The 68,273-nt window shown below is 38.4% G+C and overlaps 1 protein-coding gene across 1 annotated transcript; it reads left to right on the top strand.

Annotated features, from left to right (window-relative positions):
• Window positions 1–8,465: 8,465 nt before the first annotated feature.
• IMPG2 (interphotoreceptor matrix proteoglycan 2) lies at window positions 8,466–55,034 on the top strand. Its single transcript, XM_008581248.1, has 15 exons — window positions 8,466–8,615; window positions 9,512–9,594; window positions 15,864–16,025; window positions 22,035–22,093; window positions 24,217–24,237; window positions 30,763–31,007; window positions 33,963–34,048; window positions 39,866–40,166; window positions 41,177–42,477; window positions 43,178–43,397; window positions 48,776–48,986; window positions 50,317–50,505; window positions 51,854–52,031; window positions 52,493–52,572; window positions 54,502–55,034. The coding sequence occupies exons 1-15, from the start codon at window positions 8,492–8,494 to the stop codon at window positions 54,512–54,514; spliced, it is 3,273 nt and encodes a 1,090-aa protein (XP_008579470.1). The 5' UTR covers window positions 8,466–8,491; the 3' UTR covers window positions 54,515–55,034.
• Window positions 55,035–68,273: the final 13,239 nt, after the last annotated feature.

Here is a 68,273-nt window from a genome sequence, read left to right as displayed (position 1 = left end):
TCTCCGACTGCCGGGAGTGAACTCCTTGGGGGAGGGTCCCTCAGCACACAATTCCTCTTTGTCTCCCCCCGCTCGGTTCTACCCTTCGGGAGGGCTCACTAGTACCTTCAATGTAGCTCGAGGGGTCTCCGGGCTCCCCTCTCCCCACCAGAAATCAGTTAGGGGCTCTTCCAAACTGAGGTCCCCAGAGATGAAATCTGCCTCTTGGGAAGAGGGAGTTTATCTGGGGCCGACGCCCAGCGTGTGGCGGAGAGACGATCTGGGCGGGCTCCTCTTCCTTGCCCCCCTGACGCTGGCCGGGGGCTCCCCAAGCTACCAGCCCCATCAGAGATCCGCGGGGAGAGTGGGATTGTAGGCCGGTCCACAGGCCCCGGGGTGCCCCATGTCAAGGTAAGCAAATGGCACGTCTCAGTGCGGAGCCGCACCAAGCAGAGATGGCTGGCCTGCCTTCACTAAGCCGGCCGTCTCCACCCCCACCCGACAAAATGGAGGCAGCTCTGTTGTGGGCGCCTAGCCTGGTGTGGTAGGCGGGAGCCAGGCGGGCGGGGAGCAGTCGGGCTTCGCCCCGCAAGTGGGGCTGGGCTGGGGGTGACTCACAGAGCTCGCAGAGTTGGGCTGGTCCAGCGTGTTCCACTCCGTTTCTGTGTAGTCTCCCCAACTTTTCCAAATTCTAAGTATCACTTCTTGTATTCCTTTTATAATTTTATATCTGTATTTCCTTTTCCACACGTTGACAAGAGATTAGCATTTGAATCAGTAGACCGAGGAAAGGAGATCATCCTCACCAATGTGGGCAAGCATCCTCCAATCCATTGAAGGCGAATCAAAAGATGGTGATAAATAGATCTTGATTTAGTTTTCAGAACTGAGTATTAGAATTTGCTCACCAGTTATTTATTTATTTATTTAATTTATTTATTGTGACCAGTAAGTGGATCACAACCCTTGCTTGGTGTCGCCCGCACCGCACCTAGCCAGTGAGCGCACCGGCCTTCCCTATATAGGATCCGAACCTGCGGCAGGAGCGCCGCTGTGCTCCCAGCACCGCACTCTCCTGAGTGAGCCATGGGGTCGGCCCTGCTTACCAGTTAAAAAGTATTGATTCATCAAGGATTCACTAAAACAATGAGTCTCTTTTAATGACAAGTAATCTACTCTTCGGGAAGGTTTACTAGAAATAGCACTGGGTTGGAGTCAAGAGATCTTTTCTTTTTATTTCTAACTGGATCTTTGGTTATGGATAAATTACTTTAAAAATCTAGATTCAGTGTCTTTATCTGTAAACTGAGAGGAAAAAAGACAACTCATGTTTATGACATTTCTACTCGAATGTCTAGTAGACATCTTAAACTCAACATATCCACAATGGATCTCCTGTCCTCCCACACCCTCACCCTAGCTAACTCTATCTGCAGCCTTCTCCATCTCTATTGGTGGCAATTTCATCATGTCTGTCATTTGGACCCAAAACTTTGTGATCATCCTTTATTTTTCCCTTTCTCCTGTACGTCACATCCAATCCATCAGGAAATCCTGTTGCCTCAAGATTCAAAATATATCTCGAATGTGATCATTTGTCACCATCTCCACTGCTACCATTCTGGTCTGAACCACCAGCAGTCTCTTTCTTGTGCAATAGCTTTCTAACAGGTCTAACAAATATAAGTGAATTTTCAGAATTTATTTTATTGTTTATAATTTTTATTGAAACATATTGATTGTACTTATTTATGGGGTACATAGTTATATTTCAATACACATATACAATGTGTGTTGATCTATTCAGGGTAAGTAGCCTATTCATCATTGCAAAACAATCATTTCTTTGTGATGTACACATTTGATCTCCTTTCTTCTAGTCATTTGGTTATAGGCAGTAAAACATTTTTGGTTATAGATTTCTGGGTCAGCTACACACCAATAGGGCTTATTCTTTCTATCTTGCTGTACCTTTGTGTCCATTAATGAGCCTTTCACTATCCCTCTTCCCCCAACCCCTTTCCTACCTCTAGTAATCATAGTTTTTCTCTTTCCTTTTAACGGTTCAAACTATTATTATTTATTTTTGTTTGTTTGTTTGTTTGTTTTTCCTCTTTTTAGCTCCCACATACAAGGGAGAACATGCGGTATTTTTTTTTCTGTGTCTGGCTTATTTCACTTAACATAATTTTCTCCAAGCTCACTCATGTTGCTGCAAATGGCAGAATTTTATTGTTTTTTATGGCTGAATAGTATTTCATTGTGTATATGTATCACATTTTCTTTATCTAGTCATCTGTCGATGGACATTTAGCTTGGTTCCATATCTTGGCCACTGTAAATAGAGCTGAGATAAACATGGGAGTGCAGGTATCCCTTCGATACGATGCTTTCCATTCCCTTGAGTATATACCCAGTAGAGGGATTGCTGGGTCATATCGTAGTTCTACCTGTAGTTCTTTGAGAAACTTCCCTAATGTTTTCCATAATGGTTGTGCTAATTTACAATCCCAGAAAGAATGTGTAAGAGTTCCTCTTTCTCTTCAAACTTGCCAGCATTTGTTATTCTCTGTCTTTTTGATAATAGCCAGTCTAAGTGGGGTGAGATGGTATCTCAGTGTGGATTTGATTTGCATTTCCCTGATGCTTAGTGATGTCAAGCATTTTCTCATATACCTGTTGGCCATTTGCATGTCTCCTTTTGAGAGATGTCTACTGAGCTTCCTTGCTCAGTTATTTGGTTTTTTACTATTGAGTTGTTTGGGTTCCTTGTGTATTCTGGAAATTAGCCTCTTGTTGGATGTATAGTTTGCAAATATTTTCTCCCATTCTGTAGGTTGTCTCTTCAGTCTGTTGCTGTGCAGAGACTTTGATGTAATTGCATTTGTTTATTTTTACTTTTGTTGCCTGTGCTTTTGTAGTCTTATTCATAAAGTTTGCCTAGTTGTATGTCCTGGAGCATTTCCCCTGTGTTTTCTTCTAGAAGTTTTATAGTTTCAGGTCTTATGTTTAAATCTTTAATCCATTTTTAGTTGATTTTTGTGTATGGTGAGAGATAAGTGTCTAGTTTCATTCTTCTACGCATGGATATCCAGTTTTCCCAGCACCATTTATTGAAGAGGCTGCCCTTTTCCCAATATATGTTTTAGAGCCTTTATCAAAGATCAGTTGGCTATAAGTGGACATATGTGGGTTTATTTCTGGGCTTTCTACTCTGTTCCATTGGTCCAAGTGTCTGTTTTTATGACAGTACCATGCTGTTTTGGTTACTATAGCTTTATAGTATAATTTGGAGTCAGGTAGTATGCCTCCCACTTTAGTCTTTCTGCTCAGTATTGCTTGGTCATTTGAGTTCTTTTGTTGTTCCATATGAATGTTAGAATTGCTTTTTCTATTTCTGTGAAGAATGTCATTGGTAATTTGATAGGTATTGTGTTGAATCTGTAGGTCACTTTGGGTAGTATGGACAATTTCACAGCATTAATTCTACCAATCCATGAACGTGGAATGTCTTTCCATTTTTTGTGTGTCCCCGTTAATTTTTTTCATTAGCATTTTGTTGTTTTCATTACAGAGATTTTTCACCTCCTTGGTTAGATTTATTCCTGGGAATTTTATTTTTTGGTAGCTATTGTAAATGAGCTTGCTTTCTTGATTTCTTTTTTTGCTAGTTCATTGTTGGTGTATAGAAATGCTACTGAATTTTGTATATTGATTTTATATCCTGTGACTTCATTGAATTTGTTCATCAGCTTTAAGAGTATTTTGGTGGATTCTTTAGGTTTTTCTGTATATAAGATCATGTCATCTGCAAATGGACAGTTTGGCTCCCTCTTTTCCAATTTGTATGCCCTTTATTCTTTTCTCTTGCCTAATTGCTCTGGCTAGAACTTACAGTTCTGTGTTGCATAGGAGTTTGTATACTTCCCATGGAACTAGGGCAGACCAGGTTGGAGTAGGGTAGGGACTGCCAACTGTGGTAGTTCCTAAAAGGGGGTGCCCTGGGGTTAGGTCACACTGGGAGTGATATCATGGGAGTTGCCTAAGAATTCACTAAACCCATCTTTCTCTAACTCCAGTATTTTAGTCATCTATTAAAACTGTTAATTTGCCTACCACTTTTCTTTCTTTTTCTTTTTTTTTTTTTTTGTCTTTTGTCTTTTTCCGTGTCTGGCAACGGATCGCAACCCTCAGTGTTGCCCCCGTACCGGACTGGGGACCGGCAACAGGATTGCAACCCTCGGTGCTGCTCCCACGCCTTGCTCAGCCAGTGAGCGGGAACCGGTCTGTATGTGGGATCCGGGATCGCAACCCTCGGTGTTGCCCCCGTACCGGACTGGGGACCGGCAACAGGATTGCAACCCTCGGTGCTGCTCCCACGCCTTGCTCAGCCAGTGAGCGGGAACCGGTCTGTATGTGGGATCCGAACCCTCGGGCGGGAGCGCCGCTGCGCTTCCCAAGCGGCGCACTTATCCAGTGCGCCACCGGGCCGGCCCGACCACTTTTCTGTATTCTATTTACTTTTATGATTTTTTGAGGTTGCTTTTGTATTCTCTATGTTAGATTCTTATATTCCTTTTTTACTACTGCCATAACAAATTAACCCAAACTTGGCAGTTTGAAACAACACAAATTTTTATCTTATTATTCTGTAGTTCAGAAGTCTGACATGGGTCTCAAGGTGTTGGCAGGGCTGTGTTCCTTTCTGTAAGCTCTAGAGGAGAATCTATTTTCTTGCCTTTTCTAGTTTCTAGAGACTACCCACATTCCTTGGCTCATGGCTCCTTCCATCTTCAAAGCCAGCAATGGCTGGTCGAGTCTCTCTCATATTGCATCACTCTGACTTTCTTCTGCCTCCCTCTTCCACATTTAAGGGTCCTTGTGATTTATACTGCATCCCCTGGAAACTCTTCTTGTTTTAAGGTCAGCTGATTAGCAACTTTAATTCTACCCACAACCTTAATTTCCCTTTGCCATGTACATAACATATTGACAGATTCTGGGGAGTAATATTTGAGTATCTATGGGATGCTACTATTCTGCCCACCACAGTTCTTCTCTGTAATTTAAATGCAGAATTCTGTGCAAACTCTAACCCATCTGCTGATGTATGACTTGCAGCAAATACTCTGCTATATCCCATTTTAAGCTTCCCCCATTATCACTTGCCAAATCTCTTAAAAAAATTTTCTTTTTACCTATACTTAGGACATCATATCCCATCTTTCCTCTTAGAAACCTGCCTGTCGTTGTTTCTCTTTTTCACCTGAGTCTTCAACTTCTCTCTTTACTCCTTCCTATTAGTATTTAAACATGCTCAAATCTCTCCCATGTTACCAATTTTAAAAAGACACTTCTCCAGCACTTTTCTCCATTATAGGCAGACATCTTGACAGCATCTCCAATTAGCTCTGGTCACTGCTTAACCCCCTGACATCTGGTTTTACTGTTATATACGCAACAACCAGTACAAGGCCTGGCCTAGGATATGTGTACACTAAATGTTAAATGAACAACTGAATTTCTGCCTGATCACCCAAGTTTATTATGAAGTCTCTGGTGATATTCTCAGTATACGAACTGCTCTTTTGAGATTTTTTTTTTTTTGCTTGCCTCAGTTAACTTACATTTGCTGTTGAGGGTGCCTATCGTGGATCACAAAGTCAAATATAAATTTTTTCAGCAAATGTTTTATTGTGTTTGGGATGACATGTGTCACTGCTCCATTAATCCTTATTTTCTCTTATATTTGATTAGCATTTCATAGTTTTCATAATGCTTCTGCATATAATATTTTATTTAGTTTTCATTGATACTTTGTGAAATAGGTATGGCAAGGAGGTGTTCCTGTTTCAGAGATTAAGTTCTTGAGGCCAAGAGCAACTAAGGTATTTTCTCAAGTCACAGACAAAGTTAGTGATATATCTGGGACTAGCACTCAGGATTACCAACTCTTTGCCTTGAGTTCTTTTGGTGTTACATGCTGATTATAGTAAGAGATTCAAGAGCAAAGTAAAGTATAGAAAATCATCAAAGGTGGTAGTAATTTATGCTTGGCTTGTTTCCACAATGTTTTAAAATTTATGTTCCACGCATGTTTTGACAAAATCGCACCTGAATTCCATTGACATGATTAGGTAGTAGCAGTGAAGAATAATTAATGTGCTGGATGAGCTGAGGAAATGAGACAGTAGTGAGTTGTTTGCTGCTATTAAGCTAAAGGTCTTAGCTGAACAACCTCAAATTTGTGGTTTGGCGTAGAAATGAAGTAGTATTTCTGTCTCGAACTCAATACAACTCTGTGTTCTAGTGCTGTTGTGAATGACATTTTAAGGGTTCTCTGTAGGAGGCATACCTAATGAGAACATGTGAAAGGATTCTTGTTGAATGTTCTTTACTGTCTTTTGAAAGGCAAGTGGGAGGTTGAGGGATTAAGTATTGGAGTGTTAGACAAGTGATTTGAATTACTGAGAGTTTCCTACTTACCATCATTAAAATAATGTTATGCATTTAGAAAGTTTAAATCTAGTTCTGAAGTAAACAAACTTCTCCATTCCGAATGCTTGCTCGCTTAGAGAATTAGTTTAAATTTGATTTTTATGTGGGGGACAATTTGGCCCACTCCAGGTGGGGTGTAATTTCTCTGCCATCTCACCTACACAATTCTTTTATAGTTGCTGGGTTGTGTTTTCATCCCTTCACCTTACTGTCCTTTTCATACCTGATTGCTCTCCATAGGTCTCCAACTCTGACTGGGTTCCCCTTTCTTTTTCTGGGAACTTAAACACTTTGACTTTTAGGTTGTTTAGTTTACGTAGGCCGCTAACATTAAGGACCAAGGGAAACTCTTCTAAAGAGTATGGGTGACATAAGGGCCATGGTGTGAAGCAGTGAATTGAGGTGGGTAAGAGTGAGGTTTCTAGGATCAAGTAGGCCTATTTTACATCACAGCTCCTCCACGGGCTAGCTGTGTGACACCGAGCAAATTTTTAATCTCTTCTAGCAATAGTTTTCTCATCTCTCTGAATGGGGTAGTAGTGTCTCTCTCATAAGGTGATTGCCAGGATTGAGTCAACTAAGATAAAGCACTTAGCACAGTGCTTGATACATGATGCCAGCTCAGTAAATTCAGTTGTAATTATTCTTGCCATTATTATTATTGAAATGGAACTGGAAACAGTTAAGAATTTTTATGCAACCTTGGGAAAATTGCTTTATCCATTTAGACTTCGTTTTTTTTAATCTATAAAATGAAGTACTGAGTAGGGGTACTACCTTGTAGACAATTGATAGACCTATTCAGGCCTGATTATGTTAATGTATGTTGCTAATGTATCTGAGTCACACTCTTTAAACTCCACCTACTTTAATTCAAGAAATCTTTCGATGTTTTTTATCACTCAGGCCTTCCTCTGCTCATCAGAATGACTTGTCCATGTGTCATATTCCTTTAGGTTCTTCTAAATGACAGCTCACTTAGTAAGCAATTTCATGCAATGTGTTCCAAATAACCAATACTGGTAACTTTGGCATAATGGTTTAATATGTTACTCTTTTTAGACAGTATTTTTAAAAACCAGAAGGATTTTCATGGTGAAATTTTTTTTTAACCTGTGTTTCTCAAATTTTCTACCAAAGCCTGGGGGTTTAGGGAACATGCCCCTAGTTGACCCTCCCACTCAGCTCCAATCATAAAATATCTTTGAATTATCATATTTTATCTTAATATTCATTTAAACTTTATATTCTACTCCATAATATAGCCATGTTTGTTTTAATATTAAAATATTTTAAATTACATATCAGTTCTTATTAAATTCCCCACCTGCTTAAGCATTCAGTAAAATCGATGCTTCATGTGAATTAGGTAGCTTTACGTTTATCCGGTAGCTTTGAGTACCTCTTATGACCTTATTTAGAACAGCAGGGTAATCTACAGGAATAGTTCTGATGATGGAACTTTTATACTTTTGGGATATGTGGAAATCTGAACTTGCAGAAACCCTCTTTCTTTCCTTTAGGAGCAGGGGCTTTCTCAGATTATCTTCTGATCTCTTCATCTTTGCTTGCAATTGCAGGGTGGAATGGTAAAAGGACAGCTAGGAGATCTGAAATCTGTTAGCAATGTGGCCTACAGCAAGTCATTTCTCTAAACTTGAATTTCTTTACATTAAATAGGCTTTATGATTTTTGATGATCTCTCAAATGAGATGAAATTCATGGTTGTGTGTGCCCCGTACCAGTCAATACTTTCCTGTCTATAATATTTGCATTCGTGATCATTTATTTGGTGTCTGTATTTTCTGTAAGACTTATGTAACCTTCAAAGACCATGGGTGTGTTGCATGCAGCAATATGCCTTTCTAAAGTGCTTTCTAAACTGCTTGACACATAGTATTCATCCATTCATTCATTCCAAAAATATTCATTCCGAAATAAAATAGTCAGGTACTGTTTTAGGTATAGGAATATGGCAGGCAAGGTCCCTAATCTTATGGAGTTTAGCTTCTAGATGTGGTCCTCAAATGTGAAAATAGATCCTAACATTTCTGTCATTTTATTAACCACAAACATTTTTCTTTCTAGCCCTGAATTGTCATCTCCAGCTCCTACTGATGGTACTTCAACATTGGGAGGTATGTTCTCATGCCTTTATTCACTTTTCTTTTTAAATTATTTATGGTGTACGACTATCTTGCAAGCAAGGACACTTTTTCAGCTCACTTTTAAAAAAATATCAGGTTTCTATGTGGAGTCTCAAGAAAAAGTAGTTATTTTTTTCACTTATTTTATGACCTTATGCTGTAGGTAGTTAAAAATATTTAATGGTTAAGTATTATACAAATTAGAACTCTGCTTAAAACAAATGTATTACCTAGTGAATTATTTTAAGGCAAACACACTGTTGCCACTATTTATGTCAAAAGGTAGAACTGTTCTAGTTCTTCATTTCTCATTTGTCCTGTAGTTTCCCAGAGTAAGAATTTTTCTGATTGTATTCTTTGGAATAGTTTAACATGTTCCTTTGACCTCTATATTTCTTGTAAATTGGTAGTTGCTTTTTTTATTCTTAATTTAAAAAACCCACAGATTTCTCTGTATTCAAAATTCCAAACATCCATAAAAATAGAACAGCACGATGAAGTCCAGTTTCAACAATTGTCAATTCATTGCCAATCTCCAACTTTCTCCAACTTCCCCTCTCTGGTAGAGCTACCTCTTTCAGCATCTGTCCCTTTTACTAGTTAGCTCATTAAGGATAGGACCTTTGTCTTTGTATCCCTAGTGTATTGTGCACAGCCTGGAGTATGGTAGGTACTCAATAAATGCTCATTGAATGAATCATAATTGTTTCTTGTTCTGGGAAGACTCTATGCAAATGTGTCTTGAGGTTAGAATGCACTGAATTTCCAGGATGAGAAAGCAAACAACTTATAGGAATGGATTTTGAAGTCAGTTCCTTATTTCCTGATATAAATTCTGACTTAGTCAGGTACTGAATTCATACATATGTTTTTATTTTTCTACTTAGGTGCTGCTCTCAGTGTTTCATATCCAGGAACTGCCTCCTATGAAGGTGCCTCAGAAAGCAGCTTGGAAAGGCCAGAGGAGAGTGTGAGTGATGCTCTGCTTTGTTACTTAGTTTCTAACATGGAGAATAGGGGTTAAGAGAGAGTTTATATTCCATTGCTGGACTAGGCTGGACTAGACAGGACTACGTGTGGTGCCCTGTTATGGAAATGTGGATTCTTTTTTATTATTCTTTATTATAAACATATAATTATACAAATCATGATTTTTCTTTATGCCCTTTATTGAATTTATACCTCCCCAAACCACCTCCACCTCTCCCCATCTCTAGTATCCTTAGGCTTGTTTTCCCCTTCTGAAAGTTCAACATATGGTTTTGGTTTTTTCTTTCTTTCTTTTCTTTTTCTTTTCCTTCCTCCCTTCCCTCTCCTCCCTTCCCCCTCTCCCTCCACTCCCTCCTCCTCCTCCCACTTTCTCCCCCTCCCCTTTCCCTTCCCCTTTCTTTCTACCCAGTTGTAACTGAGATCATGCAGTATTTCTCTTTCCTCTTCTGGCTTATTTCACTTCATATAATTTTCTCCAGACTCATCCACATTGCTGCAAATGGCAGAATTTCATTCTTTTTTATGGCTGAGTAGTATTCCATTATGTATATATACCACATTTTCCCTATCCAGTCATCTGTTGATGGACACTTAAGTTGGTTCCGTATTTTGGCCATTGTAAATAGAGCTGTGGTGAATATGGGTGTGCAGGTATCCTTTTGTCATGATGATTTCCATTCCTTTGGATATATGTCCAGTAGTGGGATTGCTGGATCATATGGTAGTTCTATCTGTAGTTGTTTGAGGAACCTCCATACTGTTTTCCATAGTGGCTGTACTAATTTGCAGTCCTACCAACAGTGTAGAACAGTTCCCCTCTCCCCACATCCTCACCAGCATTTGTTGTTCATGGTTTTTTTAATAATGGCCAGTCTAACTGGGGTGAGGTGATATCTCAGTGTGGTTTTGATTTGCATTTCTCTGATGACTAGTGATGTTGAGCACTTTTTCGTATACCAATAGGCCATTTGTATGTCTTCCTTTGAAAAATATCTATTTATCTCCTTTGCCTATTTTTTAATTGGATTGTTTTTTTACTGCAGTTGTTTGAGTTCTTTTTTTTTCCTTTTTGTCTTTTTTCGTGACCGGCAACGGATCGCAACCCTCAGTGTCGCGCCCGTACCGGACCGGGACCAGCAACGGGATTGCAACCCTGCAACCCTCGGTGTTGCACCCGCACCTCGCTCAGCCAGTGAGTGGCCGGTCTGTATGTGGGATCCGAACCCTCGGCGGGAGCGCCGCTGCGCTTCCCAAGCAGCGCACTGTAGCAGTGCGCCACCGGGCCGGCCCCTTGAGTTCTTTATATATTCTGGATATTTATCCCTTTGTGGGATAAATATACAGTTTGCAGGTATTTTCTCCCATTCTGTAGGTTGTCTTTCTGCTCTGTGGTTGTTTCCTTTGCTGTGCAGAATCATTTTAATTTGATGTAGTCCCATTTTAAAATTTTTGTTGTTGTTGTTGTTTGTGCTTTTGGGGTCTTATTCATAAAGTCTTTGTCCAGTCCTACTTCCTGGAGTGTTTCCCCTGTGTTTTCCTTTAGTAATTTTATGGTTTCAGGTTTTATATTTAAGTCTTTAATCCATTTTGAGTTGATTTTGGTATATGGTGAGAGGTGCAGGTCCAGTTTCATTCTTCTGCATACAGAAGTCCAATTATCCCAGCACAATTTATTGAAGAGGCAGTCTTTTCCCCAGTGTATGTTCTTGTTGCCTTTGTCAAAGATCAGTTGGCTGTAAGTATGTGGGTTGATTCCTGGGTTTTCTATTCTGTTCCATTGATCTGAGTGTCTGTTCTTATGCCAGTACCATGCTGTTTTGGTTACAATAGCTTTGTAATATAATTTGAAGTCAGATAGTGTTAAGCCTCTAGCTTTATTAATTTTTTTTTTTGCTCAGGACTTCTTTGGCTATTCAGGATCTTTTGTAGTTCCACGTGAATGTCAGGATTTCTTTTTCTATTTTTGTGAAGAATGACATTAGTATTTTGAGGAAGATTGCATTGAATCTGTAGATTGCTTTGGGTATGACAGACATTTTCACAATGTTAATTCTTCCCATCCAAGAGCATAGCTCAACATATGCAAGTCAATAAATGTGATATACCACATCAACAAAATCAAGGACAAAAACCATATGATTATCTCAATAGATGCAGAAAAAGCATTTGACAAAATACAACATCCCTTCATGATAAAGACCCTCAGCAAATTAGGTATAGAAGGAAACTATCTCTACACAATAAACGCCATTTATGACAAATCAATTGCCAATATCATCCTAAATGGGGAAAGGTTGAGAGCTTTTCCCTTAAGAACAGGAACAAGACAAGGATGCCCACTCTCACCACTCCTATTTAACATAGTATTGGAAGTACTAGCCAGAGCAGTCAAGCAAGAGAAAGAAAGAACAGGCATCCAGATTGGAAAGAATGGAGTCAAACTATCCCTGTCTGCATATGACATGATCTTATATATAGAAAAACCTTAAGACTCTAAAAACTCATAGAGCTGATCAATAATTTCAGTAATGTTGCAGGATAAAAAATTAACACCCCCAAATCAGTAGCATTCTTATACTTCAATAATGAACCAGCAGAAAAAGAAATCAAGAAAGCGAGTCTAATTTAACCAAGGAGGCAAAAGATCTCTACAATGAGAACTACAAATTACTACTGAAAGAAATTAAAGAGGACACAAAAAGATGGAAAGACATACCATGTTCTTGAATGGGAAATGTGTGTTTAAAAACTAGTACACTAAAAAGAATCTGTGATTCTTTGGAGAGTTGAGTAAATCTGCTCTTATTGGCAAGTTCTTGTTGAGTCATGGCTTCAAATTGTAAATGAAATGATTGAGGTCTGGGAACCTTGGGGACTGTCACTGTGGTAAGCTCACTGCCTCTTATGGGCTCTGTGAGATGGTTTACTAAGGGGGGATTTGCCTCTGTTATTCTATCCCTTAATAGATCAGGTCTTAGCCTTCTCTTCTTCAGAGGGAAAGAATATAGATTTTATGTAGCTTAAAAAAACAAAAAAACAAACAAACAAAAAAAAAAACCCATGCTGTTTAAATGTACCATTCTTAGTAGAAACCTGTCCACTTAATAACATTAAATCTTATAGCTGAGTATCACAAAAACTACAGATTAACAAAAAAATTATATACTGCCCAGGTAGATAGAAACATTTTATTAGAAATTTTGTTAAATTCTGCATTTAAAAAATTTGAGTGTTCATAAATCCTAGATTATAGGGATAAAGCAAATTCTGACTGAACATATTCCCTGGAAAGATGCAGTTTAGTTACCTTGCAACTTCCCTTTCCACCTTGGACATTTTAAGTTACATGGAATCAGGTTAGGTCACCCTACTCTGCCTCACCACCCTCCCCATCACTGAACAAAACTGGTGGTAACTTGGATCCCTAGAGCAGATGCTGAATCAATACTTTTAAGTATAGCCATGTCCAAAGTAGATTGTGCTAGAAAATATTGATATTCAATATTTGAACTTGAGGCAAAATAGCTATGATTTAGGTGTGGAAACGTTTATAGAACGAGATAGAGTTTACTATAATAGAAATGAAGGAATTGTATGCAATCAGTTGGAACATTAGTATCCCAAACAGAGTGGATGATTTGAGCCAATTTGTAGAACTGGTAGGAAAAGAAAACAGTATACAGACACCTAACAAGAATTAGATTGCCTGTATTTTTAGTTCAAAAATGAAGTCCAAGGTACAGTTTTATACTGATGCATTTTCTTATCTACTGTTTTAGAAATAATACACTCTGTTTCTGTTTTGTTGGTAGTTATCCTATAAACTATGATGTTAAAATTATAACATATCAAAACCTTAGTTTTTCGAAATCTTTATCCTTATCCTGAGCAATGCAGGAACATATGAACATCGTAATTCAAATGATAACCCTGATGACATATGCTATTTTTCAGTATTTTTTTCTTTCTCTCTCTTTTTTCTCCTTAGATCTCTCTCTTTTTAACTGCTTAGCTGCATGTCTCTTAACTGCTTTAATCACTTTCATTTCTTTGTCTGTCTGTGTTGCATTCAGTTCTGTCTTTTGCTTCACTAAGTCTTCAGTGTAGTCTACTGTGTTGTTCAAACTGTCCATTGAGTTTTTAGAATCCTTGCTTTATGTGGGAGTATTTGATCTGACTTTTCAACATATACAGGTCTTCTGCTTTGTATCCTATCCCTTTGTAGTATTTAAAGCCTGGGTCACAAAGGATCAGTAGATGCTTCATGAAAGCTGCCATCTTCAACACTGAGTCACCTCTTTGGATTCCTGTAATCTGTCTTTTTTGACATCTTGCTTTTTTGTTTGTTTTTGTTTTTTATTTTCTTGCAAACCAGCTATGCATTAAAAGTACTAAAAAATATTTATCCAGCATTTTAGGCGTTCTGTAGTAATAAGGGTCCCATGATATTTCTTTCACAATAAAACTGGAAATAGAAGTCTCTGTCCACATTTAGTGAGATGAAATTTATTAAATAAAGTCTTATGCAAACTACCATAGGACTATGTTTTTGTTGATATTAGTCTCAGTGTGAATTAGCAGTATGATGCAGTTACTGAAAAAACCCAACTAGTCAAAGCTAGTGTAATTTTAGGTTACATTAATAGAAATATAGAATCTACTATGAGGGAGGTAGTAGTCCTACCATATTTTAATTGATTAGACCTCACCTATGGGTGCCACACTCTAAGAAAGACATTAAGAGCTTGAGAAATGTCTGGAGGAAAAGAGGAGCTAGGGGAAAGTCAGGGAAGACATGACAGTTGCCTGTACATATTTGAAGGGGTCTCTGGGTCTACAGTTTTTATATGTATCCCAGGTTACAGAATGTGGACCAATAGTAGAACTTACAGAGAGGTAGATTTGGATTTAATATTAAGAAGTTTCCAACCAGGAGAGCTTTTTGGAAGTGTAATAGTCTGATTTTGAAAGGCATTTTTTTTTTCATCAAAGCCATTTAAACTGATGATGAGTGGCTACTCATTAGGGATATTGTAGAGAGAATTTAAGGATCGGAAGGGTTGGTGGAATCTTTGAGGTTCCTTTCCATTCTGCAGTTTTGAAGGTCGCCGATTGATCCATCAGGGATGAAAAATTATACATTGAAAAAAAGCCCCTAATTTCTGTTCCTGACTCTGCCATTGGCTTGCTGTGAGTTTTAGGCTGGTCATTCATCCTACCCAATCCCTGGTTTTCTTATGTATCAAAATGGAGGGACTTAGATGAGCTCAAGTGTTTCTTCCATGGAGCAATGATTACTGACTGTAGTGTTCTAGTAGTGATATTCTGCTTCCCTCATTCCTTCTACATTTTTAATTGGAATTCTGTAAGGAACTGTTGTCACTTCTCTCTCATTTATTTATTCAATCATTTGTTTATATCAGTATGGACTCATGGTTATTTTATTCTTTGGGTTATAATCCAATATTTGTTTTGTTACTTGTTTTATTTCAGCTTTGGCCACTGGAAGACCTGGATTTTAATGTTACAGAGTACAAAATGTTTGTTGAATATAGTTTCAGATTCCACATAGCAACTAACTTTTAAGAAATTAACAGTTGTTGAGTTAAAAACAAATATCCACAATTATCTGAAAAGGCTATTAATATATTTCTCTCTGTTAATAAGCTAGATATTAAAGAATTTGCAAAAATATAAACAATGTCACTCTTCCTACTAGTTTTTATCTTAATGGAATATATTGTTTATTTTTGTATGTAATGCTGATTATTGTTATTTTTAAATGAATTAATATTTTTAAAATTTCTCTCTTAATGTTTTGTTTGGTAAGTATTTATAGGTATAACCCATATAAACCATAATTCTTTGGGTTCCTCAATGATTTTTAGGAGTTTAAAGGGGCTCTAAGACCAAAAAGTTTGAGAACCATCATTCTAGGCTATTTTTAGATGATACTTATAACACATTTAACTATTTTTTATTCACTTTGATGGTTTCCTGTGGAATAATTTTTTACCTTTCCCTGGACACGTCACTGTGTGTTCAAAGGAATGTACAAATGCACAGTAATTTTAATATTAGCTATGTCTTAAGTCCACCCAATTTGTTCCAAAGTCAAATACCATGTAAAGGGTCATCATCAAAAGTTGCCTTTGGCACAGTGTCTGGCACATGGTGGGCAATCAATAAATATTTGTTGATCGAATGAATAGATGTTGACGTTTATTGTTCTCTTTTCTAAAAATCCAGATTAGCAATGAAATTGAGAATGTGATAGAAGAACCCACAAAGCCAGCATCTGAACAGATTGCAGAATTCAGTATCCACCTTTTGGGGAAACAATACACGGAAGCACTACAGGATCCTTCCAGCTTTCACCATCAGTACCTTGTGGAAGAGTTTATTTCAGAGGTGTGTGTTTTTGTTTTTGTTTTTTGATAAACAAGACAGTTTGCTGGGACGTAAGTTTCCATATTCACAGCACTAAACTGTTTAAAGATAGGCTTAGAATTCAAGCTGTTCATCTACTTGGTTCCTGGGTTGGTGACTTAGCCATTTCTTCAGAAAGCTCTGAAAAGTTCACAGGAGGACAGATGAGTTCTTTCACAGAAACACAATTTTGCCATCTGCTAACAAATATTTCCAACTTTAGCTTCACAGCCAAGGACGAATGTGTTCTGTGGCATGGTTTTGGCTTGACAATATTGGAGTAATGAGGTTTTGACTTGACAAAGTTTGGAGAAATGAACATTTTTGAGAAAGTACATATAGTATACTATTTTTCTTGATGAAGCATTATATTTAATTTTTAAAAATTTTACCTTTAGGGGCCAACCCCGTGGCTCACTCGGGAGAGTGTGGCGCTGGGAGCGTAGCGGTGCTGCCGCCGCGGGTTCAGATCCTATATAGGGATGGCCGGTGCAGTTCACTGGCTGAGCGTGGTGCGGGCAACACCAAGCCAAGGGTTGCAATCCCCTTACTGGTCACAAAAAAGGACAAAACAAAACAAAAAAAATTTTACCTTTAGTATCCTTTTTTAAATTGAAAAATTTTGAATAGTTAACATGTAGGTATATACATGGTACAAAGATTAGAAGCACAAAAGGCATTCAACCAGAAATAAATTTCCTTCCTATCTCTGTTCCTTGGTTGGAAGTATTTTTAGAAAAGGATTTCTTGAAAGAACTGGATTAGCCATAACTTTACTTTCTGGAAGAATTCTATACAGGACTGAACTCAAGATTCTTTTGTCAAAAATAACCCATACTTTGCCCCCTTCTAGTGTACCTTTGCTCGTGTGTAGTAAGGCATTGAATGCCCATCTACCCCGCATCTGTTGACAGGGCTCACTATTCGTTCCTGTTTATTTCTTTTCCACTCCCTCTCGCTGGTGTTCTCCTTTGCCAAGTTTGTCAATTCCATTACCTTGAATTAATTCCCTTCCCCAGACACTGTATTCAGATGGGAAATAAAAATGTGTATCTCTCAGCCAAGCAGCATCATTGCAGCCGTTCAGACATGTGGAGTGTATGCCAGACAATTCATTTTCCTAGTCGTGTGGCCAAGTTACAAGGCTATATGGTATGTGGAAGAAATGTCAGCCAGGCCAGTGGCTACCTGGCATCAGATAGTGTCTTGGACTAGCTGTCTGGTTCTCTCTGCCCTTGGATTAAGGAACCTTTAATAAGCCTTAGTGTTTGGGTAAACAATTGTACGGAACGACTGCAGATTTAGGGAAAGACTAATAAATACTCTGAAAAACATCTCCAGCAGGGACTTTATGAGGTAGGTAGCTATTGGCTTGAGGTGATTTGAGGTTGATGAAAGGTCTGGGCCTACCATGAAATACCTTCTCCTCTGGCCTACCCTCTCTCCCCCTCCCCCCACCCCATCCCCTTCTTACCTGGAATGAAATGTCTACCAACAGCCACTTTGTGTGGAACAGAAGAGGCAGAGGTCATGGCTCTGAAGGATCCTGCCATCATGTTTACTGCAAACTGAAGGGGTCCCTCCAGCTTTCTCCCTTCACATGGACTTCCTCAGTATCATCTCCTAGGTAATATTAGAAGACACACAGGGAAAAAGAAAGCCTGTTTGGAGAGGATGAGGTTCAGGAGCTGTTACTCTTTTTTTAATGAGGAGAAGGGTAAGAAGAAGAAGGGGCTTGATAAGTTCGGGACAACATGAGGTATGACATCACAAAGGGAGAAGTAGCATGATAAGCTTGGGCGTGTCAGTATCTGAATATAGTCATACATAGTGTCATTGCAGTATCCTTGCGTAGTGCTTTACACACTACTGGCTGCTTTCTTCTGTTTGCTCACAGCAGCCATGTGGATAAGTATATCTATTTTACAGCTGAGGGTCAGGAGGCCAAATAACTTGCTTATGTTCATTTCAGTCTCTCTATGAGCAGAAAGGAAAATCAGATCTTCTCCTGCCTTTCAAAGTGCTCCTTCCTTTATATTATACAGAGCCCCCTTCATTTTAAATCAGGTGAGAAGTTATGGTGAACTTCACAGTTTTCCCAGCCCTGGTCCTAATTATAAAGCATATTTATCATGAGGCAAGGGAAAGAGGAAGAGGCGCAGTGTAAATCAGTGGGAAGAATATGGGCTTCAGTATTAGAGAGGTTTGGGGATAATGAAATTCTGATTCTGTCACTCACCAAACGTGTGATTCTGGCCAAGATAGTTGACATCTTAGTGTCTTATTTATCTTATCTATAAAATTGGGGTATTATATATCTCTTGGAAGTGTTTCAAGGATTAGAAGTGATATTACAAAGCACCAGACACATATAAGTCATTGAATAAATTGTACCTATTATTAATATTGGCATTAATAAAGTAGAATGACTTCTTGCAACTGGACCCCTGTACAATAGCTAACTGAAGGCGATGAATTAGAATATCTGTACATGTTTAGACTCAAGAGATTGCAAAATTAAGGTCTAGATAGGCTTACTACTACTAATAATGTACAGTTGGATAGCATTTTGCAGTTGATGGAGTACTTTCAGGTACATTCATTTTAATATTACAAAAACTGATGTGGTAGATGGGAAGGGCGGTATTAATTCTACAAAAGAAGGATTGTGCATGGTCATTCTGCCAGCAAAGACAGAGCTGAGACTAACCCTTAGTCTTCTGATTCTTAGTCTTGTGGATTCCACCCTGCCCCCAGCTCCATTCCACAAGAATTATAGCACTTCTTTCTTTCCTTTCAGAGAGTAAAACAAGGCAAGTTACTATAGCCAAAAAGTTTCATGGGTTTGGTATCTTTATTCTTAAGGTATGAAGATATTTAGTGAAACAAATTAAAAAAAAAAATCCCACTCTCCTGATTATAGGAGGACTTGTTAAAAGCAGAGGCCCAGAGTTGTCACCAAGGTCCATTAACTAACTTCCCTTGTTCTGATGTACATCCCATAGTGACCCATCTGGTGAGGGTGTCACCTTCTGAAATGGTATTGATTAAATGTTCAATTTTGTTAAAATTTGTATTTGTGCACAACCTGATTATTTTTAGATCTTCAGTCCAGTCTACCATTCTTTTTTTCCCTGTCCAGTCACTAAGTTCATATGGAGTTATGTGGCTGGATTTTAAATACTGAGTAGTAGTTGGGGCCGGCCCGGTGGCGCACTGCGCTAGTGCGCTGCTTGGGAAGCGTGGTGGTGCTCCCGCCGAGGGTTCGGATCCCACATACAGACTGGCTGAGTGAGGCGCGGGGGCAACACCGAGGGTTGTGATCCCGTTGCCGGTCCCGGTCCGGTACGGGGGTAACACTGAGGGTTGCGATGGACACGGAAAAAGACAAATAAATAAATAAATAAATAAATAAATAAATAAATAAATAAATACTGAGTAGTAAAACTGGCTCCTGCACATATGATGTTAATAAATTGATCTTTTGACCAGTTTAGTTAGCTGGCTGCTGTTTCATAACCTCCTTCGTGATAAGCACTCATCAAGACCTCTCTCCTGGGGCTTCTTGCTTAAAGAGTTCTTTCTAATGTTGAGTGTGTTCATGGTTCTCTTGTGTCATAGGAACAGAAAACATGACACCAGACACATTCCCACTTACAGAAACCAAACACTAGATTGTGTGCTATGGCCAGATTTCTAATCCAAATGATAACATTTAAAAATGCTATTACACGTCTATACTACCCAAAGCAATTTACAGATTCAATGCAATCCCCATCAAAATACCAATGACATTCTTCACAGAAATGGAAAAAAACAATGTCAACATTCATATAGAACAACAATAGACCCTGAATATCCAAAGCAATCCAGACCAAAAAAATAAAGCCAGAGGTATAACACTACCTCACTTCAAATTATACTACAAAGCTATAGTAACCAAAGCAGCATGGTACTGGCATAAAAATAGACACTCAGACCAGTGGAGCAAGATAGAGAACCCAGAAATCACCCTTCAGGCTTACAGCCATCTGATATTTGACAAAGGCAACAAAAACCTATTCTGGGAAAAGACTGCCTCTCCAGTAAGTGGTGCTGGGAAAATTGGATATCCATATGCAGAAGAATGAAACTAGACATGCACCTCTCACCACATACTAAAATCAACTCAAAATGGATTAAAGACTTAAATATGAGACCTGAAACTGTAAAATTACTAAGGTAAAATATAAGTGGAACACTTCAGGAACTAGGTCTGGGCATAGACTTTATGAACATGAGCCTGAAAGCACAAGAAGCAACAAAAGAAAAAATAAACAAATGGGATTATATCAAACTAAAAAGCTGCACTGCAAAGGTAACAATCAAGAGAGTGAAATTACAACCTACAGAGTGAGAGAAAATTTTTGCTAACTATGCATCCGACAAGGGATTAATATCCATAAAACACAAGGAACTCAAGCAATTACACCATAAAAAACCAAATAACCCAATTTAAAAAAATAGGCAAAGGAACTGAGTAGACATTTTTCAAAGGAAAACATACAAATGGCCAACAGGTACATGAAAAAATACTCAACATCACTAGTCATCAGGGAAATGCAAATTAAAACCACATTGAGATACCACCTCACCCTAGTTAGACTGGCTATAATCAAAAAGACGGAGAATAACAATAACAAATGCTGGCAAGGATGTGGAGAGAAGGGAACACTCCTAAACTGTTGGTGGGACTGTAAATTAGTACAACCACTATGGAAAACAGTATGGAGGTTTCTCAAACAACTACAGGTAGATCTTCCGTACAATCCAGCAATCCCAGTTCTGGGTATATACCCAAAGAAATGGAAATCATCATGTTGAAAGGATACCTGCACTCCCATGTTCATTGCAGCTCTGTTCACAATAGCCAAGATATGGAACCAACCTAAATGTCCATCGATGGACAATTGGATAAGTAAACTGTGGTATATATACACCATGGAATACTACTCTGCCATAAAACAGAATTAAATTCTCCCATTTGTAACAACGTGGATGAGTTTGGAGGAATTTAAGTTGAGTGAGATAAGCAAAGCACAGACAGATAAATACCATATGTCCTCACTCATAAGTGGGAGCTAAGAGAGAAAGAAGGAAGAAAAGAAAGACCACAGTGGTGCGTGGTGCATTGGACTTGCAGAGGGAGAGAAAATACCTAGGGATACAAAGTGGAGTTGGGGTGGGGGATGGGGGATGGGGCTGGGGAGGGAGGTCGGGGATAACTGGGGGGATAATCGGGTGGGGGACATGGGGTATAATCACAATTTGTGGTAATGCACATGCTGCAGTATGGATCTGGCCATCACATCTTAGGCATGAGTGGTGACAATTTGATTTGTATGCCATGAATATTCATAATCAATAAAAAAAAGAGAGAAAAAAATTTAAAAAATAAATTTCATTAACAACAACAAAAAATGCTATTATAGCTTCTTATTTTTTTTTTTTTTTTTGACTGGTAAGGGGATCACAGCCCTTGGCATGGTGTGGTCTGCACCACGCTCAGCCAGTGAGCGCACTGGCCATCCCTATATAGGATCCGAACCTGTGGCCTCAGCACTACCAGTGCCGCACTCTCCCGAGGGAGCCACGGGGCTGGCCCATTATGGCTTCTTTTGAAATGAATACTTTTCTTCACATTTTATCATAGAAGGGAAAAAAAACAGCACTTTGCCAATAAGCAGTATGCTTTTCATAATTTGGAAAAAAATCAAAACCTTAAAAGACAAAATGAAAAAGAAAAATGTGGCAGTTTTGTAGTAAAAACTGTTTTCTAACATTGTAACTACTATAATTTTTTTTACTTTCTGACTAATGCATATCTACGTATGTGTATAAGCCTCTAATATTTACAAACAGTGTACTTTTTATTCTACTCTTAAAAGCATTATTTTCTATGTACTTTTTCACATTTCTGCATAGTTATCTTTTTTTTTTTTTTTTTAACAGGTTGAAAGTGCATTTATTGGTTTACCAGGCTACAAGGATATTGGCGTGCTGGAATTTAGGTAAACAAATTTACTCTAAAAATGCTCATGTTTAGTAGCATTCTTTATTCCAAGTGGAATATCCTTTGTGTTTTTCATATGTGCTTTATTTAACAACAAATGATTTGAATGCTGTAAGTCAATGCTATTTCTGGTAAATTAGTATTCTTGATACTAGTTTTTCAGGTGAAAAACTGAGTTAGAAAAAGGCAAAATAAGGTATCCTAGGAGACATACTAGGTCTGTAGTTGGGCTGGGATAAGAACTTAGAAACTCATGTCTCCAGCTTACTGCTGACAAATTACACAGCTCTTATTTGACACTGATGGGAGCCTGAAGTCAGATTAAATGTGGTCCCAGCATCCTCCTAAAACTTGTCAGTGTGGTAATTTTCAAATACTGGTGAATGGTCACTCTGGAAGGGATGCATTAGTCCCCATTGCAAATGTAACAGTTCTGAGTAAATCAAAGAGACTTCTTTTTAAGCCATTTTTTTAAGACTCACAGCAAAATAATTGTGAATTTTATTCAGTGGATATTTTGAATTGGGCACTTCACATTCCTGAGCTCAATTTTCAACCCTCTCAGGAGAGATATTATTAATACTCGTTTTATAGAGGAGAGAACAAGTCTAAAGAGATGAAACTGTTAGCCCAAAGTCAAAGAGCTTATAGACTGGGGGCAGACGAGGAATTTTGAAACAAAGTGGCTGAGTTTATTGCTCTCGCTATTAACCTCCAAGCTAGACTGAGTACTGTGATTTGGGCGATAGCTATGGCCCAGCTATTGGATGCAGGAGAGCCCAGGTTGGAGGCACTGTGCAACCTGACAGCATAATTAACATAATTAACAGTGTCACCGTCTCAACTTTGGCATGTTCTTGTGAAAACTCTTGGGTTTACTAGAAATAACAGCAAGCACTTAAATAGCATTTACAGTGTGTGTGTGTATACTAATTTATTTCCAACATCAACTCTATGAAATAGTTATTATTATCCTTATTTTTTTCTGTGAGGAGGAAGCAGTGAATTTAAATAATTTGCCCAAGGGCACTCAGCTAGTTAGTGGTGCAGGCTTAGTGAAGAGAGGCCAGGCATGGTAAATTGACCTCTACCTACTCTTAACACCGTGACTAATCTCCCCAGATCAACTTTAGCAGTTTTCGTAGAATGCTGTCTCTAGTCGTGCCTAAGCTCAAATGAGAACCTCAGAATGTGAGGCCTTTGAAGACCTCTCTCACTCAGCAGCATGTGAAAGGCAACACGGCCTTTGGAGCAACTTTCCTGGCTTCAGATCCTGCCCTTGCACTTCTGGCTGAATGGCTTTGGGTATATTACCAGGTCTTAACTTCTCAAGACAGTTTACCTACTAATCCTACTTTATTAAGATATACTTTTGAAATACTTTGGGCAAATTATTTAGCTTCTTGTTCCTTAGTTTCTTTACCTGTAATATGGGTATACTAATGAATGAATTAATTTTGTAAAATGCTTAGCACAGTGCCTGGCACGTGGGAAGTTCTATGTAAGCATCTGCTACATAGAATAAATAAATGTTAAAGGCTGTGCAATATCCTTTAGTCAGTCCCGACACTTACCCTTAGCACCTTCCTGTGTGCCGTCTGATTTTTTTTCCCCTTCTAAATGTATTTTATTATTATTTTTGTTGTAACAGTTGAATGTATGTATCTGTGGGGTACAGAGTTGAATATCAATACCTATGTGCAATATGTGATGCTGAAATCAGGATAATTAGTATACACAACATGATGCAATGTACTTGTTTATTGTGGCCCTTAAAGAAAGTTCCCAATTTTGTTAATGCCAACAGCTGAAGTCTTCTGCTGATCTACAGATTTTTATTAAGAGATAGCCTTATGTGAATTGTTTAAAAAGTATTTTTAAATAACGTTTAAAACAGAGTCAGGACCATTGGTTTTATAATAGAAGACTTTCTCCAGCTTTGCTCACTTCCTTCAATCTATAGGAATTTGTCAGTATTTGATAATATGCAAGCATTTGCATTTAAAGGAGGAATTTCAAAGAAAATCAGAGGAAATATATAAAGAGCTAGCACTTTGATGACTGATGTGATGATAATAATGGTCCCAAACTCTGTTTAACACTTTCAATTTTTATTTTCAGGTCCCCCAAGGAAAATGGCAGGTAGAGTATTTTTTGGCACTTTCTATACTGTCTGTTGAATCAGGAGGTAGTTTAGAAAATATGGCAGCCCTAGGTCTAGGGGAGCAGGACTCCATTCTTCTATCATTTCCAATATCACTGTCCTTCTCCTTATAGATCAGAGGTTGGCAGACTTTTTTTTTATTAAGGATCAGGTAGTAAGTAATTTAAACTTTGTAGGGCCATAAGGGCTCTGTTGCAACTACTCATCTTTGTCACTATCAGGTGAAAGTAGACATAAGCAATACATTATAAATTAACGAGCCTTGCTGTGTTTCAATAAAACTTTATTTATGGACACTGAAAACTGAATTTCATATAATTTTTACATGTTACAAAGTATTGTTCTTCTTTTGATGTTTTTCAACCATTTAAAAAATTAAAATTCATTAACTTATGGATAGTGGGCTGAGTTTAGATCACAGGCTATAGTTTACAATGCTGTTAAAGACTAATGACTGACAAGTACTTTTAAATATTGTATTACACTTAATTTAAAATAGGAATAATAAGTTGCATTAATGTAAATACTTTCAAGTATACTATGTCATTCAATAATATAATCAAGTGCCACTTTAAGTGGTAAAGAGGAGAAAACTGATCTCTACAATAGTTCATTTGCAAAAACAGCTGCTCCCCAGAATTTCTTAGGTAAAGCATAATATAAAAGCATAGTCAATACCTTTTGTGAAGGTTGTCATATTGCCTTTGGATTCCCAGTGTATTTAAAATACACTTTTTTCTTGGAAGATTGATAGTCATAATATGGAATTTATGAAGCAAATTCATAGGCTAACTATGGACATGTTTAAAGGTACAGTAATATTCCTTTATTGTAACATCTTATATTTTGAGAAGGGCTTTCTGACTTTCTCATTTTTATTTACATAATTTTAACAAGTATTTATTAATTGTCTAATAAATGGGAAAATCCTGTGCACATAAAAATGAATAACTTGGTCTCCACCCTCTAGGAACAGTGTAATGAAAAGTGATGGTTGTTTTTATTTAACTTTACATTCTTAGTATCCCTGTGAGATAGTAAAAATGAGAATTAATACTCATTTTCCTATTAACAACTATGTTGATTAACTGGAAAACTCTGCTTCTTGGTCATGGCAGGTAATAAAAAGTTTACTTCCCATAAATTCATTTTGTACCTTTCTCTTACATCTTTGGAGATATATTTTCTTGTAATTGTGCTTTATTTAATATGTGTTTTGCACATTGGGTCCAGAATATCACCAGCACTTCATTACAAAATAATAAAAAGCTACAAATAGATTAAGACTCCTAAACCCTTAGAAGATTTAGAACACATCATGAGGGCCCCATTTATGTTTTGAAGTTGCTTACCAGCAGTTGACCAGAAGCAAGTAGAATGGTATAACACTGCAGTCTCACCATTGAACATGATCTGTCACTATTTGGAATTCATTGTGATTTGAATTCTATACATGGGTTTATAAAAAAAGAATTCACTTTCCTCTTGGAGGTGAGGAAATTCTGCCTTAGAGAGGCAAATTGATTTGCTGTAGTTATAAGATTAGGAAGTATCAGATATTTTAAGCAAGGTCATCAGAATTTGGGTTTCTGTACTTATAGTATACGTAAACTGCTCTGTGTATATGTTTTATAGGTATATGTGTTGATGGTCTGTACTCAACCAAAAGGCCTGATTATTGAATTGCTGCCCTCTGGGGTGATTAGAATGTTAAAGCAACCCACACTTTGATGTTAGTCCTGTGATCAAAAGAATGGTATATTTTCTGAGTGCTAACAGTCCTCTCTACAGGGACAGAGATAAAAATTCAACATGAAGTCATTAGATTTTATGATAGAATTGTTAACCTAGGTTCAGTTTTCAAAATTGTTCAGTATTTTCAAGTATTAGTCTGGTAATGAAATTTATTTGTAACTTTTTGGTATGCTTGTATTCTGAGCTGTGTATGAATGAATGTGTGGCACAGAAATCGTCTATTTATAGAATATATAACCTCTCTCTCACCCCACCCGCCTTCCCCATAAGCATTTATACGCACATGAAATGTTTTGTTTTCTCTGTACCTCTTTCAAGATGCATGCATTATGTTAAGTTAGTAGGACCCATTTGAAGTGAATCAACAATATATCCATCTGGTACTCCTCATTCATAAATTCACTTCCAGGCTTTGTAAGTTTACACCTGTTTCTAGAAGAAGTGTTATAGAAGAAGGGATGTCTGAGTTTCTCTGAAATTAGAGAACAGAAGTGATATAGAAGAAGGATGTCTGAGTTTCTCTAAAATATCCTTATTTTGACTGTTCTTGATGAAATGTGATACCTCCATTTTTTCTTTTTAAAATCAGCAGATGTCAAACAGCCAGTCAGGGCATTTGAGATGAGAGAATGAGAAGGGGTGAACTTCACCTCCACATGATTGATGTCTCTGGAAATAGCTGTTGGACACAGAAACTCTCATCTGTCTAGCAGCTACGTCATTCCAGTTCAGAAGATGACAGATGATGATACAGTGGTGGTTGATTAGCTCAGAGCTGCTTAGTGTGGAGAACCAGCACGTCTTTCCTCAATCTGACACTGTTTTGTCTGCCAGTGTGTATTCTGCTTCTTATGTACTTCCTTGGCCTCTTGACTTCCTTTTATTCTGTCCTGCATCCCGAGACATCGTTGAACTTCATTTGCCATGCCAGTATTCAGTTTGTTCTGGGTTACAGTGAAGTTCTTGGCCCTGAGAATAGATGATCTCCTGGTACCTCAAGCATTTCTTTGAGTTTTTTTTCCAGGGCAAAAACATGCTTATTAATTGCAATATCTCTCTGAGGCATTTTATCTGCTTTAATGAATTTATCCTCACTAGACAAGGTAGATTATAACAGAAGTGTTCTTTTTAGATGTCCAACAGAAATATTTTGCCAGTAAAGAGTAAGGCCAGAAATCTAATCCAGACTACCTGATTTGCATAGTTTCTTGATCTGGGAACGTTTCTGTTGATCTTCTCCCTATAATATTTGAAAGTCATGCAAGGCACCTGGTAGGCTCCCAGTAACTGCTTGACTTTCCTTGTCTGATTTTCTGCTTAGCCCAGAAACCAACTCAAGTGTTAACTAGCACGCCTTTTCTTCTTTTTTTTCTTATCACTGTTTCCTGTCTTAGCGTCATGTTAACACTAGAAGTAAGTTTAATAGGTTGTACAGAAATCCCCAGGAGAAGCCCACCTTTCTGTAGATGTAGGTATGGTATATCTCATTGAGCTTGGAAAGAGTTTATACATCTTCACAAAGCTGGGATGTGGCCATGAAACAATGTCTCTAAAATGATTACTCAGAAGATACAAATGCATGAAGATAATATGTATGCTCTTTAGGGTTAAAATTTGCTCTTTTATATTTAGAGACTGAAAATGCTTCAGATTAAGTCAGGAGTATCACATACTGTCATTTAAGTGGCACACATTCAATTGTCTTATTTGTCTGCATTAGCGAACAAAATGGACCTTTTTTTTTTTCATTATTTTCAAAAGTATTTATTGAACTACTATGAGCTAGGCATTGTGAAAGATGCTTGGGACACAAAGCTGAATAATAATTTTGCCTATACAGTTGGTGGAGGAGATAGAACATGAGCACCAACAATGTCTTCAGTGTTAAAAAGAGGTTTCCCCAGGGAGGTGACATCTGAGCTGAGGCAAAAAAGAAATAGCCAGGTAAAGAAGGTGTGTGTATGTGTATATGTGGAGGATGCATGGGATGGGAGGTGGCAACAGGAATTGCAGAGAGAAGGAAATGTACATGCAAAGATCTATAGACAGAGTAAGTGCATGGTGCCTGTGGTCTGCCAGTATGTCACAAAAACTGAAGGCTCATACAGAGCAAGGGAAATATGGTGTGGTGATGAGTTTTGACCAGTAGGTGTCCCTCTTACTGTTTTATTCCAACTTGGAACTGTCTCGGTTATTTAAGCATATTTTACTGAATTTATTTCTTTATAAAGATCAGGAATTACCCATGAATCAACTTATTCTGATAAAAATTAAAAGACTTTAATTTCTTAAGGGGTTAAGAGAAATTATAGAATTTAGAAAGTCTAGAATTTAGAGCATCAGTGTGTCAAAGTACTCAGCTACCATTTTTTAAGAACCCTAAACCACCCCATTAGAAGAGGCAGTTTATCAGATCTAGGAGGAAAACAGTACTGAAGTTACTCAGTGAGACAGGAACATCAGAGGGTTCTGACTGCTTGTATGGCAGGTGAGGATGTCACTTTTATGCCACCCCTTGCAGTCCAGGGTGTTTTTCTATACCATGCAGGCCAGGTCAGGTCCAGACCAGCCAGTGCTCCCAGGAAGCAGAGGTCTCTTAAGACATTCATGCTTACCAAACCATAAAACACAGTGATTTCTCTAGGATACCCATTGATCTATTTAAAATGGGAAATATATCTGACAGTTGATCAATTATTACATTGGCTAGATCATGCATTCTCTCCTCATAGAAAAATCTATAGGAAGTTATAAGCGAAAGTTTTCTTTGCAAGCTTGAAATCAGAAAAAGGAAGTTGAATGATCTTAATGGCCAGTATCATCAACCATGCTAGCTTGTTGTGGCCAGCTTCAATCTAGGGATCTACTTTACAAGGACCAATACACTGGTCAGAAGCTTTCCACCAACGAGTAGCATAAATTAGTTGGTTAATTCCTTTTTTTCTAGACACCATGATAGCCTCATTATGTTAATACCTTTTTTTAGATATGTAAATACCTTGATCAGGCTGAAGTTTTGTTTTGTTTTTATATATTCAGACAAGTATAAATTTCTGTTCAACAAATGAGGACTGAGTACCTCTCAGTGCCAGGTGCCAAGCTGAACATTGGTGATAGAAACTCAAGGAGAGACTGAGAGACAGTTAGAGTAAACAAAATCTTTTTACAAAACAACAAAGGCTATAACCAAGGAATATATAAGTAAGTTCAGAGGAAGAAGCACTTTATTTTTATGCTTTGATTTGAGAGTCATTTTGGTGCTGTGAAATGTCCAAAGGTGGCAAATACTTCCATTGCATGTCTGTCTGAATGGTTTATCTCTGGGAAGGTAGTGTTCTTTCCTCTGGAGAGATCTTGGTGTGGCATCCTGGGTACTGCCTATGATGGCTATGCTGCAGAGGCCTGCTGGAAGCCAGAGTGATGACTAGTACAGAGCTATCCTCATGACTTTTTCTGGTAATAGTTTAATTAAAGCTACTGAGAGTGTAGCATAGTAGTTCAGAATGCTGGTGCTGGAGTCTGGCAGATCTGTGTTTAAATCCTGACTCTACTACATATATGTTACAAAATTTTAAATAGTCTTTTCATTTCTTTATGCTTGATTTCCTCAATAATATTCTGAAGATAATACCTTTTTCATCAGGACATTATGAAAATTAAATGAGGTAAAGCATGTAAATGCCTGTTACTTTATAAGCACTTACAAAATGTTAGCTTTTAATTGTTAGAGAAATCTGATATAATCGGAAATCTATAGTCTGATGTTATTTCTCCAAATGACTATTTAGGAAAATGTTAAATAACATGTCAACTCCTACTTATTTTTTTTTCTCTCTTTCTATCCTTTATTCCCAGAAGTCATCTCTTTGTTTGCTGATGGAAAAGTGTACAGTGAAAAAGCCTGATTCCCAGACGAGTTATTTGTTAGCACTTGTTAAGCCTTTGTTTAACTCATTAATGAGGGAGTCACCAAAAAAAAAAAAAAAAAAAGAGCTAGTTTCCAGAGCATTCGAAAAACAGAAATTTATACAGTTGATTGGGAAAGGATTACTACGTTAGATATAAAATTGGTTGATGCCCTGGAGGGAAGTAAAATCATAAACTTTGGAGCTATCTTTCCTACCAGGCCAAAAAAAAAATCACATCATAATAGGTTTTTATAATTTAGTCTTAAACTTTATAGAACAGTTAACTGTCATATTAGAAAATACTCTAGCATGATATATTTTAGAAAATAAAAAACTATCAATTTGCTTTATTTCTAAGTTTTTTATAGTTTTTCTTCCACAATAAATAACTGTGTTTTAGTACATAATTCATCCAACAACAATAATAAAGAAATATGAGTGGATTTCCTATTGTTGGGAGAAGTTAGAAAGACTTTTTATTTTTTTAAACAGGGAGGAGAAATGCTAATAAGGAAAGAAGGAAGCAGGCTGATAGTGAAGAGAGAGGAGTTGGCTTTGAAGGAGGAAAGAGAATGTGGGGGAGGATGTTCAGATAATTCTGCAGGGTTGCCTCTGAGGCCCCCTTACAACACTTTCCCCATTCTTAGAGCTGTGACCTTCTGTTCTCCGGGAAGGAAGAGGGGATGGCCAAAGGTTGCCCAGAGTCTGCAGAGCATGGCGATGGAATCCGTTCTCTCTGAGATTCCCCATCTGGGTCTAATGTTTGTTCTCATGGATTAGACATTCCTTTCTTTGTCTTTCCTTAGCTGGACCTAATCTCTTCTCTCTTTTCAAATGTAGTGGTATAGATGTTCGCTATGCAGTTACCTTCAATGGCGAGGTCATCAGCAATACCACCTGGGACCTAATCAGCCTTCACTCCAACAAGGTGGAAAACCATGGCCTTGTGGAATTGGATGATAAGCCCACTGCTGTTTATACAATTAGTAACTTCAGAGATTATATTGCTGAGATACTACACCAGAACTTTTTGTTGGGGAACTCCTCCTTGAATCCAGATCCTGATTCCCTCCAACTTATCAACGGTGAGTTTGATATCCATTATGAAGTCCTTGTATAGTTTTAGTTTCTTTTATGATATGATCTGGTAAAAACTAATTTCTCTAAATATATGTGGTTCTGAGCATTCTCTAGAATGCATGAAACAGGAGCCATCCTGATAGGAATGGAGCATTAGCCGTGCAGCTGTTCTGGAAAGATTAATAAGGGGCTCTCTGGAATATTTGTAGACAAAAGGCCACAGAAGGGCAAGTGGAGAATAGCATGACATTTATGAATAGTTTAGAGAAATGGGAGCAAAGTAGGAGAAAAAGAAAAGTAGTATGAGTTGAAATGGGCTGTAGTCTGCCCAGGCAGCCAAGACATGAACTCTCCAGAGGTAAGTCATCTGGTAAAGTCTTAAAAGTCAGAGAGCGGAAGAGAAGGAGCAGCTCAGGAAACTTAATGGAAGATCTTGGTCAAAGCAGAACTGATAATGGGTGCTGTGTAGAATCCCAGATAATCCAGTAAAAGTTTGAATTCAGATAGCTGTGGAGATCCAGTTATGATCTATAATGAACAGGGAGATCCAGGATCATAAAGGAGAGAATACTTTGGATTTGGAGGCTAAAGGGTGGCCCAGTCAATTGGGACTGAAGCTTGCTGAGAGTCAGGCTACTAGCATATAATATGTTAACTCATCAGAGACATGATGTCTTATTAACTTCCTTGCTACTTCATGTTTGCTTCTCCATGATTTCTTCACTCCTTGGTAGTTTAGCCTTTAGAATGTCCAGTGGAGTATATTTTACTGAAGTGACAGCATGGCAGAAGTACCAGCTGCCAAAGAAGAAAATCCGTGTGTTAGGGCAATACTAGCAGTGACGCATTTTTACAGTCTCTACATCTCCCACACATTTTTAAAAGAGAGTATCCTTTCAGGCAGCTATCACCCAGGACTCGTACGTGCGTGTAAATAAACAAAAATACATACTAGGGAAGCCAGAGAGGCTTGTTGGATTTACATAGGAAGAACAGAAAATTATTAGTGGAAGAGAAATTCTTGTCTTTCCAGGCAGTTGTGTGAGTGTGTGCATGTGTGTGCATGTGCATGTGAGAGAGACAAAGAGAAAATTTTTAATAAAATTTTACTGTTTGTAATATAATCCCTTAATGATAATTAGGATTTTTTTTTTTTTTTTGAGAGTCTGGGCTAAAACTTTAAATTGCTTTTCAACTATTTTGGCTGCTGGACTGATATTTCTTTAATGTGACACTGTGCTGAGACAGGGCCACAAAGTGACCTGATCTTTATATAAGTTATACAGGACTTTAAGATGGAGAAACTCTCTCCTTAATGGATGATAGAGCTATGAAGCTATCAGTTTTAAAACATTAGGGAGTCTTTGTATTTTGGAGCAGGATGGGTACCCTGGGCTCACTTCTTCATATGCTCCTTTTTCATTGTTGAATCTTGTTGGAATACAGAGAAGAAGCTTGTTGTAATCTGAAACTGCTGACATCCTTTCAGCAAGGCTAATAGAGACTAGCTGGGGGCAAACCATGGGGACAGCATATGGACAGAAGTTCCCAGGAATCTGGATATTGGGATCAAACAGAGAAAATATATAGTTAGAAAGTCATTACCTAAGGGAGATTGGAACCTAAATAGAGCAGCAGGTGCAAACCCCCAGGTCAGTAACCAGGGTGGTGGGAGAATGGCGTGAGGAACAGGCAAAGTAAGGTCGTGTAGGAAACGAAATCCGCAAACGGCATTGCAAGATCTTCCTTTTATGTGGAGCCTGTAGGTGGAGCTACCTCCTAAAAGGTGTGCTAAAGCAGAGGTCAACAACTCTCTTAAAATTTGTAAGCAAGTTCAACAAAAGCTGTAGGCTATCCAGCACCAACTAATTCCGGTGCCTTGGCCTTTCATTAGATGTATGTTTCAGTTACTCAGAATTTTGTTCCTAAAATCCATTTCTGTTGTCATGCCAGCTTCAGAGTTCTAAATGACTGTAGCTTTCTAGGTAATTTAATCTTCATCTCAAAATAAATGATTATTCTTGATCCATGGAACTTATTATCCATAGAAGATAAGAGAATTGTATACACAGTTGAAGAGAATTTTGGAAAACACTTGAACCAAATAGGGTTGTCAACTTCTGCTTGCTCCGTCTTTGTCAGGCCACTAGGAACAGGTGAATGAAGAGACTGCTTCTATTTTTTGTTACATACACCAGGTCACCCTCCTGGCAATCCCTTCTCTTTAGCTTTTACTGATCCCCTCTCCCCTCCAGGCAGAATCGGTTGTTTCTTTGTCTATGTTTCCATGCTTTGTATATATTCCCCTCGCATCATTTTGTAATTCATAATTTGTGTTTATGTTTCTGACACAGGCAATGCTTCCAGAAGAGAAACTTGACTTTATTAAGTTTATAGCCTTAAATTTGGCAAAGTCTGTGGTAACTAGCAAGGATTCAGTAAATCTTTGTTGGATTAAATTATACAATCTACTGTCTTTTCTTCACTGCCCTTTAATATTGTTGTAACGATAAAGCTTTTCGGTGTCCTAGACCATTTTTCAAAGCAGAAAGTGCATTTCATACTTTTTTCATACTTTTGTGCCATTTTTAGCATATCAACCAAATGAGTTGAAATTTTAGTTCAACTTTCTTAGAATTAAAAAAAAATCAATTTGAAAATAAAAATACTGCTTCATTGGAATCTAGAAAAGAATAAAAACTGACTTGAGAAAGGAAAGGAAATGAGATAGGAGTGACCTAAATGTAATAATGGGGAGAATCCTTATTTTATGTTGGATTCTTATAATTCAAACAGAGTGAACCAATATAAGTAAAATATCTGAATTAAGTAGCAAACATTTTCTAAGCAAGTCTGCCCTGTCCGTTCTGCCAAAATATAATGAGGAAGAACTTGTCCCTGTGCCTCAAATACAGTAGTGTTTCAACTAAAAATGTTCTTTAATATTGTTCTTTCCTCAGTGAGAGGAGTTTTGCTTCCTCAAACTGAAGACCTAGTTTGGAACACCCAAAGTTCAAGTTTCCAGGCGACGCCATTGTCTATCCTGGTAAGTATGTTTCTAGAACCAGGCCTTCAAGCTTCCCTCTGTACTTTCACCTACTTACTTTGGTGTCATGAATTTCCCAAGCTGTTCCCATTTCAAGTGTTCTCTTGCATCATCCTTGGAACATTACTCATAGTTGTCAGCTCACGGGTACCAAGTGTTGGTTCAGAAACTTTAAGCCTCCCACAGTGGTTAAATGAAATCTGCATTGCCAGACTCCACATATGGTAGAATACTTATTTAGGGTTTATACTTGTTTGTTGATAATTAAGCTGGAAGTACTACTGTGTTGTTCTCTAAAAGCTACCCAGAAATAACTTTTATAGCCAAGACTATAATTGATGTACATAGGTACAGAATATGGATTTTTGTTTCAAGGAGAAAAAGTTTAGACTCTAAGTATATAGAACAGTGTGTATATGAAAGGGAGAGAAGGAAGAGTAAAAATATTGGCTAGCTGACAAATGACAGGGACTCTAAATCAGGCCTCCTTTTACTGGACTAAAAACATTCCCTTTTGCGTAGAAACAGCATGAAATGAACTTTCCTTTTTGATCCTACCACACAGCTCCATCAGGAATTCCTCTTCCCCCTCCACACCTCCACTTGCCACTTCGCTTACAGAGAAGCATCCACTGGAAAAGAAAATGGCTTTCTCAAGTGCAGTTAAAACAACAATGACAGCTGCAGCCACCACCACCACACTAGAGACTTACCTGTCTGTAACGAGGACAGGAATCTTTTATTATCTCCTAGCCACAGTAGGGGGACTCCCTTCCCATTGACATTCCTCAGTCCTTCCAGCTTCTTAAGACTTTTTTCTGTCTCATGTCAGCTGTATGAAATGCTTGTTTCTCGGCTTTAATACAGCAATAGAAATTTAGAAAGCCTACCCCCAGTTCATTTAATCCTTAATCTATGCAGCCATTTTCTTCTATTCTATTACAGAGCAACTCAATTTTGAAATGTGGAGTCACAGGAAATAATCTTTTCACTGATTTCCATGTTGAAGAAAAAAAGTTGGGGGTGGAGGTTGATTTCAGAGAGTATGCTCCTTTGGTGTTTATTTATTCATTCACTTACTCATTCATTCAAATATATTTATTTTGTGCTTTTCATGTGCCAAGTGCTGGGAAAATAAGATGAATAAGGTGTGGCCCTGCCTACAAGAAGTTTCCAGTCTGGTAGTAGTAGACAGACTTCTAAACAAATAAGGTAATGCAGATGCTATCCTAGAAGTCCAGCCAGGGTGCAGTGACAGGGAGTGGTGATGGCACTAACTAGCCTCCGCTGCTTCAAATCACGTTTGACCTGGGTCTTCTCTAACCATAGGAAGAGATCTGTGATGACATTTTAGAATCATAGTGTAAAGACAGAGATTTCTTTGTAAGCCAGAGGTTGCAAACGAGACCCCAGCTGGTTGGATCCAGCTATAGACTTTGGAGCCAAATTTTAAAAAACATTCCAATATTTAAAAATTAGGAGTTTTTTAGCATAAAAACACAGAATTCCAGCTTCTTTGTAAAGCAGGAAGATCTGTGATCATTAAGTTTACATTCCTTTGTGGCAGAAAGTGCCTAAAGCTTAGCTGTGGCTGCCTTTTAATGATGGCAAGAACTTATTAACTGAGTTTACTTGTTCATTTATGTTGCAGTGGTTCTGTTTGCATTTTGTAGCCACCATTTGCATTTAAGCCAACTCCTTATGTGTTTTGAATAATTGTGGGGTATTAATTAACAATTTAAGGAGACATTGGAATGTTAATTGGTGATTATAAGACATAAAAAAATGAGTGATTAATTAGAAATGTCTGGTTATTACTAATCCCTGCCTCCGTCCCTCCCTTCCTTCCACTGTTAGCAAGATTTTATTCTATTACAGAACTGAGTTTTTTTTTTTAAACCAGATTTGATTTTTAAAAACTATTTTAGAGTTAGGAATGTTGGGATATTGAATTTGATACCTTTCTGTCATCCTGACTTGGAAAAATCACTTGTTGCACAGTATGCTTTCTATAGCACCAGCAAGTTTTTCAATTGGCATTAGCAGAAATGAGACCGGCCAATATAATATTAAACTTGTCAATATACTACATTGAAGTAAAAGAAGAATTCATGAGTCGAATTTATTGCTATGGGAACATCTATTGATATAAAAGTAAATGAGGTGCTGTTCCTGGCATGTATGTGTTTATCTTTCAAAATGTATAAGAAAGCTTCACTGCCATGCCATTTTTTAAGGGGTTATTTATTTGGAATGGATGATCTTCCTTCTTTTTTTAAAAAGTCAAGTTGTTTAGTTTCACATTTTATGTTGCTTATTTGTGACTGACTTGACTTTTATTAAAGATATTATGTATTGTTTTAATTTTTATGAAATGAAAAGGCATTTTATTTATAGATAATGCTAAAATAATATTGTTTGAGGATTTCTTTTTCATTGAGGATTTAGCTGCTTTTCTAAATGTGTGTCAGGTCATAGCCTCTGTCTGATAAAACTCAGTTTCTTAAGCAAAAATTAAAGGGCTTAACCATCTCGCTTGGAATTTTTTTTAAAAAAGCACATTTGGAGTTTACAAGAATGTAAATATGCCTGATTCAACTGGAATTATGGGAAGTTTTAACACATCTCTAGAAGCAGTTTTAGATAATTAAGAGGAAAAAAGTGAATTCCCTGATATGGTATGATCATCATTGTTGTAACTCCTTTTTTGAAGAACAGAACTTGGTGTTGAGCAAATGGCCTTTTTACTTTCCCCTGAATATATATGTGGTTTTAGATAACCATATATATGTGGTTTAAGAAAAGGGGAAAGGAGGGAACTTTTCTTTCTATACAAACAGCCTCCATATTTCATATAACAGACATTTAAATATTGAGAAATGGCTCCCTCTCTCCCTCCCCTCTGTATTCACCTGGGTCTTGCAGATCTGTGTGATATGCTAACCCAAATTAGCATGAACTGCTAAGTCTGTTGGCTCTAGTTTCTTTTCTTGGAATCCTTCCACCATCTGCGTATATACACTTGTAGAGACTTCTGAATGAATAGCCTGTTATAGTGGAAAATCACTGGTACTAAGAACTCTAGAGACTTAGCGTCTTGTTCTGCTTTCTTCTGTATGTTTTGTGATCTTGGGCATTTCACTTCTATGAATCTCAGTTCCTTATCTTTAATAGGCAAGGTTGGACTGCATAACTCTTGAAGTCCTTCCAGTTCTCAGATTTGATTCTTTATGTTCACATACACATGTGCATGTTCAGTCCCCCTTTCCAACATAAGGTTTTTATAAACCAAAGGATGGCCTTGTAAAGCACCTGAGCCTTTGGCAAGACAAAAGCTGGCATTTTTACTTTTTTTTTTCCCCCTTTCACGTTCTGAACTTCAATTTGTTGTCTTCTCATTTATCTGAAATTTAACTCTTGCTCTCTCTATCTGGTCCATTCTTGAGGACCCAGAATAACTTAGAACCTTCAGGCAAAATTACAGGACTACTTTGTGTGTCTCTTTTATGCTGAATTATGTAGGAGCACACTGCACACAGGTCAGTGATCACAAGCTGCCTACACTGTGTAGAGTTATGAAAGGTTAACTCTGCTCCTGGTGATTGCATAGTCTTAAGATACGAAAATTTACCAGAAAAGTGTAAGAAGTCTCCTTGATTATCTTTTTTGCCATGATTTATGAACCAAGTCTTGCTATCCTCAGGTTCACTTCTGATGGAGGATTACCCATGAGGGAATTTTTTATTCTGAAATCTTTCTCTTTTTCTATATCATTTGCAATTGCATCTAGTTATTTGAGAATGGACTTCAGCTTCCTCTTTCTTTACATATGTCTTGCTTTTTCTCTCATACATTTCACTTCAATAGACTCAGGTTATTAAGTTATTAGACTCCAGTCTTGATTACATTCCATTTTTGTGACCAAAGCTACATTGCCCAAAATATTTACTGATATTGCATCGTACACTTTTCACTTTCTTCTTTCCTTTCCAGATTCTTTATTTCTAATTACAATTAACCAGAATGACACCATTTTTGGTTCATGTTGTGGTTGTTTTAACCAGCATGGTAGCCCACTTAAAACAGGACCTAATTAAAACAGCATGGACAAGGCATGAAGTGATGGTGTAACTGAGTTCCACAAAAGAAAATAAGTTTACTTGACAGAGTGCTTTTAGCTTAAAAATAGGTAAAACTGAGAGGATCTCCTCATATAACCAATGACCTTTGCTTATTATCTGTCCTGTGTATTTGTCACTAGAGAAAGAGATAAATTAGGACATGCCTGGTGATTTCTTGCCTCATGGTCCCTCCCTGTGATTGGGAGAGCCTCCTCACACAGACCTTTGCTGGAGAGACAAGGAGAGATGTGTAAGCAAAGTGCAGAAGACTAATCAGGCCTTGCATCGACCTGACTCCCTCCATAGGCCAGTAGGTTCTGTTTTATTTCATGGCCACAGACTGAGCTCTAGTTAGCCACCTTCATATTGAGTGCTTTTGTTTAAAAAGCATATTAGCTTGAGACTGTATGTCCATGAAAATTCACTACCAGTGATAGGCATCTCCTGGAGGTGGGGGAAAGTGGTTAGATTCAGTTTCATATTCTTAGTATTTGTGGGCTTTACTTTGTTCATAGCTATTGCTTGAATTCTAGTCTTTTGGTAGGTTTATAAATGTGGGAAATTTCTTAATGTTTCCAGTTGGTAAGAAACATCACCATTCAGCAACCAAAGAAGTGTATTAGAAACCCAGGCTGGAATAGTATCGAACCAGAACATGATCAGGCTGTATCCTCTACTGGGAAGCTTTTAAAAGTACCAGTGTCTAGGTCCCACTCCCAGACCATTTAAGTCGAATCTCTGGGTATGGGGCCTGGGCATTGGTGTTTTTAAAAAGCTTCCATGTGATTCTCATACAATGCAGTGTTGAAAATGATTGCTCTTTTCTATTTTCCTTTCTCAGTTTTCATACAACCAGGTAACACTGTATGAGTTCCTTCTATGTGCGTGACACTTAATCTTCGTTATTCGTAACCCAGCACAGATTGAAATATGTGAATTCCTGTCAAATTCCATGGCCATTTTACCTATTAGCATCATCATTAAACTATTCTTCATAAGATTAAATAATTAGCATGTTCAAGGATTGTGTTTCTATCTACTTTTCTATTCCTGAAACTGAATTTTAAGATAGGGTTAATACTACATTAGTAAAAACTCACTATAAAAAGAAAGTTGTTCGTATTTTGTAAGTGGTGATGCCATTTTACAGGTGTGGCTATTCATTTGTGGTAACCAGACCACATTTTGATGTGGTAACATTTCTGATCAAAATGGAAGACCTTAATTAATTAAATATCTTTCAGAATGATAAATAAAATTGCGAATTGTTCTTTCCTGCTGTGGGCAATGTGCTTAGGTCTTTGCCAACAAATTACAGATATTAGTAACTTCTAGGTATTTAAAGTCATTTATGCTAAAGAGACAGTGGGAAATGAACCAACTAGAACTAGAGAAATGATATTTTCTCCCACAAATTCACTTGTTTAGGGTTTTATAAATGTTATCTCATCTGTCTCCACTTTACAGGCGAATTTCAAGAGATTACAGAGTTTTTCTCTAGATTCTCCAACTAGTAGGTGGCTGAATTGGGATTTGACTACAGGTCTATTTGATTCTAGAGCATCCACCCAATATTGCATAGCCTCTGTATCCCTAGAAAATCTAGGAATGTAAATAGATTGGTGGCATTTAAAATCATTTTTATGTGTTTCTTTTATCTATGATATGATTTTAGCCTTTTTTTTCCACCCTGCAGGATAATACCCTTCAGGCTGAATGGCCTTCAGCAGATGAATCCACCACCAGCAGTATTTCACCACTTGATTTCAGCTCTGGTTCTCCCTCAACCACTGGCAGGAAAGCCTGGTCAGAAAGTCCTTTGGGTGATTTAGTATCTACCCCCAAATTGGCCTTTCCCTCGAAGGTGGACCTCAGTTCTTCCCCCAAAGTTTCAGAGCTTATCCACTTGACTCTTCATTCTGTCACCCCAGCAGTGCTTCAGACTGGCTTACCTGTGGATTCGGAGGAAGGGACTTCTGGATCTCACTTAGAAGATGGTGAGGAACTATAATCACTTTTCCTACTTCTTTATGGTATTAGATGACAAGGACTTTGAAGAGAGGAAGAGACTACAGTTAAGAGAAAAACATGAAAACATGGTAGCATTCATTAGGGGGAAATGTCTTGGGAAACTTGTGTGAAAGAGGAAACAATTTAGATCAGATTTAATTGGTTGGAATACAGAGTCCAATAGGTAATTAATAAGAAATGAATTTGGGGAAGTGGGGTGAGGATCAATTAATAGATATTTTGAAGGTCATATTGAAGAGTATATAATTTAATTAAATTACTACTATTACTATTAAAGAACTACTTTACTTGAATATTGGAGTGGTAAACAAACAACATCAAAGAATATTATTCGAAGAGTTTTTAATAGGATTAATTGTGGGGGCCAGGTCTAAAGATTTTATTTTGTAGTAGTATTGAGAAAAGGAGAACCTGAACCAGGGCAGCTACAGCAGAGATAAAGGAGCAAAAATGAAACAGATCTAGACACTGTGGAGGAAAGGAAAAAAATCAGTGTGACTTAGGGTTGGACTACACATGTGAAAGAGGAAGATGAACAAAGATATCAGTAATGAGTCCAGGACTGTGAACATTGGGTGAATGTGAATGATGATGGGCAATAGACGTAACAGGGAAAATGGGAGTTCAAAGAGAAACACAATTTCCAGGGAATTTTCTCCCTAAGTTCCCACTGGATTCAGTCTTTGTTGTCAATATGGCTACCAGCAGTTCTTTATTTTCATGGAATTAAAATAAATCAAGTGTCTGAAGATTAATAATTTCAATAGTCAAGATCTTGTCATCCTCAGAGAAGGAGGGTATATTCATGAATAGTTGCCCCACATTACAAACACATTATCACATCTTGTTTGCTAGATATAGCAAAGTAAAAGTCAGCAACTGTCCCTGTTAACGGGAAAAAACATGTAACTGGTTTTATTCGGAGAATATATTTTGGCAACTCTTTAGATTAATTAATGGAAAACTTTATTTTTAGGATTAGCCAATGTTGAAGAGTCAGAAGATTTTCTTTCTATTGATCCATTGCCTTCAAGTTCACTCACTCAACCTGTGCCAAAGGAAACCATACCATCTATGGAAGACTCTGGTGTGTCCTTGACGTCCTCACCATATCTGACCTCCTCTGTCATCTTAGATCTTCTTGATAAAGAAGTAACTCTACCTTTTGGCTTGGACTCCAAAGTCAAAGGCCAATTAGAACAGAGCACTTTGCTGCCAGATGCATCCATGGAAGAAGAATTTATATTTGAGAGCAGTTTAGGTTCAGGATCTGGGCAAAAGGAGGATATGATTACTTGGCCATGGACTGAGACTTCATTAGAGAAGATCATGGAACCACTTTCCAAGTCATGGCTTGAAGATGAGGATTCACTTTTGCCAACTGAGGATGTAGATGAGAAACTAGTTGTGGATGACAAAATGGATTCCACAGACCAAATTATTGAGCATTCAAAATATGAGCATGATGATAGATCCACAGACTTTGCAGAGGAAGAGAGCCTTCATGGACCTACCCTTGGTGGACCTACTGTGCCCATCTTTGCAGATACTGAAACTCAGTCTGCACCTCTGATCCTACCCAAGCACACATCAGAGGTACCTGACATTGACTATTACTCAGTTACCAAAGCACCTCTTCTAATGGCATCTATAGCAATCTCTGCTTCTACTGATAAACGTGATCAAATAGATGCCTTCCTAAAGGGGGATATGGAACAAACTACAGAGTCACCCCACCAGGAAGGGTTTGACAGCAAGGTTTCAGTGGTGAAGCCAGATATACAACCTTTGTGGACCATATTGCCAGAATCAGGTATAGTCTGGACAAGAACTTCTTCCCTAGGAAAATTGTCTGGAGAGACACTGGCAAGTACACCGCAGAATACTGACAGACTCTGGTTGAAAGCTTCCCTGACACAGTCTACCGAATTGCCTCCAACCACAAGCTCCACCCTGCTGGAGGATGAAGTAATTATGGGTGTACAGGATATTTCATTAGAACTGGACCGGGTAGGCACAGATTACTATCAGCCTGAGCTAATCCAAGAGCAAAATGGCAAAGTTGGTAGTTATGTGGAAATGTCTACAAATGTTCGTTCCACAGAGATGGCTATTGTGGCTCAGCCCACAAAAGGAGATGACTTGAGCTATACCCAGACTGCAGGAGCTTTGGTGGTTTTCTTTAGCCTCCGAGTGACTAACATGATGTTTTCAGAAGATCTGTTTAATAAAAACTCTTTGGAATATAAAGCCTTGGAGCAAAGATTCTTAGAATTGGTAAGCACAAAAAATAAAACATGGGGGCTAGTGAATATTTAGCTATGAACTATCCTTTTTCCCCCTCAACACACAAGGTCTGAGCCAAGGAAAGTATGATCTGCAGTGGACATTCATTTTTCTTTTCTTTTCTTTCTTTCTTTTTTTTTTTTGGTGCCTAGCTGGAATGGGGATACAAACCCTGTACATTCATTTTCTATCATCCACAAACACTTGTAGTGTCATGGCCTAGGATTGGTAGGAAAACAATAAGGCAGATACAAGAGATGGAAGACACAAAAGTGGCATGAGGATGATATGACAGGTTGGATACTGAAGATTGTATTCCATAAATTCTGAAACTGAAATAAGTTTGAGATTTCTTTTCACATTTTATTGTGAGACCAGTGTTTTGTGGGTTCCTATAATACCTTCACTGTTATGATCCTTTAGGGAAAAAGAGAGAATAAACTCACTGAGGTGTCTAAAACTGTTTATGAGTTCCTCGGGGCTTCTAAATATCACTACCAGAATCTCATGTCATTCCTACTTTATACTTTTGTTAATTAACAGTTTAAATGTAGATAGAATACAATTAGGAAAAGTGGGGGAGGGGCTCATCCTTGCCTTTTTTGTTTTATTTTGCTTTGGTATTTATTGGGTAAAGTGCAAAATCCTGTCAATAAACTTACCACTTCTTACCACTTTTCATGTATTGTAGTTGGTTCCCTATCTCCAATCAAATCTCACAGGATTCCAGAACTTAGAAATCCTGAACTTCAGAAATGGCAGTATTGTGGTGAACAGCCGAATGAAGTTTGCCAAGTCTGTCCCTCCTAATGTCAACGATGCTGTATACATGATTCTGGAAGACTTTTGCACCACTGCCTACCAAACCATGAACTTGGCTATCGATAAATACTCCCTTGATGTGGAATCAGGTAATGGTATTGCCTACCTACCACGGTGGTCTCTTAGTGGAATCCAGTGATTACTCTTGTGTGTTTTCCTCTTCATTGAGTCAATCCAGTGCTTGTAGGAAAAAAGAGTATTACGTCAGATAAATTTTCTACATCTTAGTAATTTCTAAACTATTTCTTCCAATGACATCAATATCATTCTCTTTTTAAAGCGTGGTCCACACGTTTTATCTTTACTGGCTCACTTTCCATTTCCTTTTCTACCCACTCTATCTCGCTCTCTCTTCTACTTATCCACTGAATCTAATCCTGCTATGTCTTTATGTTGTCAGGCCCAAAAGATTTGGATTCTCTTCTCTTCTCTTCTATATTATTTTTCTCAGTTTTTGTATCCATTCCCATTATTTTAAGTCATAAAGTCAGTAACTCTTCACATTTTTATATGCAGAAAAACTTCTCTTCTGAGCTCCAGAATCAACAGCTACTACTTTCCTGGGAATTTCCACTTTGATGTATTTTATGTATATCAAACTTAAGATATCTAAGAGTGAGCTCTTGTTTTCCATGTCTGTCTCCCCTCCAGCTAATTCTACTGCTTCCTTAGCTTCTCAGTCTTGATAGATGAAAGCTTTATCCACTCAGCTGCTCAAGCCAGAAACCTGCAAAGTCATTCCTCATAACTCAGTTTCCATCACTCCCAACTTTCAGCCGTTCATCAAGCTTATATTGATTCTGAATTCTAAGTGTATCTCAAATCCATGCTCTTCTCTCTATCTCCACTGCCACTACTCTGTCCAAATCACCGTCATCTCTCATTTGGACTGATTTTACCACTTCCTCTTATCCATTCTCCAGACAGCAGCCGTGTTGCTTTTTCTAAAACATCAATCAGATTACTTCACATTGCTACTTGAAACACTTCAATCGCTGCCTGCCTGGTTCAATAGCCTCACGGCCTGGTCCCTAACTTCTTTCCCAATATCACCCAACGAAACTAATCTCTTTGCTTAGCATGTTCTAGTCAAACTGCTTGTTTTTAGTTCCTCAGATACAAAAGACTTTCTTTTGCCTTAAAGCTTCTGCACACACCCCTCCCCTTTGCCTGAAATTCTTTTCCCTCTTGTCTGATTCCTGCTCACCTTGTCTGATTTCTGCTCACCTTTCATGCCTCAGTTCAAACGTCGCTTCCTCAAGACTTTCATTGATTCACCCATAATCTAGATTGGGTCTTTTCTATTAGTCTTTTCTTATAACATCCTGTCCTTTTTTTTTTTTTTTTTTTGTATTGAAACATAATTGATTATACACATTTGTGGGGTGCAATTTCTGCGTACAATATGTGATAATCAATCAGGATAATTAGTATATTTATCATTACACAATGCAATCATTCTTTGTGATGTGACCCTTAACCAATTTCTTGCTAATGCCCCCGCCCCCTCCTCTTTCTCACCTCTGGTAACCACACTTCTGTTCTCACTGGTAGAGTTTATCACCATTGTAGTAACGTTAATTTATATGCGTAGTTGTTCAAAGGCACTTTTTCTCAGTTGAGCTTTCCACAAGGATTGAGTGTGTGTCTTTTTAATTAACCACTTTCTAGCCAGAACTTAGCACAGTACCTTGAACACAGAAGGTACTCAAAAATATTGTAAATGAATGAAATGAACCATTATTTTTATTTGGTAGAATTGAATGCAGGAAATACAACTGGAGTCTGACATTTTGTTTTTCTTTACCTTCCATTTACCTTAGGATAGTGGTTTTGAATAGGAGTAAGGTAAAATGTCTGGGTTCATATTTTTCCAGTGCCTTTTATGCTCAAACTGGTTTAGAAGTCCTATTTTTTAACTGGAAAGAAGCAAACATTCTTTCGTTTGATATTCTTGGAGGACCATTATTCATTGAAAGTGAGGAAAATGATTTAGCTAATCCCCCAGTGTCCAAATCTCTTGCCACTTGAATTCTCTAAAGCAGTTTGCACATTCTTTGCCATGTAGTGTAGTGGAAGAAGCAATTAATTATAATTTGGAAGGCCTGGTTTCTTGCCTCTGCTCTATCATTTATCATTTGTGTGACCCTAGATGAGCTATTTTATCTCTGAGCTTTAGTCCCTCATATGTTAAATAGGGATAATATTGCCTGGCCTGTGTATTTTGTGGGGCTATTCTAAGGATTAAACAAATAACGTATATAAAACATTTGACTAGCCCTGCAGATGTCAGTAGTTATAATTTATAAAACTTTTGCAAAAATCAATTTATTTATTTTTAAGGAGAATTACAATAAATAAGTGCATTAACATCAACTTTGTATGTAACTCACATGTCAACTGTATGCCAAGTCACCCAGATTTATAGGGTCACCTTTTATTTTAATATTTGAATGAACTGACATTAGCCCCTCTTATGCACAGTGTAAAACCTGCATCTAGGTTCCCCCCATCCCTCAATATCTCTAGACATTGTTAGAAAACTAAAATATCTCATAATCACCTCCAGCTCTGAGCTTTTTTCTGCTGAATTTTCAGTCTCACATGTGTCTTGACCCTTGTGCTTTTTTTTAAATGTTAACCTAACACAGATCACAGTCCTGTTTTTGATTTTCCTAAAGCACTATCAGCTTAAGGCAGTTGATTCTATTAGACATTTGCTGATGGTATGAGGATAATGGGGAAGGCTTTATTGCAGCACAGCAGATGGCTTAAAATATTACTATTAGGCAGAACCATTCCTAAAATTCCTCAGCCACACTCACTCTCAAGGACATCTCTTACTGGCCAACTTTTCCCATAGGACATAGCCAGGTGCCATGTTGCTCCAGCCATGAAGCTGTATTTCCAGACCTTCTTCACATTTCCTTCACTCTCATTTTTCTGGACCCATCAATCCTTCTCTTAGGCTGCTCCTACAAAAGCAGAATGTAATTTACTCTACAGTTTAGATCCCTGTCTCCCACCCCAAACTTGGCTCCCTGTATACCTTTGCTTCCCCACAGAGTCATTAAGGTACTTTTCCAAACATAGGACCAGCTGTCTGGGCATTCACCTTTACCCAGCACAAAGGACTGGAAAGAAACATTGAAATCACTGTCTTTTATTTACACGATTAAAATAGTAAGTTTGAGGGCTGGCCCCATGGCTCACTTGGGAGAGTGTGGTGCTGATAACACCAAGTCAGGGGTTTGGATCCCTATATGGGGATGGCCAGTTGGCTCACTTGGGAGAGTGTGGTGCTGATAACACCAAGTCAGGGGTTTGGATCCCTATATGGGGATGGCCAGTTGGCTCACTTGGGAGAGCGTGGTGCTGACAACACCAAGTCAAGGGTTAAGATCTCCTTACTGGTCATCTTTTTTTAAAAAATAAGAAATAAAATAAAAAATAAATAAAATAGTAAGTTTGTTTTCTTTCATTGGTCCGAAAGCAAAGGGGAGCAACATTTATCTTTTTCCTATATCTATATCCTTTTCCTAATCTATAGAAAATATAGATTCTATTTTTTCCACCCCAGACAATCACGCACTCCCACAGAATGGTCACAAAGTTTTAAATAGAATTTTCCTACTACATGTATAATTTTAGGTAATGACCCTCATTAAATTATCACTTTATCTCAAGATTGGCTAGAGACAAAATTGGCTTGTCTCTTGCCTAACTTATTTTCACATGTACTGTCTCAGAAACTCTTGAAGTTCCATCAACAAAGGGGAACCATGCAGGACCATCCTCCCTGTCCCCTATATACCCTCCTCTCTCAGTGCTATGTCAGGCTTAGATAATTTTACGATTACAAAGCCACAGAATGAATACTAGGATAAGGATGCGAAGATTTAGGAAATACACAGTGGAATCCTGCTGTCTAGTTCTCTTGCAGAAAGTGCCCTTCTATCAGCACATTTGTATGCTCTTTGTTATATCAGCATCTTGGCAGTGGTACCCCTTCCCAGGACTGCTGTAACCACAAACTAGGTGGCTTATAACGACAGAAATTTATTCTCTCCCAGTTCTTCAGGCTAGAAGTCCAGTATCAAAGTGTTGGCAGGGCCATGCCCCTCTGAAAGCTCTAGGGAAGAATCCTTCCTTGCCTATCCCAAGCTTCTGGTGTTTGCCGGCAATCCTTAACATTCCTTGGCTTGTAGATGCATCACTCCAGTCTCTGCCTCTGTCTCTATAGAGCCTTCTTTCCTGTGTGTCTGTATCTCTGTGTCCAAATTACCCTCTTCTTATGAGGACATCAATCATTGAATTAGGGCCCATTCTAACCCATTACGGCCTCTTCTTAACTTGATTACACTGGCAAAGACTCTGCATAAAGGTCACATTCTGAGGTTTTGAGGGTAAATGAACTTTGGGGGGACACTATTCAACCCAGTACATCCCCCTATTCCCATGTGGGGCCTAGGGAGAGCAGCTTCAGAGATCTTCTAAGCAAATCCAAGAGCATAGACTTGTGCAAAATTGTCCTTAATTTTCAGAGCAGTAAGAAAATCATTGCTTTTCAAAACAATATTAATTTTTGGAAACTGGCAGACTATGATTTTTTTTTTAATCTCCCTTAGCCTTTTAGCTAAACTTTTCCATACAAATGAGTCTATGGATCATTTCCACTTATTTCCTCTTTTTTCAGTATCTCTGTCACCATTTGCCCATTTGCTGTTCACAGGTTGTCATTCACTGGGGAAGAACGTATGGGAACCATGGTAAAACAGAAGGCCTATCCATGGTCAATATCTTCTATCATTTTTGACTACTTATTGTCCTAATTAATTTTAAAAAGTTGTCATTTTCCCTCATCTCATCAGTGAAAAATGAAGTTACAAAGCCAAAATATTGTTGGGAATGGCCTGAGGAGGTGCAGGGCTGATTTATTTTGCTAACACTGGCTTCCACAGGTCTCAACTGTTCTTAGGCTGCTCTCACTGGACTGTACCCACCACTGAAATTCCTTGCAGTTCTTTCCTGGACTGTGTCTCTCCATCCTGTGTTCTTGGTGTTGTGTGGAAAATGTATCAGTGTGTGCAAAGTGGAGACAGATTACAGCAGGTTAGGGTTGGTGGAAATGAATGGTACATGAAAACTGTGTTTATAATTACATAACATGGATTTTAAAGTATCTGTGTGCTCCCTAGATAAAACATGTAAAGACTTACACAGGTCATAGGGTTTTATGATTTGGCTCTGAAATCTGACAAAATTTGAGAAATTTGACAAAAATCTCATCAATCTACGATGAACCGGAAATTGCTTGTGGTATTGGTGGTGATGCTGTACTTTAATGACTCAGGAAAGGCGTTGTCTCATGGTACTTTGTAGGGAGCTTTAATGAGGAGTTCCATGTACTGCAGTTCCTGTGCTTTGCCTTTCTTCGCATCGTTCTCTGGTCTGTTTAATGTTTTAGGTGATGAAGCCAATCCTTGCAAGTTTCAGGCCTGCAATGAATTTTCTGAGTGTCTGGTCAATCCCTGGAGTGGAGAAGCAGAGTGCAAATGCTACCCCGGGTACCTGAGTGTGGACGAACTGCCTTGTCAGAGTCTCTGTGACCTACAGCCTGACTTCTGCTTGAATGATGGAAAGTGTGATATTATGCCTGGGCACGGGGCCATTTGCAGGTATGTTGTAGTTAGGGATTTTGATTTCAAAGGCTATACACACTTCCTCTGATGAAATGGGTCTACACCTATAATTTTAGAATAATCATTGTAACATTTATGATAGAAATTATATCTTGGCAATAGATGTGTGCCATCTAATTCTCGTGTGAAGAGTGGATTATTTATTCAATTGGTTCAGTTGGTTATTTTATGCTCTTGGGGAGCTGTAAAAAAATAATTGTCTGCTTATGTCCTACTTAGAGTAGTTGGAAATCTTTGTGTCATAGTTTTTACTGGTAATGATAATGGAACTGGTGTTCAAATGAGGTTTAGGCATAAGATCAACACTTGACGCTCTATCTAAAAGTGAAAATAAAGGAGTTTTATTCTTCTATTTGGATTATATTTTTAATGGCTTTGGACTCTTCTTAGTCCTATGTGTATTCAAAAACAAAGAAAAGAAAGTATTTGAAGTTTTTGAAGTGGTGACAAATATGTTTTCCTTTAAGTAATCTGAGATCCATTTTTAAAAGGTAGAACCAGCACAAATGCTGCAGATGAGCAGATTTGGTTAGCCTGACCATCTTTCCCTTCCCTCTCCCCTTAAACAAAGCCAAACAGATCACCCTCCCAACTACACACAATGAGAGGTGCATGGTTGTCAGAGGAGAGAATGCTGAGAATAAGCAGCAGAAACATGAACAGAGGATAATGTGTGAATCTCAAAATAAGCAAATGTTGGCATAGAAGCCAAAAAACAGAGGAAATACGTGGAAATGATTCAGATACTTCTATGTGAAAAAGCATAAAGTTTAGCTAGAAAACTAAAGGGAAAAATAATCTCTCAGTGTCCAGAGAAATTAATATCATTTTGAAAAGCAGTGATTTCCTTGTTGCTGTGGGGGTTGAAGACATTTTCACACAAGTCTATGGCTTTAAGGTATAAAAGTCTCTCCAGTGTGGTGAAAGTTTATAAGGAGTCTGGAGGCCTGGGCTCTAGACCCAGCTCTGTTGCCAACTAGTTGTGTGATCTAAAACCAGTCACTTTTCCTCCTGTTTTTTGTTATCCATAAGTAAGGAGGTTCAATAGAGTAATTTCTTTAAGTCTATTCAGTCTCTTATTTGGTCATTTACAAAGTCATTGGGGATCTTACTAGGTCTGTGCCAGGCATCACACACAGCCTTAAATCATACGGTCACTTAATCCATATGTTCAACTCTTTAATGAAGCTTCATGTGGTCAGCATTTATTTCTTTACCTTTTCCCAGTCCCACTAAAGATTCTGCTGTTGAATGTAACTTTAAGCAGAGTGATTCAGATTCTGGATTTGGTGACTGTTGGTTACAGATGCCGGGTGGGTGAGAACTGGTGGTACCGGGGCGAGCACTGTGAGGAGTTTGTGTCTGAGCCCTTGGTCATAGGCATCACCATCGCCTCCGTGGTTGGACTTCTCCTCGTCTCTTCTGTGGTCATTTTCTTCCTCATCAAGACTCTTCAAGCACAGTATGTCAGGAGAGAAAGAGAGAGGCCTGTCAGGTAAATAAGGAAAAGAGCTCTCTGATGGAATAAAGTGTTCCTTTTATTCATTCATTTAGTACTTACTATGTGCCAAATATTGGAAAAGCAGCTGGATGGAGAGAGATTTAAAGGAATAAAAACATGGTCCCTGTCCTCAAAGAGGTGTCAACTTGGAAAGAAATATAAATAACATTGCAAATAAGATGAGGAGCCTAGATGAGGGCTGAATTATTTTTGCCTGGGGGAGAGATTCTTAGAAGTTTTAATGATGGTTGTGATATTAGCTGAACAGAAGAGTAAACGTTTGCTGAGAGTGGGGTGGGCGGTTTCTAGCTAGTTGAATGAGCAAGAGCAAAGTCGGGGAGTTATGTATGAACCTCAAAGCACACTGAAGGAAAGGCATCACCAAGTGTGGCCAGATGCGTGTTGCATGGTGAGGGAGGTTTTGGAGAGGGGTTAATGGAGATAGAAAAGGTGAGTTCCCCTTATGTGAGGACAAGACCTGTTACAGTTTGTTTCCCTTGGGCTCATACCGATGGTAATGAATCAGATTTTAAATCTGAGAATCTGGTTCTCTGTTTAGTTAAGTGTGGCTTCATTAATGGGAGAAATAAAACCTGGTTCACTGGCTAGACTAGGGATCCAAGAGGACTTTGGGTTGTTATGTGATCATAATCCCTGGTTGTACTTTGCTTCTGTGCTTCTAAAGTCTACAAGAGCTACTACCAGGTCTATGCTACCTTCCCTTACCCTCTGACATGGCTAAGGAGGCTTAGAGCACCCAGAATATACCTCCACCATGTCCTTGCATGTTTTATTGAATCAGACATTCAGGGCAGAGATTCCAAGTTCTTTGTATCATCATCACCTAGAACAGTCCTAGGCACATAATCAATGCTTAGTAAATATTTACAGTCATGAATTGAATTTAATTTTTGTCCAGCCCCCCGCCCCCAATATTTATATTTCTATCAGATTCTCTGTGTGGTAACACACTGATTTTTGATGTATATAACTCCGGGGATTATGGAGCCATATTTGTTTAATGAAATACCATCTATAAGCAGACATAGTTCCTAACCAACATTTATTGAGTGCCAGACACTGTGGTTAAATAAGATGAATGAGACATGAACAATTCCACAGGGCACTTGCTATGTAGTTGAGAAGATAATGATGATAACACCTCATAGGTAATCTTTGAGACTGATCTGGATATTTTTCACAGTCACCTCTCCCATTTGTGTCCAGTTCACTTTTTTTTTCTTCCCCAACAGAAATCCTGTCTCAGGTACATAGTCTTTCAAATAGTTGAGAATCCAAAGGAAAACCCGAATCAATCATACCTTTGTTTTTGTGGCTCCAGCAGTCAGGCTGATAGCCTCTCATCCATGGAGAACGCTGTGAAGTACAACCCTGTGTATGAAAGCGAGACAGCCGGCTGTGAGCATCCCTTCTACAGCTCTGCGAGCGGAGAGATGATTGGCGGCCTGAGCAAGGAAGAAATCAGACAGATGTATGAGAACAGTGGGCTTTCTAGAGAGGTACGAAACTTTTCATTTCAGTTGCTCTGCTGCTGGTGTGTGTGTGTGTGTGTGTGTGTGTGTGTGTGCGTACGTGTGCACGTACATGAGCTTCAAGAAAAAATGGATAATATTTCATGATTAGTCTTTAACCTATGATATCTCCCAGTCAATATGGTAAGCAGAGGGTATTCGATTCTGAGCTGTACCTTATTCCCCACCCTGCACTCTTTTTTTCCATTGTTAGCAAATACTCTCCCCCTACTCCCTTCCTTAGAAATATATGTCTGAGTTAGAGCAGTACATGTAATATCCAGAGCAGTATATGTAGAACCTTCCATGTCTCTGAAAGGGCAATTCTTTCTTATAGCTCTCCTCTGGTTGAAAGTTGTAAATTTATTATCAAAATTAGAATACCTTTTAAAAGGCCGTTGAGATTTTTCTAATGCAATGTGTGACCTCTTTTTTTGTTGTTGTTTAAGGAAATCCAAGAAAGAATGAGAATTTTGGAACTGTATGCCAATGATCCTGAGTTTGCAGCTTTTGTGAGAGAGCATCAGATGTAAGCATTTGAAACAGCTCTTGACCCATGGTCTTAACAGTTTGCCTTAGAATAGTGCCCCCAGCATCAGCATGTAATTCTTGTCTGTTTGAGAGGGGTCTTGGTAGTAACCAGACTGTTGAGTTCTTTAAAGTTTATACATATCCACACAGAATATCTCATTTATTCTTTATGACGGCTTTATAATTTGGGTATTTCTTATTTGAGGAAAGGAAGCCTCGGAGAGATGAAGGGATTTACTTAAGATGGCAATGATAGCAAATGGCAGAGAAGATTTAAAACTAAGATACTATCTCTCTTGGCCTAGAGATTCCCAGGCTATGTCCTATTTTCTCTCTTGTTACCATGGATTTCACTGGGGATCCAATGCTATAAAATATTTTTCATAGACAGTTTCTATAAGAAGCATCCATAGTAATAGCCACATTATTAGAATTATATAATTATAACAATAACCATAAATCCTCACATATTTCAACACGTCTTTCCGTTCTTATCTCTACAGACACTCTTTAGTATGCTTTGAATCACACATCTTATTAAAGCATATCTCTTGCCTCTTTCAAGTTTATGTTAATTTCATTCTGTCTCTTTCCATTGGCTTCTCTCAGCATGAATTTTTGGGCATGTGTCTATAATTTTTTTTCTTGGTTCCCCAGGTTCCATAACCAAACTTAGGTTACAAAAACAAACTATCTTGTAAAGTGACCATTGAGGGCATTAGTCGAGTATAGTGGGTGGGGTTACAATTTGGCATTGGTGTTGGTCCTACTGCCGCCTTCACAGAGGTACTTGCTTATGGACGGGTCCAGCCAGGTATCTGCACCTGACTTTTAGAAGAGGAAAAACCAGAGCAATTCATGCATACTTGTAAAAGAAATTGATGAAGTGTCAAGATAACACCCATGGCTCTGAGTGATGCCTCTGTCCCTTTGCTGCAAATCCTTTTTTTCTCCCCCATTTTTCTCTACTTTTAATCACAAGTGTTATCTATACACACGCAGTGCTCCAAATCCCTTTTCTCTGATACGCAGCCCCTTCATTCATGGTCCTTCTCTGACAGAAGGGACAAATTGATACTTAAGGAAACCGAGGAAGATACTTTTCTAATTCCATGTGCGTGGTGGAGATGCTGCTAAAAATCTCTGAACATCTGACTTAGGTCCCAGGAGGCGCTGCCAACCTTGCTGAATGCTGTCAGAGCAATGTTACGAGGAGTCTGCCTTTTAAACCAGGACATCCACTCATTCCTGCATCTCCCGGCAGCAGATGGCCCATGGCTCCATTTCACTAGTATCCAATAGAAAGAACGTAAATGACGTTTTTGTCTTACCTAAGACCCTCAGAGCCACATGCCTGAATGTGTTCCCTAAATTAAAAATGCATCTCATCTAGGGTAAGACATTCAAGGAAAGGATTCGGGAAGGCCTAATTAGAGACTGGCAGATTGACTATGTGCTTCAGCTTCTTCTGGTGAACTGTCTGGCATTAAAATATACAAAAACATGCATGAAACAAAGAAGATTTAAACAAGAAGATCCCATGAAACAAAAGAAAGTTGACACAGACACTACAGCCTTAAAAAGGTCATTCATAGAGGGAAGACAGTGTTGTAAAATGTTAGGCACACAATCCATACAGCATTTTTAAGTTTTTGCTTAGTCTTAGAATTTTTATCTGCCAAGTAGCCCAAGAAATATTGGTGAATTTGATTTAGGATTTGGTAAAAGCATTACATGGTCTTTGTAGAGTGAAAAAAAATTTTTTTAAACTTCGTATAGCACAAGACAACTTTTCTTCAAAGAAAGAAAATAGAAAACATTGGCAATTTTAAGGAACGTAGCTTGGTGATGTTCCTAAATGCAACAGAAATGCATTTCAGTATATTCCTGCTTTTTTAATGAATTGCTCTTTGTTTTTTCATGGCAGGGAACAACTTTAACCATAAATCCTGTTTTGAGACTGATTAGAGACCTGGAGAAGATGGAGATCACTTGTTATCTATGTCATATAACAAACCTGGATTTTGAACTCCGTTGGAAAAAGAGTTTTCTATTTAAAAAAATTAAATGTGGGCACATGGTTTTTTTTTTTTTTTCCCCAGCTTAAATTTTTAGAATGTAGTAAAAGATGTGACAGACTTCTACAAAGTCCGAAAGCTGTGTTTAAAGAAATTCAAAACTGTATGAGTTCTGGAAAGTATTCTACATGAAAAAAGCAAGACCTGGGGGTTAGGGCTGTAATAGCTGTGTGCTTCTGAATCTTTGAGGGTTTCTCCTAAGAGTTGTGCTTCTGGTTTTCCAGAAGGAAAACAAGGTGAGACTATTACAAGGAGAAGTCACGCTTACTAAGTGAATATTTTGTAACATATTTGTTATTGTCAGGTGGGATAGGGAAGCCCTTGAAGTAGTCTTAATATAGTTTATAGTCAGGCATTCATCTAAATAAAATGTTAAGTTTTGTGTGGGTGTGGTTTTTTTTGTTTTGTTTTTTGTTCGTTTATTTTTTTGGTCAAACTGCTAAAGAAAAAGCAACCTTTTTGCTGCAGTATAGAATTAGGTTTGTACTTTATGCTTCTACCAGAGTTTTGAATTTCCTGAGCATATTAATCAAGACCACATTGTGAGACTTCTAGTCAAAATGGTGGAATAGACGGTGCCCAGCATCACTCTTTCCCACAAAACAACAATTTACAACTATAAAAAAACAACGACAGCCAAGCTGGGGCCTCTAGAGCTCAGGGGAAGAGGAGGAGAGACCTATAGAGTGCATGAAGGTGGGAAAAGCCACGATGAAAGAAAGAAAAAACTGCTCTAACTGTGTAGTGGATTGAATTATGTTCCCTCAAAACTCATTGAAGCTTGAATTGTGTCACCTAAGTTTTATGTATTAGAAACTTAGCCCCCACTGTGACTGTTAAGAGGATTGGAAATCCTATTTTGGTAATATTTTGTAATATCCTATTTTGGTAATATTTTGGTGGAGCCTTAAAGAGGTGACTGGATAGTAGGACGGTGCAGTAGTGAATGAATTAAAAATGGTGGTCAGGGGCGTGGTTCTGAGGACTTTAAAAGAAGAGGAGAGTCTGTCTTTCTCTCTCTCTCTGCTTCCACCATCTTGCAATGTGAGACCCCTGAGTCACTGTTGCCACCACCAGAAGGACTTTGGACTTCCCAGCCTCAGAAACTGTGAGCAATAAATTTTGTTTTCTTTTTAAATCACCCAGTTTCAGGTATTTTGTTATAAGCAACATAAATGGACTAATACAGACCATTTGGAATCCCAGCTACTTCCAGGCTGGAGCTGCTGAACACATGGAACAGAAGCTGGCAAAAAGCCTCAGCTATGCCTTTCAGATGAAGTTGCTTGGAGGCGGCAGGGGAGAAGGGGGCCTTGGTGGCCTCCAGGCCAGCAAGACCACTAATAGGGTTCCCGTGGACCCACACAGGAGTGAGGAGCCAGAACAACTGAAAAAAAAGGAGCCACTCAGAGGCTGGTGAGTCATTGCAAGAGACCGGAGTACGGCCTGTCCCATGGGAAGTGTTTGGAGCACAGGCTGTGGACAGGCCCACTGGGAGAACACTGGGGCACAGCAAAGACAGCTGATCTGTCCCCCATTCAGTGTAGGACCACTCATAGGAAACTGGGCAGGAATGTAGAATTGCATGGGGTGCAGTTTGATGAAAAGACTCAGGCCCAGACCAGTGTTTCTACATAATCCAGATGCACCAGATTTCACTAGACCTGGACATACCTATAAAGTCAACTATTAAAACCTGAGCTGCACAAAAAGCTTTTCCTAGGGAATCAGCAGCAAAGCAGCCATTTAGCCCAACCACAGAGCTCAAGTACTGGTCCTAACAGGAAGTCCCCCCATTTTAGAAGTAAGCAAAGGACAGCACAGAGTTTGAGTGGTGGGAACAGCAAATAATCCAACACAGGATTGAAAGAAAAAACCAAGTACCCACGACCAGAGACAAAGTTTGGTATTAACTAGTAAATGTCTTATTTCACCAAAGAACACCTATAACACCTGGAAGAGCTGGAAGCCCCTTGGGCTACCAAGGCAGAAAGGGGAGAGGGCCAGGGGCCTCAGCCATGCCCTCCTGACACCTGCAACCAGTGTCAAGGGTGGGGGCTGAGGGCCTCAGCCACACACCCCTGACAAGCACAGCCACCCCAGCGACGACCACTGAGCTGCCCCAGGAAGTGCCCTGGGCTCTCCTGAGCTGGGGCAATGGGGGGCCAAGGGCCTCAGCCACACACCCTCGACATGCACAACCAGCCCAGTGATGACCACCAAGCTGCAGCAATAAGGGCCGTGGCTTTCCAAGCTGGGGTGGTGGGAGGTGAGGGCTTTTGCCACACCACCCTGACATCTGCACCCAGCCAGGCAATGACCAAGCCACCGCTGGAAGCCCCCTGGTCTCCCCTGTGGGAACGTGGGGGTGCCACAGGCCTCAATCCCGCCCCTCCTCCTTCCTCCTTCTTCCATCACATTTCCTTCCCCTTCCCCACTCCCCTCTCCCTCTCCCTCCCAACTGCTCTGCAACAACATCATAGAATATTAAAAAAAATTAATAAAAATTTTTAAAAAGACCACATTATTGTTAAGTATGTCAATATCCATTTTTTTTAAGCTTTCAGGAACAATACCTAAGTTTAGAGCTTTCTGTTTGTCTAAAGATGAGTTTAATCACCTGTCAGGGAGGGAGTGGGTACTGGGTCAAGGCTGCAGCACTGAGAATACACCTTGCTGATTGGTGGCCTGAGTCAGTACTAATATGTTCCCTCACTGCTTCTGAGATCTAAAGATGTCTTGGGCACATCCCGGATCTTCTCCAGTTCCTGGTATATTAGGTTGGAAAACAGCACTGAAGTACCTCACATGATATAGCTTAACTCATCTGCATTGCTTCTCCTTTGTGTAATACCTCCTATCTAAATTAATTCCTGCTTACACAAAATAGGACAAGAATTTTATTGCAATTAAAATATTTTTTAAATTGTACAGGTACGAAGTCTGCACCTTATATAAATTTTGACTGAAAATGGAAGTTTTCCTCTGTCTTCCTAGCATTCTTTTGAATGGGTAGCTTTGGCGGGGGCAAGGAGAAGGCCAAATAATCATCACTATTAACAATAAATTGCACGTGCAATAGGTTATTATTAATACAGATATTTTACATTAAACATCTTCATGTTTGCCAAAAATAATCTGAACATTTCAATTTATTTCTGATCAGATACAAGCACCCAGGTATAGACTGACCATAAGACAAAATACTTGGTTCACTTTTTTTCCTCAACTTGTTGACTGCCAATTTCACTCATTATGAGTTCACCAGAAACTAAATGTCTGGGCTGGGCATGACACAGTAAAGCTAGTGAAAGCCTTGAAAAATATCCAGGTATTTTGCAGTGTACTTACAGGTAACTCTGTGTGTGTGTGTGTGTGTGTGTGTGTGTGTGTGTGTGTGTGTGTGTGTAGGTAACTCCCTTATCTCAGTATTCCCTTTCATTGCCTACTTATATAATGGATCCTCTATAATTTCAGCACAGGTACAGGCCACTGCTGGGAACTTTTCTACATTTTTGAAAGTAATTGATAATTATCTTTAAAGCATTATGTGTTAATAGTATTTGTCACTACTAAATGTTTGATTTTGTTTATAAAACTTCCAAAGATTTCTGTTTAAGATTTTAAACCTTTTTCCTAAACTTATTTGTGTTAGATGAAAATGTATTTTATCCCAAGTTAACCCTTTGAGTGTGTGCTTGCTGGAAAAATTCTAGATGGACATAAAGGTTGTCTAGAGCAGGTCACCACGTGGAACACTTAGGAGAAGCACAAATTTCTCCTAAGTGAGCCAAAGGAGGATCATTTTCCATGACCCAAGCAGTGAAGTGGGAATTTGGGAATTTTGATGCACATCACCATCTCTGGTTTCCTTTTGCATGACCTTTTCATGCAAGAGCAAATCACCTAGCTCTTCATGAATGTCTGCTCCACACCAATGAAATGGAAGAGAAAAGGAAGGCCTAAACTGTCAGGGAAAGGACAGGAGGGCTTCGGTTCAGGAATAAAGACTTTCATTTCACCTTTGCTACCGCTGAACCACAGTTGAAGGATTGAAGAACACAGTTTCCACAGTGAAGATCTGATGTATGAAGGACAGGGCTAAAGGAACTATCGGTATGATGAGAACTATCCCTAAAGAGCTTCTTTTTGAAAGAGCTTTCCGCACGGTAATTTAATGGCATATAGTTATTTAAAAGTCTTAGGTTAAACTCTCATTTAGGCTGCATGATTGAGGAATGAAATATTCTGAATATTAGAACATTCTCATTAACCTGGCAATATAATATTCAATAAGACTGTTACCTTATTTGAAAACAATAAAATGTAACTAGTACCGAAAGTGCATGGTAAATAATTTAACTTTTTTTTTTTTTTCCTTTTCACTCATAAGGTACTGTGGAGTCTCACAGATGTAGCCTTTATAATTGAGTTACATACATGATTCTTTTTTTGTGGGTTATGGATAAATGGGAACTTATTTTGTAAAATGTGCTTCATTTCCATCACTGCAAGGGTTTAGGGTATTTGCTCCCATTTATGTGGCCTAAAGTTCCATTTACTTTACATAATAAAGTGAGTGCAGATTTTATCTCATTTTGCATGATGACTGGCAGTGGGACACTGGTTTTTTCTTCTGCATTATCTAGTTACCTTGGGTTGGTTCCTCCCTGCCCCACCATCCTCTTTTTTTGGCCACATAGTGAATTGCGATGTAGTTGAACAACCTGACTTAATATTACCTCTGACAAAAAAGATGGAAACTGCACAAATACTCTTTGTAGACTCTAAAAATAGGTTGGCTTAAATATGGCACCTGAACTAATTATTTATTTGTGTGTTTGTTTTATAAATTTCCCTTCCATTTCATGGTTTTTCAGAAGCTAGTATCTTTGTGTCATTTCTGTGTTTTCAACAATGGGTACTTTAACATCTTTCAGTTGCTGAGTTGAATTTCCATTTTGTAATGAGAAGAGAAGACAACATGTTTATTCCATAAGAAAAGAGCTGATCTAAGAAAGTAACTATCTTTATTAAATTGAGATGTTTTAGCCAAGAAAAATATGGGTCATTTTGTTGATTTTTTTTTTTTTTATAAAATGTTTCTAACAATTCCCAGTAGGAATAGGTGGGGCAAGCCTTCCTTATTTACAATCCAGCTGCAATGAGTCAGGATCCTAGCTCATTCTATTCCCACTTGTGTAATAAATGCAGAAAAATGATATGAAGGTCACAATCCTTAAATCCATTATATTGTGCTCCCCAAAGGATCCTGGCTGGTGGTGGCAAAGTGGGAGGGTACCATAATGTAACTGATGATGTAAAGAATTTGCCTGGAAATTTCGTTGACTCGTGCATTTTGTAAAACTTTACACTGCTCCTACGAGTTACTAAGAGACAGATTAAACCACTTTCTTCAGGATAGTAAGATACAGGTTAAAACACTCCCCGCCAGCCAAACAGTTATAACTAGAGACTGGATTAAATGATTCCTCATTCTGGCTTTTTTTTTTTTTTTTTCCTTTCCTCTTATATTTAATTACTTCTTTCAAGATTAGGGGAAAAATAATCATGATATCAGAGAATACTAGTATAATTATTTATATATCAGGACTATGTGATGATTCTTAATCGATAGTGTATGTACCATAATATAGTTCAACATGGAGTCTGAATAATAGAGCACTTTTCTTTTTCATCTTGTTTATAATGATATTTTATCTGAAGTGTGGATCAAATAAATTCATGGTACTATAGTATTTTCTGTAAATTTTCTAGTCTTAATATTAGCTATTTACAAATTAAAATTTTTAAGTCTTTATGTATAAAACAATCTTTCTTTTCTCTTGTATGTAATTGTGCTATTTTCGTTAGTAATAAACATCTTTTTCAAAAACCTGTCTATGTTGTTTTTGTCAATTAGGAAAATTGTAGATCTTAGCAGCAGCTGAATTTTAATTACCATTCAAAGACGCATACTATGTGAGCATGGTGTGAAGATAAAAATCATTCTTTGATTTACCTTTGTGTAGTGAGGGTTAGAAGAACTGGAGATAAATCTGGAGCCCAATTGTTGCCTCAAATTTTGTTGATAGTTAATGGTGCTGGGTCATTATTTGGCCCTGTTGAACTTTACTCTTTTAAACTCTTACAAACTTTCATTTTTTCCTTGTCTGCTTAAGGCAGGGATGGAAAGAAAACTGATGAAGTTGATTAAAGAAAGATTAGATGGGGGAGCTAGCACCAGCTGTTCTCTAAGGAGAGGGGAAATTGGTGACCTTTCTAACCAGAACAGAGAAGACATAAACATGGTAACAGCAATCAAAGCAATCTTGCATGGGAGGGGCGGGAGGAAAATCAGCTACCAGTTATCTAAGCAGACAATTTCCTAATGTATTGGCATCAAAAATCTCAGTTTTCAGGTTTTTTTCCTTCATACATTTGCATGATGACTGGCAGTGGGATACGAGGAAATCCTAAATCCATCTTAGAATGTAGGAGGGTGGTCTTGATTTGACTCCATATTATAAAAACACAAACTCGGAGAAATATATCTAATACATATATGTTGATTGATTAATTCGTGGCCTACTTTTAGGAGAAAGAGTGAATAATAACAATGTTTTTAAGAAGTCTGGCCTGGATGATCCCTTGTCAGTCTTAGCTCAGGCCCTCATGATGCTGGTCCATCCTCATGATGCTGTGCCCCATAAACTAACCTTACTTAACTTCTCACCAAAACACGCATCTTATGTTCCTGGGTTTGTTTGTTTTTTTCTTTTTTTTTAGAACAAATGAATCCATGCTAATATGATAGTAAGTCTTAAAGAATCAGTCTTTTCTAAATAACACCAACATGTATGTGAGCTTTGGGGAAAGTCTATTATCCCAAATGACTAACTCTCATTGTCAACATTTTGCACACCATGGCAGGTTTGGGAAAGAATGCGCATATTTGCAGCGGGTGATCCTTTCAGTGAGCCACCAAAATTTCATTGTTTCATGCTTTTTTATTTGTACAGAGAGAAGGTTGACGATCTAAATTAAAGAAAAGTGATTCTTTACCTTTTCTTTGAGTTTGGAATGCCACAAATATAATAAGCAGCTACATCTCATTCTACCATTTAGTGACAATTTAATTTTAGGTGAATAATCAGTAATCCATGCTTCAGTTTCTACCAGGAAAATGGATTTAATGGCCTATTTCCTGAGCAGATGATACTCTTCAAAGTATCTAGATGAGGAGACTGTTAGGTTGGAATTGTCCTTTGAAAATATTTCCTATTTCTTTTAAAAATGTAAAAGTAAAGGTAACTTACTTCTAGAGAAATTTATTTTCCTTATGAAGTGATCTCCAAGACACAGTAGTGGAATGATCTCTCTTCCTCATAAAAGAAAGCTCTAAAACACATGTTGAGGATTGGAAATACCTTCTATTCTACACTGTGAGCCAGGGGAGATTTTTCCATTTCTTCACTTTTTCTTATTTTACTTTCAGATTTGCCAGTGATGTTTCAAAGTCAGAATTTAACTTGGAATGGCAAAGCTGCAAACTAAAATGGACTTTCCATTAATGAACAGGCTTAGACATTATTCTATTTTGAGGACAGTTTTAAATTAATTTTTACTTTAAAATTGATAATTTGGAAAGAGCTATAAAATCAGGTGATTGTTCTCAGTTTTATTAAACCATACCAAAGAGAGTAGGAATCTGATAATGTTAATGAACACGTTATAAAAACACTAGCTTTGCCAGTTTTTTTTCAGTGCCCAGGCACGAGCCACACTGACTAATGGCATTTAATCCTTTCCTCTTGTTCCTGGCTGTGATACACTGTGCTGCTCTTTGTGGACATATTTACATCAGGACCTCACAGTGACCGCCACTTGGGATGTCTCAGCAGTGTACCAAGTGAAGCCCTTGCTGTCTGTTCCAGAATCGTCTGGGGAAAGAGGAGAAAGCAACCTGCAGAGATAAACATGTTAACTTGCAATTCGGTTGCTCCAGTGTTTCCATCTAATTGTCTTAGAAAATTTTGTCCCTGGTGTTGTTTGATTTAGAGTAGAGGGTTTGGTTAAATTATTACCTGAACTATTCACTGTTGAGGTCATCTTTTATTGCCAAATTATGTGAACTCATTCCCAAGATATGAAATGGTGCCACAGAAGAAGAAACAGAAAGTATAATATCTCAAGAACTTTCCCACTTCAAGTTTCCTTTTATTATCTGGAAAATACAGTAATTCTAGCCAACAAAGGCGGTCGTGTAAGACTTGATTTTCTCATATTAATCCACTGGCCAAAACTTTACCATGATGGTGCAGAATTTATAAGCCCACCCAGGCCTGGAAACCTAACCCTTGTTTCAGTCACCACTGGGGAGGAAGGCGCTGTTGTATTGACGACTACAAGCTATGTCTCTGTCTTGTCCCTCCCCTAAATGTGACTTCTTGTTTCTCTGCATATTTTGAGTCACCGATGGCTTCTAGCTCTGGCATCCTCTTCTCTTCTGGCCCCGTATACTCATGATTACTATGGGAGCTCAGTGTTTGAGTTTCAAAGTCATCACCTTCATAGAAGGCTTGTGTCTGAGGTTGTGCAACACGGTGTCGAGTGGATGAGGGAAGATGTTGGGCTGAGTGGCTGGAAACAGAGGCCAAAAGTGCAGTCTGTTGTTGAAGTGACCTGTAGGAATGTGGCAGATAAATACTACTACATCTTTCCTCCTCGCCCAGAAGCTAGACACTCTTGTTAAGATAAACACACAATAAAATCAGTTGGTCTGTATGTGAATATTAAAATCAAATTTACATACCCAAAGGAATAAGTTTTTTTGAGGACATTATTGTTCTTTTTCATAGGCCTATCTTCGGTCTGCTACCTGTTTGGGTATTCTATGTGATTCTGAAATTGCTGAAAAATATGACAACAGGCAACCCTCATTTACCCATGGTAAAATTCTATATCTTCCTGACATGTAGGTGAATTTCCTGTCACTGTTATTTAATCTGGGTTTGGACAATACAAAATAATTTCCATATTTGGCTAATGAAAACATAAAAGTAGATATGGGTGAATTTTCTTCATTAAAAGTCACCTAATTACCTTAGGATTATCTAGTATTTCATCTTATTAACTCCTGGGGATGGTTACATAAGACAGCATATTCTCCTATGTCTCCAAACACCTTTTCTACAAAGAGCTCTAGAACAGCACAGAGTAATAAAATAAAAATAAATAAAAGCTGGAATGAGTCAGAAACATTGACCAGACAGGGAGCAAAAAGAGAAGAGAGGAAACAGTGTTTTAGTCTGTTTTGTGTTGCTATAACAGAAATACCTAAGACTGGGTAATTTATAAGGAAAAGAGATTTATTTGGCTTACGGTTGTGGGACAGCTGCATCTGGCATGGGCCTCAGGCTGCTTCTACTCATGGCGGAAAGTGGCAGGCAGCCGGTGGGTATAAGCAGATCACATGGCAACAGGAAGCAAGAGAGAGAGAGAAGGTGCCAGTGTCTTTTTAAGCAACGAGTTCTCGTGGGAACTAATAGAGTGAGAACTCACTCATTAATCCCCCCTCCCCCAGAGAGAGCATTAATCCATTCATGAGGGATCCACCCCCATGACTCAATCAGTTTCCAACACTGCCACATTGGGGATCAAATTTTCACATGAGTTTTGGAGGGGACAACACATCCAAACTCCATCAAACAGGTTTTTTTTTTCTTTGTCTCTTTTTTACTGACCGGCAACGGGATCGCAACCCTCGGTGTCGTGCCCGCACCGTGCTCAACCAGTGAGCGGGAACCGGTCTCCACATGGGATCCGAACCCTCGGCGGGAGCGCCGCCACACTCCCAAGCGGCGCACTCTCCAGTGCGCCACCGGGCTGGCCCAAACAGGTTTTGATAAACATATACTTTAAAAACTTCTGGCCAATATTTGAACTAAACTTTCCCAAAGGAGTTACATTTAGAATCACATTTTACTCCTGGATTGTGAGAAACCAGAGGTTAGGGGCTTGGATCAAGGAGAATCTGGAGGAATCAGGTACATGGTTTCTAGCCAACCATGCAGGCCAGAATCTGAGATACTGGCCTGCATGGGGGGTGGTATAGCTGGGGAAAGGGTTCAGAAAAGCTAGTAACTGAGCCATAGATAATGCTTTCAAATCAGGGTGTGTTGCAGGGAACCCTAAGCAGTTTTAATTGTTGAGCCTTTGACTCGTACATAAAATGAGTGGAGAATGTTGCAGGGAACCCTATGCATTTTTAATTGTTGAGCCTCTCCCTTTTCCACTTGAGAAACTGTTTTAGAAACTTTATGCTCCACTGGAAACTTGAGCCCCTGCGATTTAGCCTGCTTGCCTCTTGGGCCTGCCTTCTGTGAGATAACAGCAGCCTCACACCCCTCCCCCAGGGGCCAGAGGCAAATTAGGCTCCTAAAGTGACCAACAGACTGTGTCCCACAATCAGCCAATCCAAATTAGCTGGACATCATCCCTCATTTACATAAGAGTACCTGAATGAGAACTTAGGAGAGAGAAGGGTGGGAATTTAGGCTATGTAAAGGGGTCATTTCTTTTGTTCTGGGAGACACTGGCTTGGGAGTTTTCTGCCCTCCGGTGCCCTCCTTGCTTGCAAGCAATAAAGCGCTATAACACTGAACAAAGAGCTGCAACACTAAAATAAAGAGCTATAAAACTACAACACTGACACCGGTCTTGGATTCCTCTCTGCATTCACCCCACAACAGGTGGGCTGAGGTCAGCATCAAAGCCAGGCTTGTATACTATACTGAAGGGTAGTATTTCTGAAGTCAAGTCAGTGGAAGCCAGAGGCCGCTGCAGAATGCAGGAGCCCCACACAGGAGCACTAAAGTCCAAGTTAGGGGCCAGGCTGAAGAGTCCATGGCAGGTGAAGGGAAAATGTATCAGTGAACCAGGGAGCTGTGTCAAAGGTGGCTTCATCAAGAGGAAGTTTCCTGTCCCTGCTCCCAGGTTTTTGGCTCCTGAGAGGCAAGAACCTCTGCCTTGGGCTCTGCAGCAGAAGCAGGCAGTTGGAAAGGCTAGCTGAGGATGGGAGGTGAGGGCAAGGAATGGCAGTGTGAAAAATATCTGGGATGCAGTGTCTCAGGGGGACCTGAAGTTCTCAGCTAGTTTCTCAATTCTGAAATTTATATTAGGCCATATAGACTTAGCCTAAGGGCTCTTGTTTTTTATAAATGAGTCTAAATAAAACCATACCAAATGCAGCCTTTGAAATGCAATGGAAAACATTCCATATACGCACATAGGTTTGCTTTACAGTGATAACCTCTGGGCATAGTATTGAAAAATAAAATCAGTGTTTTACGGATAGCATAAAAAGCAACTGCCATTGAATCTTGTTGTTGTTCTCTTTTTTAAAAAGATTAATCCATTTAATGTTTACAGGCATTACATTTTTTTTGGCAGTTATCCATTTTTAAAGTTTATTACTGGCTTTACTATTGTTGAATACCTATTGTTGGCCTCAAAAAAGTGATGTGATTCCTCATTTTTCATTCCCATTTGAGAATGAGGCACCTCTACTTTCTACTAATTCTGAAGACTTTATTTTTAAGTTACTGTTTGTTGAGTGTGCCTATGGTTAAGTGCCTTATATGCAATATTTCATTACATTATTTTTACAACTGCCTTCAGCAGTGCTCCCAAGCTGTTAATTATGTTATATTAGTCAGTCTTAAGCAATTCAAAACCGTGGGGCATCTCAGTCATTTATACACAAAATTTAACATGACTGATTGGAAAAAAGAATAGACATCAGCCTTTCTGAGTTGCTCATTTTTAGGGACATCATTCAATCAGTGATGCAATTCAATCATTAATGCTGAACCCAGAGGAAGGGCTGAGCAAAGGCATTTTTCCTTCTTTATGATAGTTTTTTAAAAAGTATAAAGTAATAAGTACTTATTTGAAGAGAATTTTGAAATTACAGAAAATTGTATCTTTACAAACAAGTCATCCCACCCATAGTCTCCCTCTACCTATAGCTATTATTATTTCGATGTATTTGCTGCTAATCTTTTCTTCCTACACATTAGTATTTTAAGTAATTAGAACTATACTTATTTTTCCCCTCATATTATACGAAGAACATTTTCATTAAAAATTATTTACCAAATAATTTTCAAAAACATTTCCCCACATAGATCAAACATAGGAAGTTGGTGATGTGTGGGCCAAGTGTGGCTCATAGACGTATCTTATTCAGCCTTTGCAATATAAAGAAATATTTGAATTAGTTGCCAATATTTTAAAATTAGGAGGTTTCATATCACCTAGCCCACTTAACTCTGGGCCACCAGAGTATATTCAATTTGCTCTGATAGACAAGGAGAAGCCATTGGAGGTAAGAAACATGCTGATGGCAGCACTTGGGGAACTTTCCTTCCTCCTGGCACTGTGTATACAATATTAAAATGGGAAAGAAATGGAGGTAAAGAGGCCGGTTGAATGGGTGATGTCATTATCTAGGCACAGTGAGATGAAGGTCTAGAAGTGGGAGATTTTGGAGAAGTGAATGCATTTAAGAAATTTATAAGTGAAAAGCTGACAAGATTTGAAGACTGGCTAGATATGAAGTAGAGAAAAGGAAAAAAGTCAAATAATTCTAAAATTTCAAATTTCAGGCACCAGAAACATTAAGGATCCTTGAAACCTGAAAGCTTAGGTTGGGTATCACTTTATTGCAGAAAGGATTATATTTTTAGCTTTAGAATGGTTTCTGCTTCTCCATAGGCCCTTCTTTCCTGAATTTTTGTTTTGTGTTGTTGATGTAGAATGCTAGATGGTGAATTTGAGGATGGGAAGAGAGTTGAATGGTGGGCACACACACACACACACACGCACACACACACACACACCCCTCCAGATCCATGTCTTACCAACAGTGGATTATTGCATTTTCTAGGTCCATGACAATATATTTCTTTATTGATTAACTTACTCTTCAACAATAGATGTCAAAGAAAGAATAAGAAATGATTAGACGTGAACAGATTAGTATGTCTTAGTATTCAAAATGTTGGGTTCCCAATGTTCATTGCAGCACTCTTTACAATAGCCAAGAGCTGGAATCAACCCAAATGTCCATCATCGGATGAGTGGATACGGAAAATGTGGTATATCTACACAATGGAATACTACTCAGCTATAAAAACGAATGAAATACTGCCATTTGCAACAACATGGATGGACCTTGAGAGAATAATATTGAGTGAAACGAGTCAGGATGAGAAAAAGAAGTACCACATGTTCTCACTTATTGGTGGGAGCTAAAAAAATAAACAAATTAATTTACCCAAAAACACACCAAAAAATACCGGGGGTGGGGTGGGGAAGAAGATATAACAACCATACTTTTTTTTTGAAGTTGTTACAACAAGCAAACGGAAAGGACATTCTTGGGAGGGAGGGGAGAGAGGGAGGAGGGAGGGAGGTATCGGTGAAGGGCCATAATAATCATATACATTGTATATTGACAAAATAAAAATTAAAAAAAAAAAAAAAGGGGGGGGGGGGGGGCGGGGAAGAAGATATAACAACTATACTTTTTTGAAGTTGTTACAACAAGTAAACG

Source organism: Galeopterus variegatus, unplaced genomic scaffold (genome assembly GCF_000696425.1).
Source record: "Galeopterus variegatus unplaced genomic scaffold, G_variegatus-3.0.2 Scaffold2308, whole genome shotgun sequence".
Classification (NCBI taxonomy): Eukaryota; Metazoa; Chordata; class Mammalia; order Dermoptera; family Cynocephalidae; genus Galeopterus; species Galeopterus variegatus.
This window is presented reverse-complemented; position numbering and strand designations above follow the sequence as displayed.

Coding starts and splice junctions, on each gene's coding strand:
- IMPG2 (XM_008581248.1), top strand. CDS start 8,492: ATGTGGTCCTCAAATGTGAAAATAGATCCTAACATTTCTGTCATTTTA. Junction 42,478..43,177: donor AGCAAAGATTCTTAGAATTG/GTAAGCACAAAA, acceptor CATGTATTGTAG/TTGGTTCCCTATCTCCAATC. Junction 43,398..48,775: donor CTCCCTTGATGTGGAATCAG/GTAATGGTATTG, acceptor TTAATGTTTTAG/GTGATGAAGCCAATCCTTGC.